The following is a 72,089-nucleotide window of genomic DNA, read 5'->3' on the forward strand; positions in this document are numbered from 1 at the left end:
ACTAGCCTAGACCCGCATCTCCAATGAATATTAGGAGTTTCTTGGGGTTGGTTGACTATTATAGAAGGTTCGTCGAAGGGTTCTTGTCTATTTCGTCTCCTTTGACCAAGTTGACTCAGAAGACAGTGGAGTTTCAATGGTTTGAAGCTTGTGAGAAAAGCTTTCAGGAATTGAAAAAGAGGTTAACTATTGCCCCTGTTTTGACCTTATTGGAAGGTACTCAGGGTTTTGTGGTGTATTGTGATGCATCTAGAGTTGGCTTGGGTTGTGTATTAACGCATAATGACAAAGTTATAGCTTATGCCTCCAGACAGTTGAAAGTTCATGAGAAGAACTATCCAACACATGACTTAGAGTTGGTTGTCGTAGTATTTGCTTTGAAAATATGGCGTCATTATCTTTATGGTGTGCATGTGGTTGTGTTCACCGATCATAAGAGCCTTTAGTATGTGTTTAGTTAGAAACAACTTAATCTTAGACAAAGGAGGTGGCTAGAATTACTCAAGGGTTATGACATGAGTATTCTTTACCACCCATGTAAGGCTAATGTTGTTGCTGATGCCTTAAGCAGGTTTTCTATGGGTAGTACCGCCCATGTTGAGGAAGATAAGAAAGAGTTAGCTAAATATGTGCATAAATTTGTACGATTATGAGTTCTACTAATGGATTCCACAGAAGGAGGAGTGGTGGTAATGAATGAGACTGAATCATCATTAGTGTCAGAAGTAAAATGAAAGCACGACCAAGATCCTTTATTTCTTGAATTAAAGGCAAGTGTTCATAAGCAAAAAATGATGGTTTTTGAACAAAGGGGAGATAGTGTTTTGAGGTATCAAGGTGGATTGTGTGATTGGGTGTACTTGAAAGTTTCACCCATGAAGGTTGTTATGAGGTTTAGGTAAGAAGGGGAAACTTAGCCCCCAGTATGTTGGTCCTTACAGAATTTCCAAAAGGATTGGCAAGGTAGCTTATGAATTGGAGTTACCACAAGAGTTAACATCGGTTCATCCGGTATTCCATGTCTCTATGTTGGAGGAGTGCATGGGAAATCCTTCACTTATCATACCAACCGAAGATATTGGTATCAATGATAGCTTGTCTTATGAGGAGATTCATGTTCAGATTCTAGATTGCCAAGTTCGCAAGTTGAGAACAAAAGAGGTAACATCAATCAAAGTTCTTTGGAAGAACCAATTTGTTAAAGAAACTACTTGGGAAGCTGAGGAAGATATGAAAAAAAGATATCCACATTTCTTTGAGTTCGGAGAAAATGCAGACCAAGGGGGAGATATTGTAACATCTCGCAATTTGAAATAGCTAGGAAGAAGCTAAGAATGGGAAATAGTCATTATTGGAAAGAATTGAAAATCTGGAAATTTGTTTAGGTTAGGAAAAATGAGTTTTTGGTCAACTTCAAACGGACATAAATCGTAGCTCAGGATAAGTTAGGTGTACTTCCAGATATGGTTGAAAAGCTATTGGAATGATCTTTCCAACGCCGCCAAGTTTGCGCGATTCCGAGTTCGTATAAATAAATTATTCCCTTTAAAAGTTGGGCTGTCTGATTAAGGAAAGTCCAAATCCGAATTTTTGAAGGGTAGTTTGGTCTTTTCCTTACCCATTTATTTAATTCATTTTTGGTAATTACTTAGGGGTCCAAACTGAACTTTTTCAGTTTACACTTTTGGAAAAAAAAGTTAGGGTTTTGAGAGAAGAGAAAAGAAGGAGAGAAAAGAGGAGAAAAAAGAAGAACGTTCAAGATTCGTCAAGATCGTCGAGTGTGGCTTGTGGATTTCGTCGGTGGTGATCCCTACAAGGTATGTGAGATCACATAGCGTTGGGTTAATCAACCCATGCGGCAATCATGATTTATTTCAGCGAATTTAAGTTCTTGAAAGCTTAGAAATTGAGTTCTTGAATAGGTTTGTTGAAGTTTCATTAGATTCTTTTTTCGTTGAATTCATTGAGGAGTTGTTTGATCCTAATCTATGATTTTAGGTTCGATTTTGAGTAGAATCTGATGTACTTTGAACATTTAATCGATTCTAAGTGTTGGGTAAAAGAACCCACGAAGTTTAGAGCCGAAAAATGAATAAGAGATGTCGTCGGACAAAATCCGACATTAGTGGCGCGTCGCGGGGTTGGTTCTTAGTTTTGGGAATTTTTGTTTCGTGTTGCGGAGGCGTCACAGAGTCTTCTGCCGCAGAAGTAATTTTCGAAACTAAAAATTAATTATGTCTCCACGTCGTGGATACCCTCATATATTTATTTTTGGTCTTTTTCTCATGTTTAGCTATCTAAATTTATTCTAAACATCATGAGATCTTTCCTATCACAAATCATGATCCTTGAATCCATAATTCAATTTAAGGATCAGTTAGGAGTCAAGTCAAGAAGTCAAGAGTTAAGTTAAGAGAAGTTCATAAAGTTTCTTTTTTTAAAAGTCTTTTACAAACGTTTTAACTTTGTTTTAAGACTTAAGTTTTGAGTTGAGTAACGAGTAAAGAGTAAAGCTTGAAGTTCATTTCTTCAAAAGTATATGGGAACTATGTATTCCCAAAGGGTTTAAAATGTTTTCACATTTAAACAAGAAAGGAAAACATTGATTTCCAAAGAGCCTTTGAGCTAGTTTTTCAGAAAAGAGTAAATGCTTTCATAATTAAGCAAGAGGGGAAACTTTGATTTTCAAGATAGCCTTTGAGCTAAGTTTTGAGCAATTATCTCAAATCACAGAAGGAAGTATGTTTTAAACATAAAGAGCTATTATCATATTTTGGGAGTAGTATTGAGCACCGATATGGGGACGAGCTTGAGTTCAGATAACTCACGTCTCCATAAACAATGTAGCCATCATGGGTAGAAAAGGGTCATACTTTTTAGATGAATCATTTTCGCATAGACTAGTGGATCCACTTAGTAATTTAGGTCATATATCCCTGGTAGGGTATAGGATGCGCTGGCAGCGTGAGGGAGATCGCTGTATCATCACAATAGCTCTTATGTGATGGTTGTCGGTTAGAGAAACTCCCACAGCAGTACTTTGTATTTTTATATACATCAGTTAATTTGTATTTTTACATACATCTAAGAGTTATTTGTATCTTTGCATACACATAGAGTTGACAACATGTTTTAAACAACTTTTCTTTATATTGCACTTGTTTTAAACTACTTTATATTGAAATGAGTTCAGTTATGTTGAGTTGAGTTGAGCCAGGTAAGTTCTTCAGTTCCTTTCAGATTCTTTTCAAGCCTATGTTGTGTTTAGCATAGCAACTCGCATACTCGTACATTCAATGTACTGATGCCAGTTGTCCTACATCGTATTATGATGCAGACGCAGGTATTTAGGATCGGCATCTAGCGCATCGTTGATCTTGTGAGTAGTTCAGAGTCTGTTGGTGAGCCTCTTTGCATTTCGGAGGATCCCTTTTGTTTACTTTCAGTATTAGATAGTTCATTAGGATGTCGTGGGCCTGTTCCGACATCCATCTCAGTTGTTTTAGAGGCTTCATAGATAATTAGTCAGATGTTAGTTTATTCGTCATCATTTCGTTATTGACTTATGATCATATTTGAGTTGTCATTTTGGCTAAGTTAAATGTTTATTTTCAAAACGTTATGAGTTTAGTTTGAGGCAGTTAAGTTGTTTAGTATTTGAATTCCTTTGTTATTGCATATAGTCTTCCGCTGAGTAGGTAAGCGAGGCCAAGGGTTCGCTTGGGGCCAACAATGGTTCTCGATTGCTAGCCACGTCCGAGGTGTAATCTCGGGGTGTGACAAAATCAGTCCAACCTAATAGTTCACAATTTACATAGCACTTAGTTCAACCAGCTCACTTCAACAATTACAGATTAACAACACACAAGATTAAGTCACTAGTCACACATTTCATAGAAAAGTACCCGTAAGTTCACAAATGATGAAGATGCACAATGCAATGAAATGCAATATCAAGTATAGTGATGCATGTCCGACCTAACCATACACACCCGCTGTCTCTCACTCCGGGACCCATGGGTGTCATATCTGTCCATGCATCTCTCGCGGCATGCGACACGACCTTCGATAATAAAATTCACCGCAACGTGCTACACGTCCCTCGATAATAAAATCTGTCACAGCGTGTGACACGTCCGTCGAATCATAATATTTATCGCGACGGACGTCACGTCCCTCAAAATGGTACATCCTCTTTAATTTCTGAATTTTCCTCAATTCACATAATACTTGTCACAACCATGTTTCAGAACCAATGCAAATGACATGTTCACACAAATAATGTGGAGATGACAATTTTCATAACAATGCATAATTCACAACAACACAATCGTGGTACAACATCAACAATGAATCAATAAGCCTTTCAAATCATTATCAACACATCACACACCAATAATTAATCACATTGCCTTTTATTACCGTTTTTTCATCATTAAAATGATTCAATATGGAAAAGTCAACACATCACCAAGTCCCATTACTCCATAACACATATACCACAAGGAAATACACGATTCTATACACTTAACAAGGATTGAGAATCCACTTGCCTCAAACAATCGAGCAGCTACTTCGGGACTCGAGTCTTCCCCTTTCATTGTACTTTCAAATCAATACAATTTATTCAAATAAATAATCACAATAAGATTTCAAAACTAACAACACCCATTACTATGTGTCCAGTCTAGACTCAAAAACTCACTCAAATCTATAATCAAGTTCTTAATCTTGATGTCAATTAATATGTCAACTCTCATATTCTCCAAATTTCAATCCTAGGGTTAGGTCTTAATTCCTTCAAATATCATAAATATAATTGTATTCATATAATATAATACATCTAATATTTAATTATTTATCTCAATATATCAAAACTTAAATTTAGTGTGATAGTTATAAGGAGGATCCGGAAAAGAATTAAATATTACCAAAGAATACGATTTGTAAAATCATCAGTTCATTCACTAGGAACTACAAATTGCAGAATCACCACTTCCTCACTCTATAACTCTCTAAACACCTCAAACCATAATTACTACATCACCATGACCTTGTATACATTAACCCACCAAAAGTACATACCCACTATTGGGAAGACTTGATCTTAAACAATTTAAAAACTAATTTGTTACCACTAACAGATAGTAATAATAAAATAATAATAATGTAGCATCTATGCATACACCCAATTTTTCAACTATCTTAGGCTAATACTCTAACATGATAATTCTACCATTGTTGTCATACCATTACTGCCAATGGATGGCGTATTTTATTGCCTCCAATATGATAAATTATCACCATTTCTAGTTAACCAAATATAATTTAAAAAGGAATCATCAAATTTTAAACAATTACCTGAAAGCTTCGACAAGTGATGACTTTCGTTTCGGCTCTCAATTGCCTGCTTTTGTTAAGCGATGTGATTTTATTTTTTTGTTTCTCCTCAATTATAATTTAAAAACTGTTAAACCTTTTTAACTTATCTCAACATATGGGCCAAGTGGTATAGGGTATTAAATAAATTATGGGCTTGGCCCATTAACCACTTATTAAAATTAATTATTAAAAATTTACCCACTAATTAATTAACTGTAGCTAAACGAGTAGCTCAAAATTTTCAAAAACCCTTCACCGGCTAAATATAAATGACTCAAAGCAACTTTCCAAAAGGGGGTAAAATGGTAATTTTATGAACATTTTCAAAAATAACCTTCTATGTCATTACATTATCCAGTACTAAAAATTATGTCCGTCCTCAAACATAATGTAACAACTTGTCCCCGTCGTTATGGAAAGGCCAATGTGGAAGGAATATAGGATTTTCGGAGTAGTAACTTGGAAATTTCTAGCCTAGGCTAGACTTGGACGAAATCTACGTCAGGTGAGGTCTAGGGCAATCCTTTAATGGATGTGGGAAAAATTATGAGTTTGATAACATGAGTGGATAGCCAAGACGTTAAGGAGCCTGCACGAGTTACAGAATCAAATTCGGGCGAATAGATCTCCCAAAACTTATCTGGGCGTGAAATGGTAGTTTTAGAAAGTCTAGGTTTGAAGGTGTGTTGTGAAATGTGAGCTTGGAACTCAAATTCTGAGTTTCAGTCTTCGTGCAAGACCCTGGGGCAGAATTTATCCCGCCAGGGGGGCCCGCCCTGGAAGGTCAGTCGCGACTTAAATCGGGAAAAAACCTCAAAAATGTTATTTTCTGCAAAACTTCATTCTTAAGAGCTTAGGGACAACCCAGGGAAGTTTCTTATTTGATTCCCACAAATTCTCACGCTAAAGGTAAGTTAATTACTCCCCTAATTTGTATTTCGATTTTTAGAACTTAGAATCCTTGTAAATTATTGTTGGGGGAGGGTTTCGGCCTGAAGTTAATGGTGGGAAAAGTCCTAGTTGAACATTAGGATCATGGGTTTGGCCTTGGGTTGATATTTTAATATAATCTAGGTAAATTAGGCCTTATTTATTGATCCTTGCATTAATTACTTGTTTTAGACCAAGAATAAGCTGAAAGACTCTAGAAGGGGAAGACTCAAGTGTCTTAGGAGTATTCAGGCTTGGTTTCGAGGTAGGTGATGGTTTGATTTCCTGTTGTGTGATATACGTCGATTAATTGCTTCATTGTATGCGTTCATGTATGTGAATAGGGAATGTGAATCAAATCTAATGAAATGATTATGTGTGAAAAATTACATGCCATGAGCCTATTACTTGATTGTATGACTATGAGTACTGTTCATTATGGGTGTGATTGTGGCTGCGGTTTTGCTGACTGGATCGGGTGTCACGTTCTGACACATATATTGGATCAGGTGTCACATTCCGATACATATATTGGACCGGATGTCACATTCCGACACATGTATATTGGATCGAGTGTCAAGTTTCGACACATTAACAATTTGGGTGTGGATTCCATGAGAGGACCACTCGTGATTATTACGTTCATATCTACCTGTCATTGATATCGGGAAATTATATATTGCTCCTAAATAATAATTGAATTATGCATTCCGTATATGTGTGTTTACTGTGTTGTAATTTCTTGCGTATATTTTACTCACTAGAGTAACCACGTGATCTTACCAGTACACCGTGATTTCGTGTACTGATACTGCAATTGCTCTTTCTTTGTTGAGCACAAAGCTTCTTCAGGCAGCCATTGACAGACTTCAGTTAGGAGATCATTGACCGAGATCACGTTCAAGGGTGAACCAGTTCTTTCAGGCTGCCATAGATCCATAATTAATTTAGTTCATTCTTTTCGGACTCAGACTATATGTTTAGACTTTTTTATGTTTAGTTTTTGGGGTTGCACCCCCTTTTCTTAGACTTGCTGATTAGTAGAGTTTTGGTACAGTGACTTTCAGTTCTAGGGGTTTAATTTCCGTGATAGTTGTTTGTTACACTTCTGGAGTTTATGGGAACTCCTTATTGAATTCGTCATTTAAACCTGCTTCCGTATCTTTAAATGGTTTAGTTCTTAGTCGGGTTGTAGTAGTGGTTCTCCCACGGTGGGTTAGTGTGGGTGCCACTCACGGCGGTCTGGGTCGTGACAAAATTGGTATCAGAGCCCTAGGTTCGTTGCTTTCAGTGTACCAAAACGAGTCTAGTAGAGTCTTGCGGAACAGTATGGAGACGTCTGTACTTTTCTTTGAAAGGCTATTGGACTTTAGGAAAACTTATTTCTTTGTTTCTTTCGTGCTATTACTTGAATCCAATTGGTATCTAGGTGATACAAATTGATATCTTTCCTCCTTCACTCTATGGTCAAAACTAGAGTTACAGAAGTGGTAACACCAACACTAGTAAGAGAGGATGCATCCTTCCAAATAAACATGTTTCTCTGATTCAATGTGGGCATGTAAATACTAGTGACCAACATGATCTTTTTGTTAAGTTCTTAAAGTTGAAATCCCCATTATTCGTGGGTACTGAATTTGAAGATGCTTATGATTTCCTTGTTGATTGTCATGATTTGCTTCATAAGATGGATACGGTAGATCGATTTGGTGTTGAATTTATAATATACCAGTTCAAGGGAGATACCAAAATGTGGTGGTTTTCTCATGTTGAGTTCCGACTAGTAAATGCACTACTCATGACTTGGGAAACATTTTATAACTTTCTTTATGGAGAAGTATATACCCTGAACTTTGAGGGATATGAGGAGAGATGATTTCCTATATATAGAGCAACATAATATATTTGTTGCATCCTATAAGACCAAAATTTGTGTTTTATCCAAATATGGTACTCCACTTTGCTTCAGTCTAAAAGAGCAAATTCATCGTTTTGTGAAAGGATTAAGGTCAAATTTGCATATTCAAGCTTATAGGTGGCTGCTTCAGCAAAATCTGCAAAATCTTTTCAGGAAGTGGTTAATTTTGTGACGGAGGTAGAAGAGGGTGAAGTCAGAAGACTTTGTCAAGGTGACAACATTCAAGAAGTTTTGTAAGAGACGGCTAGATAATGAACACCATTACTTTGGAAAATGCATTTAGTATTGTTGTCATAACATGTTTCGACAATTTAGTTTAGAATTTCTACTACGATTTTCTAGATTGAGTGTATATCAAAGAGAGTCATGATATGACTACTATAATAGTAGTGATGCTTACTTGGTTAAGTTATTAAGTGTGTTACAATTGTGGAGAACCTGGACATATGAAGAGAGATTGTCCCCATCCGCGCATGTATAACCCCGTACAGCAGCAGACCAGAGTAGTGGTACCAGCGGGTAGCGGTAGTAATAGCAGAGGATGCCCACAAATGGGCGAGGAAGAAATTAGCGAGGTCGTGGAGGTCGAAAAAATGGTAATGCATCTAGTTGAGCAATGTCGCCAGGCAAGGAGTTGCCTGTCAAGATGATAGCGATCAATGTTATACTTTTCCGGGTAAGACCAAGGCTGAGGCGTCTGATGCAGTGATCACATATATTATTTTTGTCTTTGACCGGAGGGCTACTATTTTGTTTGATCCAGATTCTACTAATTCATATGTGTCAGTTTAGTTTGCCTTGAGATTTGATGCAGTTTGTGATGTGCTTAATGCCCCCATTCATGTTTTTACCCTAGTTGGAGAGTCTGTCATAGTCACCTATGTCTATCGTGCTTGTTCTGTCCTGTTTATGGGTTTTCAGACTTGGGCTAATTTGGTTATTCTGGATATGACTGACTTTGATATAATCTTAGCCATGACTTGGTTGTCCCCTTATTATGTTGTGCTTAATTGTAATGCTAAGTCTGTGACTCTAGACATCCCAGGTAGGGAAAAGTTTGAGTGAGAAGTAGTGTACAAGCCTAAGCTAGCTAAGTTCATATCTTTCGTTCGGGCTAAGAAACTGGTGGGGCAGGGGTGTTTGGAATATTTAGATCATATTCGAGATGTTGATGCTGAGTCTCCCTCTATTGAGTCTTTTCCCGTAGTGTCTGAATTGAAGGAAGTGTTTCCTACCAATTCGCTTGGTATGCCTCCGAATAAGGATATAAATTTCTGCATTGAGTTGAAATCGGGCACTCGCCCCATCTTCATTCCTCCTTATCGCATAACTCCAACAGAATTAAGAGAGATTAAAACTCAAATCTAGGAGCTTCTTGATAAAGTTTTTATCCGTCCTAGTGCTTCCCCGTATTGTACTCCTGTCTTATTTGTTAAGAAGAAGGATGGTAGTGTGAGGATGTGCATAAACTATCGACAGTTGAATAGGGTCACCATTCGAAATAAGTATCTGTTGCCTCAGATAGATGACCTCTTTGACCAGCTTCATGGTGCATCAATGTTCTCTAAAATTGACCTAAGATTTGGTTACCATCAGTTAAAGATTAGGCCTGAGGATGTACCCAAAACGACATTCAAGACCCGTTATGGGAACTATGAGTTTTTAGTGATCTCGTTTGGGTTGACTAATGCACCTGCAACATTCATGAGTTTGATGAATGGTGTGTTCAAACCATTCTTAGATTCGTTTGTTATCATCTTTATTGATGACATTTTGGTTTATTCGAAGAGTAAGGAAGAACATGCTGACCATATTCATGTTGGTTTGGGTATCCTTGGAAAACAGAAGTTGTATGCAAAATTTTCCAAGTGTGAGTTCTGGTTGACTTCAGTTGCCTTTTTGGGGCATGTGGTTTCAAATGAAGGGGTAATGGTAGATCCCCAAAAGATCGTAGCAGTCAAGAACTGGGTCTGACCTAGCTCTGTGACTGAAGTTAGGAGTTTCGTGGGGATCACCAGCTACTATCAACGGTTTGTGAAAAAAATTGCTTCTATCGCCACACATTTGAAAAGGCTAACTAAAAAGGAGGTGCCTTTCGAATGGACTGACAGATGTGAAGACAACTTAAAAAAGGTCAAGACTCTTCTGACCACAACACATATTCGGACATTGCCAGTGGAAGGTAAAGATTTCATTGTTTATTGTAATGTTTCACATTCGGGATTGGATGTTGTGTTGATGCAGGAAAGAAATGCCATAGCTTATGCATCGCGATAAGCTGAAGGTGCATCAGAGAACTACCCGACGCATAAAGAGTTGGCAGCGGTAGTGTTTGTCCTCAAGATATGATGACATTACCTTTATGGTGTCAAGTGTGAGGTGGTTACTGATTATTGTAGTCTACAACATGTATTCACTCATAAGGACTTGAACTTGAGACAGCGGAGGTGGATGGAGTTACTCAAGGACTATCATCTACTATCATTTGGGTAAGACTAATATGGTGGCAGACGCACTAAGCCGGAAGACGGTGAGTATGGGTAGTCTAGCTAGCTTGGGTGTGTCCAAGCGACCTTTGACCAATGATATTCAAACCTTGGAGTCTAAGTTAATGCAATTGGGCATCTCAAAGAAAGGTGGGGTATTAGCCAGCATTGAAGTGAGACCCACATTCATTGAGGAGATCAAGGCCAAGCAGTTTAAGGATGAAAGTTTGAATGAGCTCAGAAAGAACATAGTGTCTGGCAAGGCACAAGATGCGGCTTTTGATGCGGGTGGTGTGCTCAGTTTTAAGGGGAGAATTTGTGTTCCCTGAGTGGATGACTTGATTTAGAAGATGTTGATAGAATCCCATGGTTTGCGGTATTCCATTCATCTAGGTATGACCAAGATGTACCGACATTTGAAATGACTTTATTGGTGGCCTAGCATGAAGAAAGACATTGCTGAGTTTGTGGCTAAGTGCCAAAACTGTCAGCATGTAAAGTATGAGCATCAAAGGCCTGCAGATTTTCTTCAACAAATGCCAATCCCTGAATGGAAGTGGGAAAGAATAGATTTGGATTTCGTGGTTTGTCTTCCCAATACCTTGGAGAAGTTTGACTCCATTTGGGGTGGTGGTTGACAAACTGACTAAGTCATCCCACTTCATTCCAGTCAGCGTAACTATAATGCTCAACAATTGGCTAAGGTCTATGTGAAAGAGATAGAGAGGCTGCATGCGGTTCCCCTTTCCATAATCTCGGACCATAGTACGGAGTTCACATGCAAGTTTTGGGAAAAATTGAATGAGGAGTTGGGCACTCAACTCACTTTTAGTACAACTTTCCAACCACAGACGGACGGACAGTCAGAGAGAATTATTCAAGTGTTAGAGGACATGTTGAGGGCATGCGTGATTGACTTTGGAGGGCATTGGGATAACTTCCTACCTTTGTGTGAGTTCTCCTATAATAACAATTATCACTCCAGCATTGACATGGCACCCTTCGCGACAATTTATGAGAGGGGATATAGATCACCCATAGGGTGGTTTGAGGCTGGAGATGTGAAACCTTTGGGGGTTGATTTGGTGAACGATGCTCAGGATAAGGTAAGAAACATCCAAGCTAATCTTACAGCAGCCCAAAGTCGATAGAAAAAGTATGCGGACCGTAAGGTAAGAGACATGACATTTCAGGTTGGTGAGCAAGTTCTTCTAAAAGTGTCACCCATAAAAGGGGTGATGAGATTCGGCGAAAAGGAAAAGCTTAGTCCTAGATACATTAGGCCATTTGAGATTCTAGACTGTATAGGGCCAGTGCCTTATAGGTTGGCTTTACCTCCTAGCCTATCTGGAAACCATCTAGTGTTCCATGTGTTCATGTTGAAGAAGTACCATGGGGACAGAGATTACATCATAAAGTGGGACTCAATTTAGTTAGATAAAGACCTTCAGTATGAGGAGGAGCCAGTTGCAATTCTTGATCGTGATGTTTGAAAGCTGAGGACCAAGGAGATAAAGTCCGTGAAAGTTTAATGGAAGCATTATCCGATTAAGGAAGCTACTTGGGAAACCGATAAGGACTTGTGAGACAAGTATCCCAACTATTCGACGATTAAGGTACTACTCTACTCTTGCCTTAGCCATTTCTCCTAGTTTATCACTCGGGGACGAGTGGTGGGTAAATTGATATTTATTGTAACGACCTGTCCTCTTCGTTATAGAAAGGCCAATGGGGAAAGAATTTGGGCCAGAAAACTTCTGAGTAGTAACTTGGAAATTTCTAGCCTAGGCCAGACTTGGATGAAATCTGAGTCAGGTGAGGTCTAGGGAAATCCGGTAATGGATGGGGGATCTAATTATGAGTTTGATCACGTGAGTGGATAGTCAAGACGTTAAAGAGCCAGTACGGCTTTACAGAATCGAATTCCGGTGATTAGAACTCCCGAAACTGATCTTGGCGTGAAAGGGTAGTTTTAGAACGTCCAGGTTTGAAGGTGTGTTGTGAAATAGGAGCTTGGAACTCAAATTTAGAGTTTATATCTCCATGCAAGCCGCTGGGGTGGGATTAATCCTTCCACGGTGGGGCCACTGTAGCGGGATAAGGCCCGCTGTGGCGGGCCAGTCGTGACTTAAATCGGGAAAACAACCCCAAAAATGTTATTTTCTACAAACTTCATTCTTAAGAGCTAAGGGATGACGTAGGGCAACTTCTTATCAAATTCCCATGAATTCTCGCGCTAAAGGTAAGTTAATTACTCCCCTAATTCGTATTTCGATTTTTAGAACTTAGAATCCTTGTAAATTATCGTTGGGGGGAGGGTTTTGGCCTGAAGTTAATGGTGGGAAAAGTCCTAGTTGAACATTAGGATCATGGGTTTGGCCTTTGGTTGATATTTTGACATAATTCGGGTAAATTAGGCCTTGTTTATTGATCCTTGCATTAATTACTTGATTTAAACCAAGAACAAGCTAAAAGAATCTAGAAGGGGAAGGCTCAAGTGTCTTAGGAGTATTCAAGCTTGGTTTCGAGGCAGGTGATGGTTCAATTTCCTGTTGTGTGATATATGCTGGTTAATTGCTTCATTGTATGCGTGCATGTATGTGAATAGAGAATGTGAATTAAATTTAATGAAATGATTATGTGTGTAAAATTACATGCCATGAACCTATTACTTGATTGTATGACTACGAGTACTGTTCAATATGGGTGTGATTGTGACTGTGGTTGTGCTGATTGGATCGAGTGTCACGTTTCGACAGATATATTGGATTAGGTGTCACGTTTCGACAGATATATTGGATCAGGTGTCACGTTTCGACACATATATTGGACTAGGTGTCACGTTCCGACACATGTATATTGGATCAGGTGTCACGTTCCGACACACTAACAGTTTGGGTGTGGATTCCATGAGAGGACTACTTGTGATTATACGTTCATATCTACCTGTCATTGATATTGGGAAATTGTATGTTGCTCCTAAATGATAACTAAATTATGCGTTCTGTATATGTGTGTTTACCGTGTTGTAATTTTTTGTGTATATTTCGCTCACTAGAGTAGCCGAGTGATCCTACCAGCACACCGTGGTTTCGTGTACTGATACTGCAATTGCTCTTTCTTTGTTGAGTACAGCGCTTCTTCAGGAGGCTATTGATAGACCTCAGTTAGGAGATCATTAACCGAGACCAGATTCAAGGGTGAATCAGTTCTTTCAGGCTGCCATGAATCCATCATTAGTTTAGTCCATTCTTTTTGGACTAAAACTATATGTCTAGACTTGTTTATGTTTAGTTTTCGGGGTCGTTCCCCCTTTTCTTAGACTTGTTGATTAGTAGAGTTTTGGTATAATGACTTTCAATTCTAGGGGTTGAATTTTTGCGATAGTTGTTTGTTAGACTTCCGAAGTTTATAGGAACTCCTTATTGAATTTGTCATTTAAACCCACTTTCGTATCTTTAAATAGTTTAGTTTCTTTAAGTTGCTTAGTCAGATTGTAGTAGTGGTTCTCCCACCGAAGGGTTAGTGTGGGTGCCAATCACTGCGGTCTGGGTCGTGGCACATAAGGAAGAAAAAGGAAGGATAGATATGATCTTCCAGAGTCGGTGTTCATCTCTCCAAGTGTGCTCCTCCTTAAGACCATTCTATCAAGATCAACTTCTAAGAACTGAACTTTCAAATCAAATTTTGGCAGATCTGCAAATCAGGAGTGATTACCAAGACACATACTAAATCATGAACCCAATCTAAACCAAAACCCTTTGCACCATGACACAATCATCAAGATGATTTTTTCCTCACATAATCACGATAACATTCGAAAGCAATTCCGTCTACAAGTAGAAGTGAACCTGAACCAATCGTCCCACGCTCATAATGCACAAATCATCACAAATCTTATCAAGATTCCTCTTTCACAACCAAATCATCCCATGAGCTTGAGCTATAACTATATGATCTTTACACATCGGGTACTCATCACAGCAGGATCAAACTTATCTAACTCAAATAAGGACATAATCGAGTAACCACCCATTAAACGATACACCCAAGAATACAAAACCTCTAACAACACTATCAAAATGCTAGATCAATAGTTGTGATAACCCTTAAGAATGACAAAACTAGATCCAATGACCCTCACATTCAATCACACATAGTCGTAACGTGACCTTGACAACGAGATGAATATTAAGACTATCAGACAATTATAAATACTCATGATAGTTCTTCAACTAGTTCTCATAAGCAAGGTTGTGCATGTAGAACCGTTGGTATACTTCAACTATCCAAAACAACACTAAATCTGCCATAACTGAAATGACCAAGTCTACCCAAGGATGTCACCCTACCAACAGGACAATCACATTTCAAAAATAGCCTTCTAGGTCATTACAAAAATACATACTTTCAAGGCTCCCTCCGTCCTTTTTATATGTCACATTTTTAGATTTCACTTGCATTAAGAAACTAAGTAAGTTTGCAATTCTACCCTTATCTAATGGTTTTTTGAAGTCAACTTTTCAATAAATGATAAATAAATCCATTTTTTATTTTTAATTTGTTTGTTGAGATTTCTTTTTCAAAATCAAACTTTATAGAGTAATGCAATAGTGAGAGTAATTAATCAATGTATGATGTAATTACCATGAACATTAATTACATACTTATTAGTTTTCCTAGGTTGGTAAACTATCTATTTTCAAGACTAATTAACTATCAATGGTATAATAGGAAGAATATTGTAATTTATGCATTGATTTTATGAAATAACAAATATTATGAATTAACTATTTATAGTAATGATGACATATAAAAAGGAACGGAGGGAGTAACTCTCAAGGGAAAACAAGAAGAATAATGTCATTTATGCATTGATTTTGTGAAATGACAAGTACTCCCTCCGTCCATCTTTATTTGTCATGTTGCGCTTTTCGAAAGTTAATTTGACTAATTTTCAAAGTTAAATTAAATTACATTAATTCGATATTCTAAACAAAAAATTTAGATATTCAAAAACTATACGAAAAGTAGTATAAATTGCAATTTTTCGCATATCAATATGATGAAAAATTACATTGTAAAATGTTAGACAAAAATTTTATAGTCTGACTCTAAAAAAGGAAAGTATAACAATTAAAAATGGACGAAGATAGTATTAAGGAACAACTATTTTTACTAAGGAGACATGTAAATAGAAACAAATGGAATATTTATGATTTCACTAAGGACAAGAGTGAAAAGTATGATCTAAATTATGTCCTTAAACAATTTGCTTAATAAGTGTGCATTGCTTCACAAATTCAATTAATATGAAATATAAGAAGTAACAAACACACATTTAACTGCCTCTTTGCTGAATTAACTTCACATTTCTATCCTTTATATGCGTCACCACAAGTTGCTGTAACTTTTTAATTATTTGATTGTCCAAATTATATTTATTGATGTACTTTCACCACTTCTCGTCAGGATCCAGTATTAAAATGAACACTTTTTGAACGTAATATATTGAAACAGATCATGTCTAAACATATGCATCAAAATAGACATCTCACCTAAAAATGAGCAAGTTGTTTACGACGCTTTCTCCAAATATAAAATAAATAAAAAAACAAAGGGATTAGCCCAAAAATAGGCAAATTACAATTTAGTTTTATTATTTTGGTTAGGTTTTTATATATTCATGTAAATTATTGCAGATTTCTTAGAAATATTCACGTGAATAGAATCTCTCCTTGCTGATTTTTTTTCCAGATTTTTGAAAGTGTTAATCTTCAATGTTTAGTCACATCAAATTTGATTAAAAGTGATATTTTTCTTAATAATAAATATATGTTGACATTTACTTTATATCCTTTCATTCATATTTTATATTCTTCTACTAAATGAAAATTGTTATTCACGTCTCAATTCGGAAGGTCTTTATATTCAATTGAACTATTCCCTTCCTTCCGAATTGTTGAAACATGATTATCAATTTTCAAAATATTATATTAGTAAATGAATATAAAAGATTGAAGGAGAGTATGTGAAATGAACAACAACAAATATTTATTGTTGAAAACATTAACACTCGCAAGAATCTGAAAAAGTCAACAAGAAGAGATTACATTCACGTGAATATTTTAAAGAAATCTACAAGAATTCACGTGAATATATAAAAAGCTAACCAAAATAACAACTATAGTTTGTCCCAGAGACGAACCTAGGATTTGAAGATGAAGGGTGCACCACTAATGACTAATACACGTTAGTTAAAACACGTCACCCAAAGACGATTCGTATGATAATTTTAACAAACATAAAAATATAAAATCAATGTACTAAAGTATAAATGTGATCATTATATTGAATTTGTTGGATAAAATTTGCTTTGAGGAGTGGTGGTTTTGAAGTTTTGTACCATGAGGTTTCAAGTTCAAAACTAGCAATCCTTTTTTTTTATTCAATATTTTAAAGCTTCACAGAGAAAGAAACGAAAAAAGCAAAAAAATATAAAAAATAGTTAATGGGATTCAAACCCAGCCTCCTTGCCTTAGAGGTTTACAATATTTAAACCAACACACTTAATCAGTTTTTGTGCCTTTGAGTGCCTAATAAAATATATATCATATCTCAACGTATATATACACACACACACATATATATATATATATATAATTCTTTTGAAGTTAATGGGTGCACGTGCACCCGTAAGGATACTTGTAGGTCCGCCTTTGGTTCGTCCATTTTTAGGCGAATTCATGAAATTTTTTATTTTTAATTTTGTTTTTGGAAAAGATAGACGTTAACGATATAAGAGACAGTTTATCCCATTTTGAATGAAATGTCAATTTTAGTGCATGTTTTAGACATGATCCATTTTGATAGGTTATATTTAAAAAGTGTCTGTTTTAGTGCCAAAATCTCATATAAGTGTAACACCTTGGGTTTCTAAAAGAACTAAAGAGAGGTTTGTAATGGTTGGGTTGGTTCGGATTTTTCAAATATCAAATCAAACCATTTGTGTCAGATTTTTAAATTTATAAACCAAACCAAACCAATAAAACTCGGGTTTTTCAACCTTGGGTTTTTTCGAATTTTTTTGGGTTTTTCAAATTTTCGAGTTTTTCCAGTAAAGTATTCATATAAACATATAATTTACTTGTACTTCAAATATTTCTTTAGTCCTACCAAAATACAACTATCTAAGGTGTTTCTTAAGAAAATAACACAAAATATGATATGATTAATGACACTAAAATATCTGACAAAAAATAATAATAATAAATTGCGTAAAACAAATATTACAAATTAACAAGTCATAATAAAAATGACCATAATTTAAAATTACTAAATCATGCTAAAATAAATTTAATAAGTATTAGTTACATGACTTAATATTAAAGAAAATTAAAATTAGATTATGTATTTTAATTGTTTAAACCAATGTAAAACTAAAGAATAAATATTCAATATTATTGTCATTTTTAGTGTTGAATTGATTTTCTTTTTGCATTAGTATTAACTAGTATACGTGCATGCACGCTACGTGGTTAGCTGATAAATACAATCGTAAATATTGATTCATTGATAATTTTAAAATTTAAATTATTATAAAATAAAATTGTAAAGTTTATTTGAGAGAAGGTTAACATTTACCGCTTGATAGTTATAGTAGAATATTTGTGAAATAAATCAATATATAAGTTTAGTGTATTGTCTAAATTTGACAATAATAATTATGAGTTCGGAATCTAAATAAGCCACAAAAAAATAAAAGTGATCAAAATAAGCCAATACTCTAGTAAGTAACTAAAATAGACTCAGTGAAAGAAAAAATTCCACTTTATCCAATATTCCTAACGTTTTCCATTAGTCTCATAACGTGTATATTTTAATATATAACAGAACTATTTCTTACACCTTGTAAAATGGAACTATTTCTTACACTTTGCAAAGTGTAAGTTTTTCTTACACTATGTAAAGTGAAACTTTTTCTTACACTTTATAAAGTGGAAGAAAAAATTATGTTTACAAAGAGGAATTTTTCACGTTTTGCTTAAATTGTATCTCTTTATGAAGCTTTTGCAGTGTTTGTCATACAATTATATTGATTTGACATATCATAAAAACATAAAAAATTATTATATTGTGTATTTTTATTTTTTTATTCTGAAAACTCCTTCAAGCTCTATTTAAGGACACTCAAACATAGCACCTTCAACATCTTTAGTCTTCTGTTGTTCTTCATTTCAATCACAAAAAAATGTCTTCAAATCCAAAAGTTAAGAGTTTTGATTTATTGGGATGGCGAAATTATACATGACGGAAATATCGTTTATTATAGGCAAAAGTACTTATTACCCCCTGACCTTGAAGCTTTTTATTCGGTGTACACCTAATCTAAATTCCGTTTTAATTACCCCAAACTTGTTTATTCCTCCGTCGCGTACACCTTTATTGTCCGATCAGTCCAATCGTGTCTACACACGCAGGACACCTAGATAAATAGTAGCCACCTGGATAAATATTAGCCACCTAGATAATTAAATGTCAAACCTTCTCACCTAGATTAAAACTTCCAGACTAAGCTTCTCACTAAGCTCTAAACCTCTCACTAAGCTCTAACAAGTGTAATCGACGACGACAAATTTCAAATTTTTTGGCTCTCTAAGAAGTGTAATCGACGGAGTAAAGGGTAAATTTCGTGAAATTCTTTTTGGATTTGGGTCAATTGCAGTTCTTAGACGAGAAGGCTTGCTCGATTTTGTGAAGCGTTTGGTCGATTGGTCGATTTTCTTTCGATCTTGTCTGAAATTGTTACCAAGTAAGTGATTATCCACTCTTATGATGTGTTATTGTTTGTTTCCTTTACTTTTTCATTTATATTTTGCCCTATTTTTTGTTTAAGGTTTCGCCGTAAATTGACTAGGGTTTCACCATAGTTTTCGATAGAGTTCCCGATTAGGGGTTTGATAGTTTTCAACTAGAATTTTCACTTAATGAATGTATTATTATGAAGCTGTTCAGCTTATGCATGCATGAGTATTAGGGTTTTTGGTAATCAGTTCAAAAAATTAGGGCTTTTTAGTAAAATTAAGATTCTAGGGTTTTTATTTCAATATTCTATTTTGGTATTGTTAAATGGTGGGGAATTTTGTAATTTCCTTATGTATATTTGTATGTTGTTGAGTAATATGGCTACTAAGTACCAAATATTTTTTGTATTGTTTATTATAATTTCCTTGTATAATTGTATGCTTATGAGTTAAATTTTGTTTTGTTGTTTCTGTTTTGGTGTTGTTGTCTATGTTTTAGTGTTGTTGCCTCTGTTTTGGTGTTATTGTATATGTTTTGGTGTTGTTGCCTCTGTTTTGTTGTTGTTGCATATGTTTTGTTGTAGTTGCCTTGTACAATATAGTGATTGTTATTGTGGTTATAGGTTGACATTATGACTACTAAGTACCTCAATTTAAGGTTCAAATATGGAGGTATCTTGGTGAGTGAGGTAGGTCCAATATATGTTGGGGGGTAGGATTGAATATGTAGAGAATCTAGATAAAGATCATTTGTCAATTCCTGAACTTGCAGATTATGCTAAGTCTTTTGAGATTAGTAAGTTAGGAAAAACCTATGCAGTTCCATCTCTATGGGGTGATCTAGTGGAATTGAAAAATGATATGAACATTTGTAACATTGCATTATATATGCATGATGGGGACACAATAGATATTTATGTGTGTGATGACACTATTCTAGAGGATGTGGGTCCCAGTGAAGGTCAAATTAGTCAATTTTTAAGTCAAGAGGTTGAGTCTTTTAATGCACATGAAAAATCTGATGATTCTTTAACTACACAGCCAAAAAAATCAGATCTAGGGTTAGGTTCCTCTTCTTCCTTTCCATCTAGTGAAAAAGTTGAGAATGATGGGGTTGCAAGGGTCCAACAAGAAACTGATGATGATTATTCTTTAATAGATTGGACTGATACTGAAGAAGAAGTTGAACCTACTATCCAACAAGGAACTGAACCTTCTATTCAAGAAGAAGTTGAACCAAGTGTCCAAGAAAATGCAAAGGAAGACAGTGATTCTATTTGTTCTGACCAGTCTATTGACTAAGGAAGTGATGTGCATGAGGAGTTGAGGATTGTTAAGGAAGATGTGAGAAAGTTTAAAGAAATTAGGAGGAGAAAGAAGAAGGAAAAACCAAAAGGTTTTTTAGGTGAAGTTGGACTTGATGAAGGGTATGAAGATATTGAAAAAGGAAAAAAAAATTCAAGGGTAAGCTAACAGAGGATAAGTCATACTATGACAGTTCTGATTGTGATAGTTTTCAAAGTGATGAAGAAGAACCTGTTTCTGATGATGAACTTGAAGGAGGGGGTTTAAGGGGGAGAAAAAAGAGTAATCGAGTGATATATAATTCTACTTGTGATGTTGTAATATGGCAGTGTGGTTTGATATTTGAAAGTGTAAAGGAATTTAGAGAGGCAGTTACAAAATATGCTATGAAAAAAGGAGTTGAGTTAGACAAGTATGTGAATGGGAGTACTAGAGTAAGAGTCAAGTGTAAAAGTGGTTGTCCATGGCTGTTGTATGCAAGCAAGGAAGGGAGGAGTGAGAACTTCACTATCAAGACATACAACCCAAGGCACAGATGTACCAAGACCACCAATAATATTTTGTGTAATTCAAAATTTTTATGTAAGTATCTGATAGATAGGATTATTTCTCAACCTAGTATAAAAGGGTGGGAAATACAAGATTTGGTGAGGAAAGAGTTGAATGTTCATGTAGGCAAGGTAGTCTGTTTAAAAACAAGAAAATTTGTTTTAAAGGAAATTATGAGAGATCATGTGGCAGAATTTAACAGAATCCTAGACTACAGGGATGTGTACTCCAAACAAATCCTTGTAGCACTTGTGTTGTGAAGCTTAAAGATTCAGAATCAGAAAATGGGATAAAACAGTTTCACTCTTTTTATATATGTTTAGATACTATGAAAAAGGTTTTCCAACAAGGAGGCAGAAGATGTATAGGGCTGGATGAGTGTTTTCTAAAAGGAATTTGTAAGGGTCAACTTTTGGTAGTTGTTGCTAAGGTTGCAAACAACCAAATGTATCCAATAACATGGGTAGTAATTGGTACTGAAAACAAGTTGACATGGAAATGGTTCATGACCATTCTGCAAGATGATCCAAATCTAGGAGATGGTTCCCAGCTCACTATCATTAGTGATATGCAAAAGGTAACTGATTTTTTTTTGTTTATCTTTAATTTAATTTGATCAAAGTTTAACTATCTTTATTATTTTACTTTACAACTAAAGGGACTAATAGCTGCAGTAGATGAACTATTTCCAGAATTTGAGCACAGAATGTGTGCTAGACACATATTAGCAAATTGGTCACAAAACTTTAGAGGCATAGAGATAAGGGAGAAATTTTGGGATTGTGCTAGATCAACATTTGAGGCACAATTTAAGTACAATATAAATGCCCTATCCAAGCTGGGAAAAGGTATAGTTGAAGCCCTTATCAAATACAATAAGGAGAAATGGTGCAAAGCTTTTTTCCAAACTTTTTCAAAATGTGATAATATATATAACAACATGGCAGAGAGTTTCAATGCTTGGATCTTGGGACCTGGGAACAAGACTATTGTAATTATGTTGGAAGAAATTATAGTTAAGGTGATGAGTAGGGTGAGTAAGTCAAAAGCATTTGCTGAAACATGGACATATGGAATATCTCCAATGGAAATGATGGTATTCAATACCAATGTAACAAGATCAATGCAGTGCAACATTGAATGGAATTGTGATGATGGATATGAAGTGTTTGAAGGGGTATATAAGCATACTGTGAACTTGGGTCAACAGAAATGTAGTTACAGATCTTGGGAATTGAAAGGTATCCCATGTGCACATGGTATAGCAACAATGAACCGCTTGAACATGGATACATCACAAGTAATTTAAGCTGGTATAGAAAAGAGACATATCTGAAGACATATTCTCATTTCATTCAACCAGTCCCAAATATGAAAATGTGGCCTGAAAGCATAAACCCAATAGTTGAACCACCTGAGGCAAGGCCAATGCCTGGTAGGCCACCAAAGAACAGAAGAAGAAAAATTGATGAAGTGAGAAAACCTGGGAAGTTGCCAAGAATTGGGACAGTAATGACATGTTCAATTTGCAAAGGAGCAAATCATAACAAGAGAAATCGTCCAAAAAATCCTAAACCTAAGTCTACACCAATACCCACTCAAGAGGTACATTCACATTAATTTGCTTTTATAAATTAGATTATGTTACTTATTAATTTAGTCTCTTGTTGTATTATTTTTCTACTCACATTAGTCCACCACTGAAAAAAAAAGGGGTAGAGGTCAATATGAAAGAGCAAGCAGCAGCTAGACTGGTACAAGAAGAGGTGCAGGAAGTGGTTACAAGAAGAGGCCAAAAGTGGTTGGACAAGGTGTATTTGTTGCTGATACTGGATATACATGTATTAATGTAAGTGTCTTATAAAACTGTCAAAATTATATTTTTAAATGTGAGACCCAAAATAACTATGTTGTTAATATTGCACCAAGGATTGTCTAGCAGTAGGAGGGTTAATACTGGTGTGGTGAGTTCTGCACATGTGATAGGTGATATTGGTTATAAACCTACCAAGGGACTGAAGTGGAAAGGCAAACAGGTCATGACTCTAAGAGAACTTCAAGTCCAAAGTGTTATGCGTCGTATTCAAACAAGATCAAAAGCTGTTGGAATTCAAACAAGGGCACAAGCCAAGGGAAAATCACCCTCAAATAAAACTTCTTAGTTGTGTGGTTGTAACAACCAAACTTAAATTAGTGTCTGTTTTGTATTTTGGTGCTTGTGTGGTTGTTCCATCAAATTTAAAGTAGTGCCTGTTTTGCATTTTGGTGCTTGTGTGGTTGCTCAACCAAACTTAAAGTAGTGACTGTTTTTTTGTTTTGGTGGTTAACTTAAGTTATTGTGGTTGTTGTTTGAAACAATGAAACACTATGATGTTTGTGTTCGATGATCAAGAAAGCACTAGTTATGTTATGCCTTTAAGTTAGGTTGCCTTTATGTTATTATTTCATGTTTTGTTATCATATTACCAATTACATGTAACTGTAGTTTTATGAAAAAAGGATAAGTCAATTGAACATACACAAATATATATATATATATATATATATATATAGCTTTAATCAGCAGAAACATACATCACTAAAACACCAAACCAAACTAATCCACAAAATGAGAACCCTAGAACCAAAAGACCTTGCATTAATAACAATTGCATTCACAAAAAAAAAATTCAACGACACACTAAATAAAAGAACAATATCATATTACATATCAAATTAATGCCCAAAATCATTTTCAACATCCATCTACACTTCAACTGTTTTTCTTGTTTGTTGGTCTTCTTCAACAGACCCAAAATCACAGTATTCGCCTAGCTAGGAAATTCTAGATCATACCAATCAAAAAACTTACAAGGATTTCGAAATGAGGACTGCATTTCATAAAATCAAAGTTAAAAAAATTACATAATACGAACTTGGCAAATAAAAAGTAAAAAAAATATGAAACAATACATACCCCATAGTGTCTACAATTGAGAAATCTACGTCCGGAATTGTCATTTGTCCATGAAATTTTCAGAATTGGAGGAGTCCCACATAAGCAAACAAGTCTCCTATTATAATTCATGAATTTAGCAATAGCAATTAAAACAAAAAAGAGAGAAAAATTCTGAAATTTGAAAAGGGAGAAGGGATTAGGGAGAATAAATAGTTAGAGAATAGAGAGAGAAAGATCTTTAAAATATGCCAAATATTAAAGAAGGATGAAAATTTTACGTTTTTTACCGTTGTAGCTTTATGATGTGGCAAAAAATCACTTCCTCACGCGCCTCGTAGAGTGTGTTGTCAATTGCTATGCTAGGTGGACAATAAAGGTGTATGCGACAGAGGAAAACCAAGTTCCGGGGAGGGGGGGTTAATTAAAACGAAATTTAATTTAGGTGTACACCGAATAAAAATCTTCAAGTTCAGGGGGAGGGTAATGAGTACTTTTGCCTTTATTATAATTGTCCCAAACACAATGCTAAATATTCAATTAATGTCTGACATCATGGATTTATTTCATCAATTTATAAAACATGGGTGTAAATAGTACTGATTATAATTTGATTATAGTAAAAAAATACCCTATTTCATTTTTATCACAAGGACTAGTAAATTTTGGAGAGTGGATTATCTATAATGATGAATCGTTGACAGACTTTTTGAGGGTTCCAAATGACTACATAGATCAAATCAAGTTAACAATACTTGAAATCTATGTTAAAAAGGAGCCTAAGACTAGTCAACAACGTTCTCCTTTATCGGTCGATTCCATCTCCGATTAGAAAATCATAATAGCGTTGATGGATTTTCGATAACTCAATCTACTGATTTTCCTAACATAACTCATTATCAAAATATTCTTACCGATCGATATGATTTTGATTGAACGAAACTATCAATGAAAATGACTGGTAATGCTCAATAATTATATTTCAATTATTATTTGTTGATTTTGTCAATTATTTATTAATTTATATGATTTATTATTCTTATTATTATTATTAATATTATTATTATTATTATTATTATTATTATTATTATTATTATTATTATTATTATTATATATTTTGTAGCAGTTTACCTCAGCAAGATAGGAATATTCCTCCAAGCTATGGACTAGATAATTATTTTGGTTAGTCCTCACACTTTGAAATGATGGAAACTGTTGGGACATCCTCAAATTTTCATGTCTCGCCTACTTTTGATGAAGATGATTATCGATATGTCCAACAATTGATTTTTAATTTAAGTAAGTTAATTGCATGAGACAAATATTTATACTTTTTTACATATATAGGGAAACTATCACACAAGATGAGCCCATTGACACTGTGAATATCGATGATCATGACCTTTCAAATTACGACACACCTTCAGCTAGTGATAGTGATGATTTGTCTAATGCTGAGGAATCAGGAGATAATGTTCCATTTGAGGCATCATCTAGTGATGATGATTTTTTTATGCCCAATTGGTCGCCAAGATCAATGTCCATGAGTCCGTTTCGTAATCATGAAATTTCTTATCTTGATTATCTCCTAGATGGTCCAAATATGTTTGGCGATACACATGATGAATATATATCACAACGTACGTGGCGTGAACCAAAAGATTTCATGAATGGTGCTATTTATATTGAAAAAGACATGTTATTCAATTCAAAGAAGCAGTTGAAAAGAGCAATTAAGCTTCTACATTTAAAGATAGCGAGGAAGTACTTTGCTATTAAATCGACAAAGAAATCACGACGACTTGTTTGCAGGCGTGTATAATAAGGATGTCGATTTAGGCTGACTTCTTTTAATGATAAACATACTAACATGTGGAAAGTTGGAAGATACATTAAAGAACATACATGTAATATGGGTACGTGCCGCGATGGACATTTCAACTTGGATATTGAGATGATTGCTAGCATCCTCCGTGTTGATATAGAAAAAATGCCAAGGTACTATTTTATCCTTAGGTGATTTTTCTTTAATAAGAAAAAAATTATTTTTTTATTTGATAATTAATATTATTTTTACTTTTTCAGGTTTCCCATCAAAGACTGTCAAACAGGCGTTCTTAAAGCATACGCCATTTCGATAAGTAGAAGAAAAGTCTATCTTGGTTGCAAGCGTGCTTTTGAAAAAGTCTATGGTACTTGGGAGGGTTCTTTTGCCGAGTTACCGAGGTTCATGGAAGCTTTGAAACACTTCAATCTTGTAACAATAGTTGAATGGAAAACAGAGTGTCGTGTCAATGTCATTGAAAATGTATTCAACTATGTGTTCTGGACTTTTAAACCATGCATTGATGGGTTTGTGTTTTGTCGTCCTGTTATATCGATCGACAGAACACATGCCTATGAAAAATATGATATCGAGTTGTTGATTGCGATTGGAAAATATGATATCAAGTAATTTAAATATTTTAAAAAATTGAATATAGAAAAAATATTCTTGTACGGTGTAATGTTAAAGATTCTTTGTATTTGAATGTATTTTAAATATTTAGTAAGGTTACTTGAAGGAGAGGAATAAATCCGCAAATGTCAATCACATTACCGATAGATGCCCGACAAAGTGCACAGTACAAGTAGGCCAACACTGCACTGCCCCAATTGTACTTACCTACATCGTGGATGGGATCTAGAAACGCCAAGTATTGTAAGCTAATAAGGTTCCCCGACGTGTTCGGAAATAAGATGTCCCCCCAATATAACAAGCATGTAAAGTCTAGCAATCTTCTCAACCCGTTCTACTGGAGTAGCATCTCGTATCAGATCTACTTGTAACTGATCTTGCAAGTAGTCGGTAATGCTATGTATCCTCACTTGACTTGCCAATATCCATATCAGTTGGTGCTATGGCGCATCCTGTGAGTGTCTCTAATAAAGTACGCCATGGATGAATCCTCCGTGCAGCATCTTGCATGTACACAACATCACCATCGATGAGCAAACCAAACAAGACCTGCATATCCTACAATGTAATCGTGACCTCACGAAAAGGTAAGTGGAAGCAATGAGTGTCTGGCCTCCAACGCTCAACCATAGCTGTAACAAGGGCACGGTCATACTGCATCCTGCCCACACAAACTATATCATACAGTCCGGACCTACATAAGATCTTCTCAACACGTCTATGAGGTCGGTGCAAACGAAATAAATTCCAACCATCATTCATGTGAACCGTCCTCATAAGCCTACTAAATGATATCTCACCTTTTCATCACAATTTTGATTTATGCTCATGATGAGAGAGAAGAAGTGTACGATCAATCGGTCCAGGATTAACAACACGCTCCATTATATATTGTAAGAAAAATTCTATTAATTCATTTAGTATAATTATATCTTGACAAATTAAATTGTGAACTATCTTCAAACAAATAATTGTACGAGAGTTAAAGAATCTCTAACTTCAGCAAGTTAATTCAATGTGTTATTTGTCGAGTCAATCACAAGAAAATAAAATAGAATAAAAAGAACCAAAAGAAACATATACCTGAAGAGAAAGAGATGGAACCATCTATTGGAACAATTGAGGGATGACTATGTTTTTTCCCCATGGAGAGGAATTGAATCCCTAGAATTTGATAAATTTCAATTTTGGTACTTATTGATTAAGACTATCTTTCAACTACTTGAAATGTGTAATTGTGAAATTTTAATCTCTTTGATTATAATATTCAAAAAGATTCAGAATTATTAACCACTTCACCATTCAGTTATCAATGTGTTATGTTAAACTTATATTTATTATCCCATATTTTAGGAATACAACAACATATTTCTAAAAAAATTCTGAGCATAACATATTTTCAACATAAAAGGATCAAAGGTTAAATATGTTGAGTCATATATCGCAAGGATCAAAATTAAAATTTATGAAATATTGAGGGACCAAAAGTACTAGTCTCCCTACTCTCTCTCTCTGTCTGTCTGTCTGTCTCTCTCTCTCTCTCTCTCTCTCTCTCTCTCTCTATATATATATATATATATATATATATATATTGAGGGACCAAAAGTACTAGTCTCCCTGCTATATATATACTATATGATATAACATTTTATTTCAATACAATTTTATTTATTTTTTCATTTAAACACAATGGATCATATTGCTAGGGGATGAAATGCAAGAGAAGCTACTAATCAAGCTCAAAGACAAGCACCAAATAGAATTGACAATAATGCAAGAAGGGAATCTATGTTAGAAGCAATGGAAAAACTTGTTGACAAATACAAAAAACGACTTCAACATCTTGAAAACACTATTTTTCAACTTGGACACTATTTTTTTGTGTTTCAAGGTGTTATCTTAGCTTCAATATCTCATTCTTCATCCCTCAATTGTTCCAATAGATGGTTCCTTTTTAGCCTCTCCCTATTTGCTGCCATTATCAATCTTTATGCAATATTTTTCATGGGGAAAAAACATATATTCACTTTAAGACATTATGATATAGCTTGGAAAGAATATAATGACCTTATTTAGGTTCCGTACTCCACATGATGTAACCGTAAGGACTCACAATTATTAAATATAAAAAACATGAGATGAAAATGTGTAATTCTGCAGTAGCGAAATACTATTTTTGCAATACCAATTCAACAATGTAATTCCTTTTGTTTCTTTCGAATTAAAGACTCTTTTTTTCTAACTCAATATTTAGTAATTGAATGCACATTGTATAAGACTTGCTGAAATTTTGAACAAATTACAACATCATTTCAAAGTAATGAAAATATAAGATGGAAAAAAAATACCTAATTTTAATTTTTTAGTGTGGGGCCGCTTCAGTTGTCGGATTGGGACCATCAAATGTTAATCTTCAAAGTGAAAAAACGTTTGGAAGTCATGAAAGTGAAAGAGGAGAAGAAGAAAGTGAAAAGGTAAAGTAACTTTTTATAAAGTGTAAGATTTTCTTCCACTTTATAAAGTGTAAGAAAAGTTCCATTTTACAAGGTGTAAGAAATAGTTTCGTTATATATTAAAATATACACGTTATGAGACTAACGGAAAACGTTTAGAATATTGTATAAAGTGAAATATTTTCTTCCACTAAGCCTATTTTAGTTACTTACTAAAGTAATGGCTTATTTTGGTCACTTTTATTTTTGTGTGGCTTATTTAGGTTCCGGACTCAATAATTATTAACATATTTAATTTATTTGTTTGTTTGTTCTGAAACAAAACAAAACTCACCTCTAAAAAGTATCTGAACGTGCAATGAATTAAATTTTTGACAAGCACAACATAACAACTAAAAATAAATGGAGGAAGTAGTAGCTTTTTATTGAAACTTTTCTTCAAGAGGATAAAAAAAAAGCATCAGAAAATTTTAGTATTTATCTATAATATATAATGTCTTAGACTAAACAACTTATATATAGAAGATTAATAAGCAATTATTTGAAAGAATATTTTTAAGCGTTAAGGAATTGTAAGACATACTAACTAATAAACGTTATGGGTATTTGAAATGATAGAACTCTAAAATCATAATATAATCCAATAGAGAACTTTACAAACAATAAATGTAAGAAAAACTTTTAAAAAACTATTTGCTAGTACCTTCTTATCTTGAATAATCAATTCAATAAAGAATATGATGTGTGAATATTTGCGATATGGTACGTTCTATCTTTTATAACTCCAACTTTCAATCCTCATTGCTTATTATTGATGAGTTCAATCTGAATAGGCATATTTTATCGAGTGTAGGTAGAAAAATTACAATTAAAACACGATAAAATTAATAACTATAATGGAGTAATCAAATAGCAAGTACATATGTCAAAAATTCATATCCATCATAGAAATACAAAACTAAGCAAACAATTAATTGCTTCAAAACATCAGGGTAAGAAATGCACAAGTTATCGATAAATCTCTCTATATATATATACACATATTGTAAGCATATTAAGAACTCTAGAAAAAAAAATGTTGAAACTTTATTTGAAGATTTTTTCAAACAAAGCATTTATCAGTGCATGTATACATAGTACTTTTCTAATATTTAGAATTAATTAAGAACAAACTTTATCCAATTTAATGCCACTGATAATAATTTATTATTTATAAAAATTTACAGTAAAATCTCACTAAATTAATACTCGGTTAATTAGTAATCTCTCTAAGCTAATAAATTCCTTTGGTCCCTACTTGGGCCAATGGAAAAAATCACCCATTTCGATAAGATAATAAGATAATATATTTTCAGGAGACCCCATATAAATATATGGTCCCATTAATATTATAAAATAGTAATTCCTTAAAAGTACAAATATATCTAAGAAAATTAGTGAAATATGATTCTATTATGTTCTGTTTTTTTGTTAAAATTTAAATCTAGTTGAAGCTTATCTCTAATTTTTCTTATTGCATCCAAAAGTTTTGGTGTTGTCTTTTCTAATTGTACCATAAAATTGTGAACAAATCTAGATGCAAGTGTTTCCTTACACATAACTGGTTCCAAAGGTATTGTATCATCTTCAACTTTATTATCAATATTATTTTTCCAATGATATCCACATTTTGTTCTATGTTTTGGACCTCTAAACATGTATCATTTGCACCTATTCAATAGGTTATTAACATCCATTTTATTGCGGTAATTGAGATCATTAATCCTGACTTCAAGTCCATGAATGACGTTTTCATAAGTGGTTTCTTTCAAATTCTTTGAAATTTCATCCCCGAAGAAATGCTTTTGGTGTCGAAACACTCTTTAAATTAATAAATATTAATTTATTGATTAAATAATACCTCTACAAAATAATAATATTAAATGGCCCGTCTATATAGATTTAGAGAGGTTTTACTGTATATGGAAGATATAAACAACACATTTTCACAGCCTTACTTTTCAACATACTATTTAAAGAATGACTTTTCAGTTAAATATTCATTTCATCATATATATAAAATAATTAAAAAATTGTCATTATGAAAAAACTTGAATATTGAAATTAATGTTCTTAAATATTACATTTAATACATGGATTGAGAAACCTTCTAATAATTGCATGAATTTGATCTCTCTATTGATAAATAATACAACAATACAATTTAGAAAAATAGGCAAATAAAGACAAATGGATACTATAAGTCACAAGTCAATACTACAATTTGAAAAGTATACCAAAAAAACTATGCATCAACTCCCTTTTTCATTGGAACATCTTTCTCCTTATCTTTTTTTTTATTCAATAAATATTTTTTATCCGTAAATCAAATTTAAAAATGTACTATATTTTAATATCCATAAAAATCTCATTCAACTTCCATATAAACAAAAGCAAAACCTGAAAAATCCACCAAAAAAGACACAAAATAAATTAAATAAGAAGTCAAAGCGAAATTTATATATAGAAATTGCATGTTCTATTGAATTTGAAGATGGTTACAAACTAAAAAAGAACTGAAAAATTAAGTAAAATTTCAATACATACTTATATTTGTGCATACACTTCAAGTACGAAATTTCTTCCCTAAAATTTATCAAATGGATCAAAGATTTGGTCTTTGGTGAATTTCATACTTACAAATCCTCCCAATGTTATTTGTTGGGTAAAAAAACCTAGAAAGTGTACGCTTATTTTCTTTATTGAAAATCTTAAAGATGCCAAAATAACACACAATCCTAAAAAATATTATTAATATTAATCACAGTAAGAATCAACAAATATTGCAAATGGCAAAAAGATGAATATAAGAAGAATAGTACTCCTAATAGTTTAACAAAAAAAATATATGTTGGAAGAAGAATATATCCATTAATTTTTAATTGAATTTATTTGTGTATAAATAGAGAATAGAGATAATGGGTAGAGCAATTTTTAAAAAATAGTATTAAGTGGCTTTGTTACATAATTTGAAAAAAATCACATTTAAAATCATAGATATATTTTTTAAAATAAAATAAAATAATAATAAAAAAAAAAAAAAAAAAAAAAAAAAAAAACAAATATATATATATATATATATATATATATTCATGCAGCCGTTTTTTAAATTAGTGGGAAGTTTTAATGGGTACCTTTTTTATTTCAATTTTTCTTTCTACTTTTAAAGTAATTTTAATTTTATATTACCACTAAGCACTAGGGACGTGTTCTTTTCTTCTTCTTTTTTTAAAATGAAAAAAAAAATTATTCTAAATTAATGTGACTATTTCTATAATTATAAAAGTAAAATTTATTTAATATAATAAAAATAAAAATAAATAATTTAAATCTAGAGAAATTATTTAACATGTAAGATTTTAAATTTTATAAAATATTAAATATTTGTTCACTTTAAAAAGATGAATAAGGCAGTTATTTATCATTTTAATTAAAATACTAATAGATAAGTATATAAACGTATTTTTTCTAGATAACTATTAATTTTAACCTTATCTAATAAATGAAAAGTTAGCGTGCTATTTTATCAATTTCTTTAGAAATATATATATATTTTTGTAGCTATTTATAAGGAAATTTGTCGACTTCTTTTAATAATAAAATATAGAATATATTTAAAATGAATTTAAAATTTAAATTAAATAGATAATCATATATTAGTAAAAAAACTGTTACAATATTTTGAAAAACAGTAAAAAGTTAAGGTGACTGCAAATTTTTGAATTTTAAAAGAAAGCTGTGAAAACTGTTCGTTGAATTTTTCATTATTTTTGTAGTGTTTGCAATTTTTATTTTTTTACTTTTAGATTTTAAATTAATTTTAGTAATTATTAGATTCTCTTTTTTTTGGCGCTAATACGTAGGCATTTTTTCTTCTCCTATTATATATAGATAGATTTGATTTTGATTTAAGCTTTATTATAATTACCAACATTTATGAACTATTCTTTATTGAACCATTCAGAATTCTAAGTTTTAAACTTGAAATAATATATTAAAAGATAAAAACTATGAAAAAGTATAAGAAATATTTAAAAATTATATCAAAGTAAATATTTGTATGTATAAAATAATATTTTAAAATTATATATATACTGTCGGATCGCTTTGGTCTCCGGTTGTTTTTATTTAGTTAAAACCAAAACAACCCAAATACAGTCGGATTTTTTTTTCAATACCAAATCAAGTCAAACCAAACCACTAGTCAGGCTTTTTTTTTCGGTCGGTTTTCGGTTTGGTTTTGTACACCCCTAGTTTGTACATGTTACCCATCAGTCTGAGTTTGGGTCAGCTTCAAACGGCCATATCTTTTAGCACATAAAAATTTAGGTGGCCCATGACCTATCAAATTGAAGGTCTTTGAGTCCTCTTTCCAATGCCACCAAGTTTACTTGATTTTGAGCTCGGAGTAAGAAGTTACCCGTTTAAGTGAAGCCTCTCTTTTAAAGATATCCCAATCGTTTTTAGAGTGATTGTTTGGTCTTTTCCTTTTTCTACTAAGCCTAGCCACACTTTCTTCACCCAATTAAGGGTCTAATAGGATGCTAAACCACAATTTTCACGTTCTTTAGCACTTAGACAAATTAGAGAAAGGTTCCAAGAGGAGAAAAAACTAGGTTTCAAGCATTCGTCAAGATTCCATCGATTTTCGCCAAGAACATTGTTCTTTTCAAGTATGTAAGGCTTCTCACAGTATTGACTTGTTCGTCCTCACACCATATATCTAATTTATCCACGAAATTGTTGTATCTAAAAGATTCTTGAGTAGTTCTTGATTTTGGTTCAATTTTTTAACAATGGAGGTTGTGAATTCTTTTGTGTTGTGGATCTTTGGTAAAAGTTATATTCCCAAAGGGATTGTATGGAATTCTTCATGTATTCGTGTTGGGTTTGAGAATCAAGAAGAGTATAGGAGAAATTTCATAGCTCTAAACTAGTTGGGGCCCTAATTTGAGCTTGAAAATTCATCAGTTTTTTGGGCAGGGGAATGGGGCGGCGCGCCACCAAGGCGCCAAAAACTTATTCCTAGAATTTTGGGGCCTAGCGCCCCGCGCCAGCAGCGCGCCCAAAATTCTGTCAGAAGTTTGGTGCCTGGCGCCCTGTAACACCCCCGATTTTTTGAAATGTCTAAATTAACTCGTACCTTCGTGAAAAGATAAAGAGAGTGAGTAATAAATTAAGAATGATGTGGTATGTCATATTTTAAGTGTTCAAGAGTTGTATCTCAAGTTTTGAAATTAGGTAAGTGGCAACATAAAGGTTGGAGAAAGTTATCTTAAGTTCTTTTTTAAAGATTTCTCTGAAATTTGGGTCAAATGTCTCGGAGGTTTTCTCCAAATATATAGAGTTGTGGGGACCAAGATCTATCAAATAGAAGGTCTATGAGTCTAGTTTCCAACACATCAAACTGTTCGTTCATACGACTTCAGAATATAGTGATATTCACGTTTTCGCGAGACTGCGCAAGCAAGCACGTTAGGTGGGGCCCTAGGTCGGTGGAACTTTTTATATGTCTTCTTCTTCGTTTTTTTCTTCATTCTTTTAGTTAAGAACCTGAAAACTTAGAAAACCCATTTCTAGGATCAACAAAATTATAGATTTTCTTGACTTAAGTCCTTGACAAAAGTTGTTCTACGCGTTGAGCTTGTCATCATGGTATAATTTATTTTATCAATTTCTTAGCATATCCTATTTTGGTGTTGGGACAACAAGGGTTTGGACATATTTTAAGGTTTTGAGGTGTATTACGAACTTAAGATCAAGGTAAGACCCTTATTTCATCGACTTTAGTTTTGATAAGCCGCAAATAGCAATTTGCGACGGAAATACATATCTTTTATTGGATTATCGTGGTATCTTCTATTCTTATGTGTTGATTATGGTCCTGCCTTATTGTAGTATCGAGGGGGGTTGTGAGTAAAAGTTGTTAGGCCACGTGAATTTAGCGAAAAAGGTATGTTAAGGCTATTCCCTTCTTACACCATGTTTCCTTAAAACTTAGGAGTAATGTAATTTGGTTGTTATCGTTGTTATACTTGTAGCAATTATTGTTGATTGTTGGCTGCTCAAGTGGATATAATCCTCCCTTGTCGGGATTCCTATTCAGTTAGTAGCGTCTCTCTATCCGTATAGGTTGCTTATAGCTAAATTGCTTGCTTTTCGCCTATTGGATGGTTATTGTTGCCCTTGGGGCTATTGTGGTTAGTTGCAGAAATATGATCTATGCCTAGAAGGGATATGTTCTGCCTATGGGGCAATATTGATGCCTAGAAGGGATATGATTTGCCTATGGGGCAATATTGATGCCTAGAAGGGCTATGAGTTGCCTACGGGGCTATATTGATGCCTAAGAAGGCTATGTGCTGCCTACAATGCCTTGTTATTGCCTAAGAGGGCTATGAGTTGTGTCACGACCCAAGGGTACACCCAAGATGTAACATGGTGTACTTGACCCCAAAGGGGTCTCATACAAGCCCTTAGCATATCATAACATAAGATAATAGAAAAGTACAGAAATTTTAAAAACTTTTATCCATATAATCGAGGTCTTTTATAAAACCAAGCGGAAGTATTTTCTAAACTTTGTCTCAAACCATCTAATACAATTTTGAATAAAACTCTTGGGACACAGCCCATACAATAGTCTCAAACGTGAAATAAAAGACAAAGGAAAATAGTGGGTTTGTCCTCGAAGCTATGAGGACTCACCAAATCTTCACTCCTTTGCTCCTTAGAAACTTAGCTTCCAAGGATAAAACTCAAGTCTCCAACCCTACATTTGATTAGAAGGTAGGCAAAGTATGCGTTAGTACAAAATGTACAAAATATGTTAGCTAACACAACATCATAAGAGCATAAGACAAGGGTTAGTCAACATAAGACATAATCCATAATCATATGAAATACTTCATGAAACATCAATTATAAGCATAAGAGACAATATCATAATCATAAGTAAAGTATCCAATAAAATCATCAAATAAGCATTATTAAACTCTTAGTCATTCATATCATAATAAGACCATTCTCAAGTAACCTCAAAACATACTTGTGTAATACATGAATAGCATCCCATAATACCATCCAAGCTAAGTATCCCTTTTTGTTCATCTTTAACATAGTCAATCTCACTAGTCAAGCCTTGGACTCTCATAAGTAGCTTCAAGTCATACTTGTGCAATGTATGAGTAAGACCCCATAATCCTATTCACACTAAGTACCACCTTAGGCCATCACATTAATCACCTTAGTATCTCATCCTTTAGCTTAACTCTCATAACCAAGGGAATCTCTCACCTTTAGTCAATACTAACAAGGAAGGAAACTCTAGCACAATCCTATCTAAACATACATCATATAAAATAACACTTTCTTTAATAACCTTAAGTCATACTTGTGCAATGCATGAATAACATCCCATAATACTATTCATGCTAAGTACCACTTTTAGGTCATCATACTCATACTTCTTAGTTGGAAACTAGTCCCTCTCTTTAAAGCTTAGAACACTATGAGGTACTTCCTTAAGCACATCTTAGTTCATTATTAGGTTAAACCCTATGAGATACTTCTTTAAGAATGTCTAAGTCCATTTATGCTTTTGAACACTATGAGGTACTTCTTTAAGTAAGTCTTAGTTCATTAGATACGAAGATTGCTACTAGAAACCTTAACTCCACTATGTGAAGGCTTCCATCTCATAAGACCTAACTTTCGGAAAACCCACACTCTACTACATAAGAGTTCCCCTTTTAACTTGGATAGTCCTCACATCAACTAGGTGTGGTTCTCCTTTCAACTTAGAGCTCAGACCCTATCTTGTGTGACACACCATCTCATTGTCAATATCCACTTGAGGCCAAGCATACACCCCAAGATTCAATATTAAGCCTTGATTAACATTCATGTCTCATGGAAGGAGGTCCTTGACAATCAAATCATGTTCAAGTGATTCTATCACTTTATACAATCAAGCATTTATAAGGTAGGTTAAGTGAGTATAGGCCTTTCACTACAATTCTACCAATTAGACTTCTATTCATCACATTAAATTTACTCTCAAAGCCCTAGTGATTCAACATTCATGACTACAAGCCTTACTCTCAAAGCTTTACTTCTCACAACCATCATTCATATCTAGATTTCAAGTCATTCTAGTCACATTCTTCATTACTAAGTGATTCTAGTCACAATTCATCATAAAGGTTCAATTTCAACTCTACTAGTCATGATCCATCATATATACTAAAATCTAATTCAATCCATGCCTATATGTTCCTATTCTTGAACAATTACTATAGACATCATCAATTTTAGAAGATCAATTCTAAGACTTTAATTTCACCTTTCATGGCATAAACCCACATAATATCAATTTCATCAATTAGACTAGGGTTAACCATGAAAATCACATAAATTAATCATAATATCATAAATTCAATGCTAAATCATTCATAATTAAGTATTATCCACTTAATTGGAATGATACTTCAACACTACCAACAATGTAGGAAGAAACCCTAGCTAGAATTGGGTTTTGTCTTCATAATTGGGGGAAATTTAGGGGGGCTCTATGGCTGGAAGAACCCATAGATGAATAAGCTAACATACCTTGATTCAAAGCCCTAACCAAGCTTGCATGAATGGATGAAATCTGCCCTAGCTTCCTTCTTCTTCTTCTTCTTCTTCTTCTTCTTCTTCTTCTGCTCCTCCTCCTCCTTCTCCTTCTCCTTCTCCTTCTCCTTCTAGAGAGAGAATTATTTGGGAGGGAATAAGTTTATTTTGAGGTCTTGGAAGAATGATTTTACTGACTTAGTTTAGGGGCCTATTAGACTTATTTAGGTGGTTTAACAACTATCTAACCGAACTCAATTAACCCCTAACTAATTATCAATTAACCCCCAAACCCATAACTTAAAAACTAAAAACAAAAATCTGCCTCCACACACGAGATCCCCACCCACGGACCGTGGGTGGCACTACGGACCATGCTGCGCCTTCGTAGGTGGGGTACTGGAGCTCAACATGCAGGGGAACTAGGGTCCCTGACCCACGACCCCTTCCCACGGGGCGTGGGTCCATATTCTGTCCGTAGATGCCCTTCGTGGGAGGGCTGTTTTTTGACAGCTTTTGGGGTTGTTTTGGGGTCCTCCTCAAGGACCCCTTGGGGGGTCATACCTTGACGCTCTAACCCTAAAACCCTCATTCTAAGTACGGGAATCATTTTTTTATGATTTTAACCTCATATCAAACTCTAAAACCCTAACACAAGGCTCTAGAATTCTCTAGTTTAACTTACTAGTTTCCGGGGGATTACAATATCCCCCCCTTGGGATCATTTGTCCTCGAATGACGATTCTAAACACTTCTTAAGGTCACAACTCTAGACTAGCATCCCATCATGCATGTAACACATCTAAATGCACACAACTAAGGAGGAAAACTTCAATTCCAAGCTAAACATATTCCATGCAAAAGAAGGGAGTAAGAACTACTTCTATCAACCCAAAATGCAAGAAATTCTTTATTTACTCATTTTCAAGAAGGAACTACCATCTCTTGACTAAAACATGCTCAACATACACTCATGGAGCTTAAATGCAATTTACTCTCAAAAAGAATTTATTGAAGGAAAAATCTTTCAACTCCAAACTAAGGCGTGCTCATTAATTCATCTCATGAAGTCTATATGCAACTCTACTCAAATGCACTACAACATGAGGCAAAACAATGCATATAAGTCATTTCTAGCAAGACCTAAACTTTTTCATGAACATGCATATAAGGAAATCATGGCAACACATAAACACACAATAACCTTACTAGATAGGTACACCATCTCCATCTTGGGAGTAAGCCTATACAAACTCTTCTAAACATCATTCATACTAAGACAACTTCAAATTCTACTCATATCAAGTCACAAATGACAAGTAATCCAGAATCTAATAAAGCATAAAACACATACCGGTAGCAACACAAGGAGATCACACTTGATACTCTCAAAATTGGAGAGCATAAAACCTATTCTTCTTTTGAGGCTCCGGATCTATACCACTAGTGGCAACTTGCTTATCTTCTATCCCCTTAGCCTTAAGAACCGGGCAATCTCTCATTTTGTGCCCACTCTTCCCACACCCATAACAACCATTCATACCGGCTAGGCACTTACCATAATGACTCTTTCCACACTTGGTGCAAGTAGACTTAAGTAATGGAAACCCACTACCCTTCTCTTGGTCAAACCTAGGTATGTTGGAAGAATCTTGACCGAAATACTTTTGTTTAGACTTAGGTCTACTTTGTCCATCAGACTTAGCATTAGGAAGGTTCCCATCATCGATTAGCTCTTTTCACCTCCCTATTCATTTTCTTGAGTTTTTGCTTCTCAATTTGTTCGGCATGGACCATAAGACTTGAGATATTCATACTTGGGATAAGCATTGTCGAACGACATTCATTGACTACCAAGTCAGACACTCCTATCACAAATTTATTCATCCTAGCCCTTTAGTCCACCACTATAGTTGGAGAATACTTGGATAGTTGGGTGAACTTAAGAGCATACTCCTTCATACTCATACCTTCTTAACGAAGGTTAATGAATTCTTGCATCTTTCGTTCCCTCAACTCTAGGGGAAATAACCTATCAAGATATGCTTCTTTGAACCCTTCCCACTATATTGGGCCCGCTTCAACCGGCCTATTGTCTTTCCATTGTTCATACCATATTTGTGCTATATCCCTCAATTAATAAGCGGCTAGCTCCGCTTTTTCTACCGAAGTCAATCCCATAATAGCAAGCACCTTATACACCTCATTTATAAAACCTTGAGGATCTTCATCCACTTTGGAGCCATAAAACTCCGGAGGGTTCATCCTCAAAAACTCTCTCACCCTCAAAGTTATGGAATTCACATTAGGGTTCACCGGAGCTACCATCCCTCTATTGACTTGAGCCATCAAGGCTTGATCCAATAATTGCATAGTAGACCTAAATTTTGCATGAGTCACATTCTCCCCTATAGGGTCAATTGGAGCTTGAGGATGAGCTTTGTGTGGAACTTAGAGAGGAACCTCTTGATCCACATTTCCTTCCTCATCCCTCATAACATTTGACCTTGTATTGGCCATTCCCTGAAATACCATAGGACACGGATTAGAAGAAGGACCTACTAGAGCCAAACTCTAAGGCACGACTTAGAGAATGAAGAAGTGAAGTTTCCTAAGCATCCAATAGCCTCCTATTCATAAATGTGGTGCGCTTCACATTTATGAACAAGACTCTACTAGACGTGGTTTGAGACAGTCCTAGAACCATTCTAAACCTTTTGCTATGATTACCAAGTTTTTCACGATCAAGTGGTACACCCTAGATGTAACATGACATACTTGACCCCGAAGGGATCTCATACAAGCCCTTAGCATATCATAACATAAGATAATAGAAAAGTACGGAAATTTTAAAAACTTTTATCCATACAATCGAAGTCTTTTATAAAAGCAAGCGAGAGTATTTTCTAAACTTTGTCTCAAACCATCGAATACAACTTCGAATAAAACTCTTTGGACACAGCCCATACAATAGTCTCAAACATGAAATAAAAGACATAAAGGAAAATAGTGGGTTTGTCCTCAAAGCTATGAGGACTCACCAAATCTTCACTCCTTAGAAACCTAGCTTCCAAGAATAGAACTCAAGTCTCCAAACCCTACATTTGATTAGAATGTAGGCAAAGTATGCGTTAGTACAAAATGTACTAAATATGTTAGCTAACACAACATCATAAGAGCATAAGACAAGGGTTAGTCAACATAAGACATAATCCATAATCATAAGAAATACTTCATGAAACATCAATTATAAGCATAAGAGACAATATCATAATCATAAGTAAAGTCTCCAATATAAGAATTATTAAATTCATAGTCATTCATATCATAATAAGACCATTCTCAAGTAACCTCAAAACATACTTGTGCAATACATGAATAGCATCCCATAATACCATCTAAGCTAAGTATCCCTTTTTGGTCATCTTTAACATAGTCAATCTCACTAGTCAAGCCTTAGACTCTCATAAGTAGCTTCAAGTCATACTTGTGCAATGTATGAGTAAGACCCCATAATCCTACTCACACTAAGTACCACCTTAGACCATCACATTAATCACCTAAGGATCTCATCCTTTAGCTTAACTCTCATAACCAAAGGAATCTCTCACCTTTAGTCAATACTAACAAGGAAGGCAACTCTAGCACAATCCTATCTAAATATACATCATATAAAAGAACTTTTTCTCGAATAACCTTAAGGCATACTTGTGCAACACATGAATGATATCCCATAATATTATTCATGCTAAGTACAACTTTTAGGTCGTCATACTCATACTTCTTAGTTCGAAACTAGTCCCTCTCTTTAAAGCTTAGAACACTATGAGGTACTTCCTTAAGCACATCTTAGTTCATTATTAGGTTAAACCATATGAGATACTGACTAGATGTATCCGGGCGTTTTATCCAATACTAAGCGTTCACGGTTGTTTAATAGTAATATAACCCAACTAGTGAGTTGGGGTCGAGTCCCAAGGGAGCGGTTTGTAATCGAGAATTAAGAGAAAAGCAAAAATGTGTTCAAGACAATTATAGCTATAAACATTTATGAAGAAAAAAATATCAAATTAATGGGTGACACAAGTGTTAATTATCGAAGGGGATTTTGTAATCAATTATCGATTAAAATGAAAACTAAAAATGAAAATGCAAATATGGAGACGGGATTCTTGGGATGTGATAGGAATATGGGCTAAAATAAACAACTGGGTAAATGTTATTGATAGTAAATCATTGTAAATTGGTAACTAGGCTAGACTTTAGTGGGGATAAATTTTCTCTCGAACAATTTATGTTGAATCAAATCGGTTTCTCTCGAACACCAATAAGCAGCAATGAAGCACATCCTTCGCCTTAGTCCATTCACTCTCTCGAGCTGAATCCACGACAACTCAATAATCACAGACTATCGATTTAGTAGTTTTGATTTTAAAACCTCTCTCTCGAGCAAGTCAAAACCACGAATATAAAATTGTATTTGTAACTACAACCCCAGTAAATTCAAACAGATCTACTAAATGAAATCACATTTAAACAGCAAATTAACTATCTATTAGCAATACTCAGCAGTAAATTCAAGCCATATTCACACCCCAAGAATTGGGGTTTTAACTAGACATAGTAAAGAGATAGAAATCGATACCAAAAAGTGTTTCCATCAAATGGGTACGATAGATATGATATTTACACACATCTAAGATGAAGAATCTTCAATACCCACTTCCAATTGCTTAGAAATTGAAACCTTCAAATCTTCAAAGCTAAGGAACAAAGCCTCCAAAACTCTAAGTTCTAAAAACTAAAAATAATGTTTGATACTAATTGCATACAAAATTTTATACTAAGTGTTTACATCCCTACTATATTCAAATAGGGCGAAACGTCATGGTGACTTAAAAAATAATTAATTATTTCAATTTTAAAAGAATTTTAAGAATAAACAAATTTTAAAGAAGTCGCTACTTAATTTTAGGAAAAATTAGGAAACCATTTAACTGATCAACGAAAGCATTAGATTCTAGGTAAGGATTCAGGTTATTCTGAAGGAAGGTGTTAGGCATCCTTCAAAATCCACAATTGTGGGTCCTGACTGAATTTATTTTATTCAAATTGAGGAGGAGATAAAAATAAATATACAAGTATAATAAACATACAATATACACAAGTAATAAACTAAAACAATAATATAAGAAACAACCTAGATTTGCCTATCGTCAATAATATACGATAAGGAATCAAAAATATTGTTCGAATAACTTCAATTGGAAGTAGCTCCGGGTACTTGTAAAGACACTTAGTAAAAGTGTTAGTAATAAATAACTATGAATAAAAATAAATGAATTAAACAATAACTTAAAAAATAAAAATCCGTCTAATTAACATTGGAGTCCTTGAAAATCGACGGGAATTTCTTCAGTCATTTTTAACATATAAAATATATAAACTTAAACTAAATTTCTGTCTTTAATAATGGGAAGGCCTCAAAAACAGACGTAGAGATTTTTTCATTGACAATTTTTAACAAATAAAATATATAAACTTAAACTAAATTTCCGTCTTTAATAATGGGAAGGCCTTGAAAACCGATGGAGAGATTTTTTCATTGGTCAGTTTTAACATACAAAATATATAAACTTAAACTAAATTTCCGTCTTTTAATATTCGGGAGGCCTCCAAAACCGACGGAGAGATTTTCTCATTGGCCCCTTAAACCTACAATATATAATGTAATAAAAAGGCAAAATATTCCTAATAAATTGAGAAATATAACCATATAAGAATCACCTAATCAAATAAATTACTGATCTCAAAATAATAATAATAATAATAAACAATTCAAAATAAACATAAAACTAACAAATGAGCTGCAACTAGAATAAATGAATCAAGCATTGTAACCCAATAAAAAATAATATTATAAAAGAAAAGATAATCAAAATACTCCTTAAGTGACTGCAACAACAATATCATTAACAATATTTGCTGTCTCTTTCAAATCATTAATAAGAAATACTCAAAAAAATAAAATAATAGTAGTTAATATATATAATTCGTACAACTCTAATAATAAATAATAGACAACAAATCTAACAATAATATAAACAAATAGCTCATTAAATATTAATAAATAACTAAAAGAAAATTAAACAAAACAGGTCAGTGAAAAAATTTCAACAAAATATATGATAGAAAAGTTCAAGGCAATAATAGAAACAAAAATGTGTACCAACAGTAATAAAATAGCAGCCGCAAATCAAGCATCAACAATGGAGTTCTAACAAAACAAATCGATCAAAAACAACGAAGAAACAATGATTAAAGGAGGAGAGGGATACTAGACTGTTGGAGTTCTCTTTGATTCTCTGGAGTTTGCGTCATGGCGGCATGTGGTTCTCACTGGTGGTATTTGTTTATCTCTCTGATGTAGCTGATTCGTCCCGCCTTTGATAGGTGTTGTGGAGTTATTGTTGTTGGCAGCTGTTCGAGTGGTTGTTTGGTAGTTGTTTGGTTGTGACAAAAAAAAAAGAGGGTGAGCACTGGTGGTCTGGTGGTGGTTTGCGTGTAGGGAAACTGAGATCTGGTGATTTTGTTAATGGGGTTTTGCTGGAAAAAGTGGTGTTCCAGTCAGGTGGTGGTGATGAAGAGGGTCTGGTTATAGGTTTGCTGGTTGTTGTTGTTCGCTGTGAAAAAAAATGGGAAAGGGGAAGGGTCACAACAGTATGTCTTCATATCACTAGGACAGTGATGGGGTGGTGGTGACTGGTCGGATCTTCGCCGGAAAGGAGACCCTTTTTATCAATTAAAAATCTTAAAATTTCACTCCCCAATTGTAACATATTTCACTATCCCCCATTTTTTACCTAATCAATAACTTAAATAGGAAAATAATTATGTAATGAGCTCAAATTGTGGGCTTGGGATTGTTGCCCAAAATCATCATCAATCTGGGTATTCAAATTTTATCCGTATTTGAAAAAATTTCTAGATTGTGCAAAATATCAAAATGAATATTAACAAATGTAACAAATAAAATGAATATTAAAAAAATATAATGAATGTAACTAATGACATGTAAAAAATGCAATTTTAAAATTAATTGATAAAAAATCCTAAATTTTAATAAATAAGGATAGTTATCGATTAACTTATTTAAAATTATAAAAAAATATTTTGAACTATTAAATAAATAAAACTTAAAAGTTACGAATTCTGAAAATGTTAGGCCAAAATTGGGTGTCAACAGCTGTCCCTTTCGTTGGATATGATTGATGAAAGAAATCGTGGACAATGAAATTGACAAATCCGATTTTGGCCGAACACATGACCTTTATATTAAAGTGCGATTGGAATGTGGAGGAAGTCGATCCCGGACTTGCCTACAAAAGGTTCCATGATGTGTTGTGTCCTTGTTGAAATAGTCCGCACCTGTGGCTCAACTGAGAATGCATCCTCTTGGATGTTCTCAAAAAAACAAAGATGAAACTCATTAGTAAAGACAAAATTGCAGGAAAAAAGGTAGCATATCTTACGATACGACAAATGAAGATGATCCATTGGTAGGACAAAAATGTATGTCCATCGGTAGGATTTTGAATGTATGTCCATCGATAGGACGAATGAAAATAGATGATCCATCAGTAGGATTTTGAATGCATATCCATCGGTAGGATGAATGAAAAAAAATGATCCATCAGTAGAATTTTGAATGTACATCCGTCGGTAGGACGAATAAAAATTCTATCAACGCAAATCTCCTCCGACTTGAACGTGGAATAGATAGGGTACACATCTTTCACCTCCGAATAGATGCGACTTAAATGTAAATAACTTTTAACGCAAGTTTCCTTCGACTTGAATGTTGAATAGATATGGTGCGCATCATTTACCTCCGAATAGATGTGATTTAAATGCAAATATCTTTCAACGCAAGTTTCCACCGATTTGAACGTTGAATAGATAGGGTGCACATCCTTCACCTCCGAATATATGCGACTTAAATGCAAATATATTTCAACGCAAGTTTCCTTCAACTTGAACGTTGAATAGATATGGTGCACATCCTTCACCTCCGAATAGATGCGACTTAAATGTAAATATCTTTCAACGCAAGTTTCTTTCGACTTGAACGTTGAAAAGATTAGATGCACATCCTTCACCTCCGAATAGATGTGACTTAAATGCAATGGCATTCTCGACAAATGAAAATGCAATGGCCCTCTTGAAAAAATGAAAAATACAATGGCCTTCTCGGCAAATGAAAAATGCAATGGCCTTCTCGGCAAAAATGAAAAATGCAAATTATGGATGACCCAATGATTTTCCACTGTAACAAGGTGGATAACTCGAGGATTGTCCAACTATAACGAGGTGGATGGCTCGACGATTGTCCACTGTAACAAGGTGGATGTCTCGATGATTGTCCAACTGTAACGAGGTGGATGACTCGATGATTGTCCAACTGTAACGAGGTGGATAGCTCGATGATTGTCCACTGCAACGAGGTGGATGACTCGATGATAATATTGAATATTTGCAAGTTGACTTTGAACTTCAAACGATAATGGATCATTTGAAGTTGACTATCAAGTTTCTGACAGTACTCGTTGAAATTTTTTAGAAAGACTTCAAAAATTCTGTCCCTATTAGGACTTCTGGCAAATCTCAATATGATCTCCAATATTGACTTGCTGGAGATAACACATTTATTGTGAATTTTTGAGATACTCTCAAAAAATATGTCTCAGTGTTTATTTCAAGATGAGAAAATCACACTGGGTACATGACCGAGCCTTTGTGGCGCCTACATATTCTGCCGAGCCAGGAATCAGGTCAAATGTAGTTCAAAACCTGTAGATAATGAGTACTGCAAATAATCTGAGAAAAAATCATTAGTAGAAAATACACAATATGAACATGATGAAATATGAAAATAATATTATTTGCAATATTCAAAGCCTAAAGACAAGATATATCACATTTTTGGACGGACAACCCAATGAAGTAAAATAGGTATCTCACACTGACATGATTAACCTATTGACACTTTTTTATAATGAACAACCCAAAAAGGAAAGGCAAAATCTTTTTCTTTTTTTTAATGGAAAGAATTTTTAAAAAAAATATTTTGGAAAATATTAAAGAGTGGGTGTTTGCCCTTTTTTTTTTTGAAATATAAATAATATAAAGAGACAGTCAAATCTTGACTATAATTGGTACCAGGAGATAGAATCGCATGTAAATATTTTTTTTTCATTTTCAAACTAAGATTGAATTCAAGTTAATTCTCACAGCTTCAAGTGCTACCTCAAACATACTAAAGTATCAACAAGATTTATTCATCTTTCTTTAAACAAAGATTTGAATTGTATCAATCCCTATGTTTCAAGTGCCCTCACAAAAAGAAAATTCATATTTCACACATATTTGAAGAGTTTTATTTTAGGACATTTTTCAAAGTGCACTCACACTCACAAGAATGTTCAATGCATGCAACTGTGATACCATATGCTTGGCCCTTATGTGAATCTCCACTAATGTGAGAACATTTGGAATGAGATCATGTAGGGCTTGTTATTGACTTGTAATGTAGGCTTAGGGATGGGTAGGTATTTATTTGGAATAAGAGTGACTTAATTCCTCTTTGAGCGTCACGGTGATTTTGTGCGTCTAACGATTGATACGCCTTTGGTGTCTGATCCTTGTTGTTGTCCCCTTTTTTTTTTCGACTTCTTATGAATCTTTATTCCTTGGAGCTTCTCCTTTTTTTCACCACTTTCTTTGTTTCTACTTCTTTTGAGTCCTTATTTATTGAGACTTTCGTTTTTCCAGCCCTTTCTTTTGAAGTTTTCTCCATTTTTTTTATTGGAATATTTTCCTTCTCTTCTTCCATTGACTCTGTTAGGGTGTTTTTGTCTGTCTTTATTTCTTTTAACCTTTTTTTCTTTCCTTCTTTCTTTCTTTCTTTTTCTTTCTTTAGAAGTCGTTTTCATTTCCTTGACTTTGAGATACTCAATATCCTTTGCCTTTGGCAACTTCTAACTCTGATTTTCTCTTATAATTTGCACATCTTTGGTGCGCTCAAAAAGGTTGGCCCAAGAGAGGGATAGTGCATGTAAGCATTCAGAAGGGTAATGGCTAAGATGTGGTTGTCCAAAGAAAAAGTTTCAGGCTTAAAGTGGGTAAAACAAGGGATTAATGTCATTTGGTAGATTTTTGAAAGGCACAATTGGGTCAAAAAAGGCCTACAATCCTTTTCCAAACCAAACATTACTCATGATTTCCTCTCAAAAAACATTCAGGCCAAGTTCTAGATCAACGGTGCAATGCAATTGAATTTTGATCTAAAAGCTCACCACTCAATGTACATGAAACCATGATGTCAGTTTTATTCTTATCTTGAATGCCTATAAGAGAATTTGCAAGCATCACAAAAGTATAAATGAGAGGTACCAAAAGAATATATGGTTTACCACATAGTCAGTCCTCTTCATCATATCAAATATTTTTACATGCTCTTTATTGCATTGGTCTCAACTGAGCTGAAGACATGACTCTTATAATATGTACACAAAGTTTTGTTTTTTTTTTTTTTTTTTTAAAGTATGAAAACCAAACCCAAGAAGGGCTGCTTACGTATCTCATCGAGATGAGAATCAGGTGTGCGTAGTTCATGCAAATATGTATTTGAAACTATGCACAAACTATTTGACTCTTTTTTAAAAAATTTTTTAAGAGAATGAATACCGAACCCAAGAAGGATTGCCTATGTATCTCACCGAGATGAGAATCAGGTACGCGTAGTTCGTGCAGATATGTCCTTGAAATATGCACAGCCTATTTGACTCTTTTTGTTTTAAATTTAAAAGAATGAATACCGAACCCAAGAAGGGCTGCCTAGGTATCTCACCGAGATGAGAATCAGGTGCGCGTAGTTCGTTCAGATAAGGTATAAAATTATTCAAAAACTTAGACAAACTTAGAGTGATGACTCGTAAGTATAGTGTCGCTGACATCTTTAGTCATAGAGTGTATTCTGACTATTTGCACCAATATATGTTGCATTCTCTTAACTGTCCATTTTTGTACTATCTATTGAGTGTGGTCTCTGAATTCCGACAGTAACCACTTGTTGTATTTATTTTCTGGATGTCTGTTCAAACTGTGTATACTTCCAATTATTTATGAACACTATACATTATTATAACCATCCTCGACCGTTGTCGGGGACAGTTTCCCTATAAAAATATGAGAAATGTGTGAAAGTAGGGCCAACATGCAAAATACATAACAAAAAATAGATGAGTGTGACCTCATGATCAAAGACTCTCTTGATTTATCTTTTCGACGGGTTATTATTATCTTGTGAAATCCAAAGACTCATTTTTTTGCGAGTTCTCTTGTCTTTGTTGCTCCGGACAAGCAATAACCTTCAAGCTTTCAAAAAACAACCCGAAAGGTAAAAGCGACTTGATAGTAATTTGATATTTATGTCTATGAAGCTTTTAAAAAAGCTTTGAAATAATGGATTATCATGCAACATATTCACGTAAAACAGGTATATCACATAACATACAAACAATAAACGCATGTCTTGTACAAATATGACTTGAGTGTTGACTCATCTCAAGCAAATGTGCTAATTTCAAGGTTTTGGCTTCGCTCTGCACTAGCTGATTAAGAGTGGTTTAGACAAGACCTGGTTGTCCGAGTCGAACAAACTACGGGTGAAGTATAATAAACGACGTTGGATGAATTCGTTTATCACTTCAAAAGAATTCGAATGAGCTTTTCTGAAGGACAGTCATGGAAAGTCACATAATCGTGTTTGTTCTAATGCATTCTATTTGCCATTTGACGAAAATTATGTCATGAAATGCAATATTAATATACATACAATTAAATAAATAAACAACAAGTACAATATACAAATAATTAACAAAATATACAAAATATAAGGTATAACACGATAAAAGAAAATGTTCCTCAATTTGAAAAAATGAACTCATAATGATTAGAACATCTATATCCCCAGCAAAGTCGTCATTCTGTTTATATCCCTACTCTTTTTACATAGGGCGAAACGTCGTGGTGACTTAAAAAATAATTAATTATTTTAATTTTAAAAGAATTTTAACAATAAACAAATTTTAAAAGAATCACTACGTAATTTTAGAAAAAATTAGGAAACCATTTAAGTAATCTACGAAACCATTAGATTCTAGGTAAAGGTTCAGGTTATTCCGAAGGAAAGGTGTTAGACATCCTTCGAAATTCACAATTGTGAGTCTCGACTGAATTCACTTTTTTCAAATTGAGCAGGAGTTAAAAACAAATATACAAGTATAATAAACATACAATTTACTCAAGTAATAAAATAAAATAATAATATAAGAAACAACCTAGATTTTCCTATCGTCAATCATATACGATAATGAATAAAAAGTATTGTTCGAATAGGTTCAATTGGAAGCAACTTCGAGTACATGTAAAGACACTTAGTAAAAGTGTTATTAATAAATAAAAATAAAAATAAAAATAAATGAATTAAACAATAACTGAAAAAAATAAAAATCCATCTAATTAACATTGGAGACCTTGAAAATCGACGGGAATTTCTTCATCGGACATTTTTAACAAATAAAATATATAAACTTAAACTAAAGTTCCGTCTTTAATAATGGGAAGCCCTCGAAAATCGACATAGAGATTTTTTCATTGACAATTTTTAACAAACAAAATATATAAATTTAAACTAAATTTTCATCTTTAATAATTGGAAGGCCTCGAAAATCGACGGAGAGATTTTTTTTTCATTTGTCAGTTTTAACATACAAAATATATAAACTTAAGCTAAATTTTCGTCTTTTAATATTGGGGAGGCCTCCAAAACCAACAGAGAGATATTTTCATTAGCCACTTAAACCTACAATATATAATGTAATAAAAAGGCAAAATATTCCTATTAAATTGAGAAATATAACCAGCATATAAGAATCACCTAATCAAATAAATTACTCATCTCAAAATAATAATAATAAACAATTCAAAATAAATATAAAACTAGCAAATGAGCCGTAACTATAATAAACGAATCAAGCATTGTAACCCAATAAAAAATAATATTATAAAACAAAAGATAATCAGAATACTCCTTAAGTGACTGCAACAACAATATCATTAACAATATTTGATGTCCCTTTTAAATCAATAAAAAGAAATACTCAAAAAAATAAAATAATAATAGTTGACATGTAATTCGTACAACTATAACAATAAATAATAGACAACAAATATAACAAATATAAACAAATAGCTCATTAATTATTAACAAATAACTAAAAGAAAATTTAACAAAAAGGGTCAGTGAAAAAACTTCAACAAAATATATAATAGAAAAGTTCAAGGCAATAATAGAAACAAAAATATGTACCAACGGTAATAAAATAACAGCTGCAAATCAAGCATCAACAATGGAGTTCTAACAAAACAAGTCGATCAAAAACAACAAAGAAACAATGATTAAAGGGGGAGAAGGATACCAGACCGTCGGAGTTCTCTTTGATCTTTCGGAGTTTGCGTCGCGGCGGCGTGTGGTTCTCACCTGTGGTGTTTGTTTATCTCTTCGATGGAGCTGATCCGTCCCGCCTTTGATAGGTGTTGTGGATTTATTGTTGTTGGCGACTGTTCTGGTGGTTGTTTGGTTGTGAAAGAGAGAAAGAGGGTGAGCATTGGTGGTCTAGTGGTGGGTTGGTGGTGGTTTGGGTGTAGGGGAACGGAGATCTGGTGATTTTGTTAATGGGGTTTCGCCGGAAAAAGTGGTGTTCCAATCAGGTGGTGATGAAGAGGGTCTGGTTGTGGTTTCGTTGGTTGTTGTTGTTCGCTATGAAAAAAAAAAGGGAAAGGGGAAGGGTCACAATAGTAGGTCTTCACATCACCGGGACATTAATGGGGTGGTGGTGACTGGCCAGTTCTTCGCCGGAAAGGAGACCCTTTTTATCAATTAAAAATCTGAATATTTCACTCCCCAATTGAAAAATATTTCACCACCCCCCATTTTTTACCTAATCAATAACTTTAATAGGAAAATAATTATGTAATGGGCTCAAATTGTGGGCTTGGGATTGTTGCCCAAAATCATCATCAATTTGGGTATTTAAATTTTATCCGTATTTGACTGAATTTCTAGACTGTGCAAAATATCAAAATGAATATTAACAAATATAACAAATAAAATGAATATTTAAAAAAACATAATGAACGTGACTAATGACATGTAAAAAATATAATTTTAAAATTAACTTATAAAAAATCCTAAATTTTGATGAATAAGGATAGTTATCAATAAACTTATTTAAAATTATAAAAAAATTATTTTGAACTATTAAATAAACCAAACTTTAAAGTTACGAATTCTGAAAATGTTAGGCCAAAATTGGGTGTCAACACTAAGCTAAGAATTTAAACAAGTATTTATAGTTGTAAAAAAGTGTGCTACGAAGGACCACTTGGCGCAGTTGCTCGGGATCGCCGATCCACCCATTGGTCTGGTTCATCACCTTTCTGCATTGGCTTTCAGCAAATTCAAGTTCTGTAACATTGGGCAATGGAGTGCTGCATCACGGAATCGTTCTGCGACTCGCCGACTGCATAGCTTGGCACTTGGCACACTGGAACACTAGGCGAGACCATAGCCATTCAGTGACTCGCCTAATGGTTTAGGCGAATCTTAGGCCGTCTTTTCTTCGTTCTTTTCAGTTGCCTTGTTCGTTTCTGCCCAATAGTGTCCATGCTTAGTCTCTAACTCCAAATATCTTAAACTCAAAGATTTTCATCAGTTATTGAGACAAAATATGCATTTGAGGACACTAAATCTATTAAAATAATGCCCTAAAAGAGTTCAAATTGTGGACTCATCAACACCCCCAACTTAAACTTTTGCTTGTCCTCAAGTAAAACTCAAGTTCAGCAGTTCAAAAAAGATGTCTCAAATAGTACTACATAAAACTCAATCATGAATACACACAAAAAGACTCAACTAACTCGCGCAAGGATCAATTGTGCACTCAATGATTCAAGTTGTGACTCACCATTACCAAAGAATCTAAAGTTCACTATACTTGCTTCAAATGCAAGTTGAAGCTCAACAGAGGTATTCAAATGCCCTCACACATAGAATGATTCCATATTCACTCAATGGTTCAATCATTTAAAGTTCTAGAATCAAGATCAACACTCACACTCACAAAGATAAACACAATGCATGATTTCACCCATATGTTTACTCTTATTTTCCAATCAACTTTTGCTTCAGTTCATTCAAGATCAAAAAGGTCTTTTCAAGGCTTGCATTGGGGCTAAGTGTAATGGTATGGTCATTTAGTCTTATAGGCTGAAATCCTCATGAAATGTGATTTGAACAACACCTTCTTTCCTTTTCTTCATTATTTTTATTAAAGTTCAAAAGTCACCTCTTATTCATCCTCCATGGCCCATTGGAAATCCCATTTTCTTTGTATTTTCACAATTTTTTCCTTCTTTTTCTTTTTCTTTTTCAATCTTTTCTTCTTTTACTCTTTTTTTTTATATGGAGGGGTTCCATTTTTCTCAAAATATGGACAAAAGGGACTTCTTTGCATTTTCTTGATTTACCTTTTCTTTTCACCACACCCCCAACTTAGGCCTTTGGCCTAAGTTGGCTATTCACACAAACTACAAATCATGAGGATTATGGGTAATGGATCGATAAAAGGTCACAATGTTATCAAGTTTCTTCCAAGAAAAGGTTAAGGCTCAAAGGGTGCTCACAAGAGATTCACACACTCACAAGGTAAGCCACAAAAGAGGTATAATTTCAAATTGGTTCACACTCTTTAAAATTGCCTAAGATCATCTTAAGAAATTGCATCACTTAGTCAACCAAACCAACAAAGCCAATTCTAGGTGTCATCACACATGGTTCACGATAAGGTCATCACATAAGGAATTGACACCAATGTCAAACAAGATTTCACACTTTTGCTAGTGTACAATGTTCATCACAAGAGACTCAGTTCAATACTTGGCTAGTCACAACGAGATACAAAGAGTTCACATATTGTCTATGCAACTTCAATTGGCCTCGTCGTAGCCGTGCATTCATTTTTGTTCGATTGTTAGCACTATTTGAGTCATCGGTATTGATCAAACCTGGTACGCAAATTTGCAAGAGAACAACCACATTCAACACATACAAGGGGTGGCAAAAATTTTCGAAAGGGTCAAAAATCGATTACAATTAAAAACAAGGAGCCACAACCTCAAGCATCCACAAAAGCAATGTAAAAACACATTTTTTAGCTCAAAGTCCAAATATAAACAAAACAAGAATTACGAATGTCACAGAAAAGGTGAGCCTCACCCCACCACAAATAAAAGCATTTGTCCTCAAATGCAAACAAAAATATGATATTCCACAAGTCAAAATAAAAGTAAGACATAGAGAGAGGTAAAGAGGGGACCCTGTCTACGCAGTCGCTCCATTTGTCTGGGCAGCAGTGCCCGATGCATCAGTCTGGACTTGGGCATCAGTGCCCGGGGTCACTTCAGAAGGAACAACAGTAGCACTACGGGCAGCCAAGGGAGTATCTACTAAGGAAGCCTGCACAGCTGCATCTACCATGGCCTCTTCAGTCTCAGTAAGGCCCTCATATGAAGCTTCCCCAGCCACCTTGAGCATCTCCTCATCAGTCTCCGCCCCAGACTCAAGATCAGCTGCTTTCTCAACTCTACCCTCATCTTTGGTGGTAGCCGAAGGTATCTCTGGTACATCTGGGATCTCCACCGTCCTGAAGATCATGGACATATCAGTGGACTTCAGCTGATCCACATCGATCTGCAACACATATATAGCAGCCTTTAAGGCCGTCACCTCCTCGGTGGCCTATTGGCCACACTCACACACCACTATCCTTGCCGCAAGGGCATCAATGGCAGCGCTCAATGGTGTCACAACATCAGCCAGGGTAGTCTGAATCATGCTCAAAATGGAGACCTCCAGTCTGGCAGCTCGACGATCAGCAGAATGGGCAAGTTGTCCCATCCAGAGTAATGAAGCACGGGTGATCTGAGTCCGGGAGACATCAGCAGTAGGTCTAGGGGGTAGTGCAGCAGTAGAAAAACTAGGAACATTAGAAGGAGTAGCAGTAGAGGTGCCTGAAGGCCTATGGGTCGGAGTAGGCAAAGATACCTCTTCAGGTATGGAGTCTGTGTCCACAAACGGAGAAGGGTCCACTTGGGCTACTTTTTACCCCTTATCAGCCTGATACTTAAGATATTCAGCTTTGATCCTCCGGATATGATCAGTGGAGGATGTGGGAATCACTTCAACATCCTTCTTTGCATCTCTAGGTACCCGAGACCGTCTCGGTGATCAATATCGGGAAGAGAAGAGAGATCTGGCGCTGCTTTGCACACATAAGAATCTCTAAAGCAATGATCATCCCCAGATTTAGCTGAGTTTTATCAATAATGCAACCTAGACAGGCTGCTTTGGCATGTCGGAGAATAGACTCATTTTGGGATTGCATGATCGTACTGCTGGTGAAACCAAACCAATACCGAGCTGCCATGTTGACGTCCTTCTTTTCAATAACAACACCAACCTCAAGCCACTTGAGAGTGTCGGCTGAGATCAACGGAGCTAACCACTTCTTTATGTTGTCTAGCGTTTTAGTCCTAATCATGCGCTGACAGTCATCATCAATGTCATCAGGACGATCTGGGATAGCATCAACAACGGCATGGTCACACTTGACCTACTTTCCCCGGATGACTACATAGTCAACCGGTTTGAATGATGATGTTTGTTTCATCCTCTATGGTATCAATGTCCCATAAGAAGCATAGAACTCCCGGACCCAATTTGGAATGTATGGGCTACGGGGCTTGGTGAAGATCTAGAAATCATGATACTTGAGGCAACTCATAATCTCTGGATACCTATCAATCAGTCCATCCGTGGATAGACATTTTTCCTCAATAATTATTCTCATCCCCTCAGTCTTTAATCCATTCATCAACTTTGGAGAAGGGCCTTGTACAAGAGGTGCTAGGACTATAGCCTGTTCTGGAACTGGATGAGAAGAAGTGGTGGGCTGAAGAGTTCTGATCCTAGAGTGTAATTTCTTATGCTTTCCCTCGGGATGGCATGTTTCTTCCAGCAACTTTAGATCTAGCCATGTCTGCAAAACTTCAGGAAAAAAAAATAGAAACATTTCAATTAAAATCAGAGTAACATAGTTGCAGACACACTTGTCGAACCAGTTAGCGAGTCTCCAAATCACTTTGGCGAGCTAGGTTGGGCTCGCCGAAAGGATTGGCTCAAAATTCTAGGCAAGTTGGCGAAGGGAAAGTTCTTTCGGCGAATCACCAACAGCTTTAGGTGAGCAAGAATTAACTCGCCGAAAGTTACAGTGCAAAAAGGGTTTAGGGGTGCAGACAAAGGATGATCAAGAAGACTTTTGGCGAGTCGCCCAGTACCCTCGGCGACCTTAGGCTTCTCGCCGAAAATTAAAGAACCAACATCAAATAAAGCATGAAATTAATGGCGAGATGGGGACATTGGGTGAATTGTCAAGTGGTTCGGCGAGCTTGACCCAGCTCGCCAAACGACCTAATGTGCCTATTTACAACCCAACTTCTCAAATACAACCCCGCAACCCCCGAAAACAAAATCAAACCAAGCATAACTCAAATTCAAACAAGACCCATAATACCCATTTCCCCGGGATACTCATACTTCTCTCTATTTTGCCAAATTTGGCCAATTGATGACATTTGCCCTTAAAAATGAAGTAACCCGCTCTATCATTAGGAAAATTACATCGTTTGGCACAAATACGGGATACTCAGACTTCACTCAAGCCAAGCCAAATAACATGCAAGCACTACCCCACAAAATTTACTTCATTTTAGAGCACAAAAAGACGAGAATTTAACATTGAAAACATTACGAGCAGGATTATCAAATTACAAACAGGCATTCAAACATTCTAGTCCTATCACAGAGTCCCAACACACATCATCAACATAATATTTCTTTCATAAGAGTACAAATTACTAAAAATAAATGCGGAATTTGGAAAACCAACCTTAAATGCCGATAGAAATAAGATTGAAAAGCTAGGCGGCAATGTAATCCAAATCCAAGCACCAATCAATCAACTAAAATACTTATAAAGTGCGGAAATATCAAAAATACTAGATAGGTGCGAGTTTGGGAAGATGAAAAATAAGGGAAATTGAAAGAGTTTGAAATTTAAATATTTGGCCCTTTAATAAACCGTTCAGTTCTCGCCTATTTGGCGAAGTTAGTCGTGATCTCTGACTCACTCGGCGACACGTCAAGTAGTCCCTTACCTCTCCAAGTTGTACAGGACCCTAATTTGATGTGGGGGTCCACACGGGACAAGATCGAGATTGCCAACTTGATCGGCGAATCGCTAATAATTTCCTAGGCTTGCCGAGTTTTACAAACTCTACCTTAAAGTTATATTACGTCTAACGACGATCTAGGTCGGGGTCACCGACCTCTTCGGCGTTTCGCCAACTGGACTTTAGCTCGTCAATCTGCACTTTCAAACATTTCCCTTACTTTGACCTGCACAATCAACACACCATTATTTCTAAAACAAAAATTAAGCAATAAGAACCTTGGGTTACCTCCGAAGAAGCGCCTTATTTAACGTCGTGGCACGACTTCCTCACTTAATTTTGATTTGTAGGGTGGAGACGAGACAGTGCATGACCCATTTGGGTCTCCTGTCGCTGAACATATATGAATTAGGAAGCAGTTATTTCATTCAGCAGTAAGACATTCTTCTTTATCTCATTCAACCCATTGTCATGACTTTCGACTTTGTGGATAATGAGTGAGAGTATCTCCTCTATTTGTCCACCCTCGTTCGCATTTGGCTTTATACGCTCATGTGGGGGAATGTACCAGTCTTTCCTTTTATCTGGTGCTTCCAATTCCATGATCTTCTTGGCCACTAGATCCAGCTGAGTCAACAGTGTGGCAAAAATATGGTCTTTCTCAATCTCCTTGTTAGTCGTGGACATGTGGTCAAGGAGCTGGGCTGCTATTGCGTAGGGTAGTCGTGAGAGACCCCCTATAAATATTTGGTCAGCCATTATTTTGTTTTTCGGGCCAAGACTTTTGTAGAAGTAGTCCAATAGCACGCTTTCTAAGATTTCATGAGCTGGGCATTGCAGGAAGAGTGTCTTAAATCTCAGCCACAACTCATGGGTGGATTCTCCCACCAATTGTCTAAAACTAAGGATGTTATCCCTATGGGACATCATCATCAAAAGAGAGAGGTTCATTTGGTCACCATTGCTATCGGACATGTTCCAATTTCCTACTCAAAACAGCGCACAAAAACTAAAACTTAGAATTAAGTAAGTAGAAGTACAACTAACAAGAGCAAAATTCAACTTAACTAAAAATTCTCAATTAGCACCACTCCCCGGCAGCGGTGCCATTTTGACTTGACGTATCTGGGCACTTCATCCAATACTAAGCGTCCACGGTCGTTCAATAGTAGTATAACCCAACTAGTGAGTTGAGGTCGAGTCCCAAGGGAGCGGTTTGTAATCGAGAATTAAGAGAAAAGCAAGAATGTGTTCAAGTCAATTATAACTATTAACATATACGAAGAAAAACATATCAAAATAAAGGGTGACACAGGTGTCAATTATCGAAGGGGTTTTTGTAATCAATTATCAATTAAAATGACAACTAAAAATGAAAATGCAAATATAGAGATAGGATTATTGGGATGTGATAGGAATATGGGCTAAAATGAACAACTGGGTGAATGTTATTGATGGTAAATCGCTGTAAATTGGTAACTAGGCTAGACTTTGGTGAGGGTAAATTTTCTCTCGAACAATTAACCTAGAATCAAATCAGTTTCTCTTGAACATCAATAAGCGGCAATGAAGCACAACCTTCACCTTAGTCCATTCAATCTCTCGAGTCCATTCAGTAGTTTTGGATTTAAAATCTCTCTCTCGAGCAAGTCAAAAACAGGAAGATAAAATTGTATTTGCAACTATAATCCCATTAAATTCAAACACAACTACTGAACGAAATCACCTTTAAACAACAAATTAACTATCTATTAGCAATGCCAACAGTAAATTTAATCCATATTCACATATTCACACCTCAAGAATTGGTGTTTTAGCTAGACATAGTAAAGAAATAGAAATCAATACCAAAAAAATGTTTCCATCAAATGGGTACGATAGATATGGTCTTTACACACGTCTAAGATGAAGAATCTTTAATACCCACTTTCAATTGCTTAGAAATGAAAACCTTCAAATCTTCAAAGTTAAGGAACAAAGTCTCCAAAACTCTAAGTTCTAAAAACTGAAAATAATGTTTGATACTGATTGCATACAAAATCTCATACTAAGGTGAGAATTTAAACAAGTATTTATAGTTGTCAAAAAGTGTGCTATGAAGGACCACACGGCGCAGTTAGTCGAGATCGCAGATCCACTCGGCGATCCGCCCTTTGGTGTGTTTCATCGCCTTTTTTCATTGGCCTTTAGCAAATTCAAGTTCTGTAACGTTGGGCGATGGAGTACTGCATCACGAAATCATTCGGTGACTCACTCCATAATTTGGACTCATTTAGGGATATATTTTCATAGAATTAGTGTACTCAAATGTATAGTTTGTCTCAATAACTGATGTAAACCCTTAAGTTTCAAGTATTTGGATTGAGAGACAAAGATTGGACGCTATCAAGCAAAACGGAACAAAGTGGCTGAAAGAACGGAGAAAAGACTTCCTGAGTATCGCCTAAACTATTAGACGAGTCGCCGAAAGGTCCTAAATCCCGCCGAATGTTCTAGTGTACTGAGCCTAAAAGGAGAAGGTCAAGTCTACGATGAAAAGAAGCAGTCGGCGCGTCGCCGAGTAATTCTGCGAAGCAACACTCTATAGCACAATGAACCAGACCAAAGGGAGGACCGCCGAGTGTGTCGGCATTCCCGGCTAACTGCACCGAATGGTCCTTCGCAGCATAAATTTTCAAACATTTTAAATACTTGTTTAAATTGTTATCTTAGTATCAGACTTTAGAGAGAAATTTTATTTCGGAGACTTAGAATATTTTCAGTTTTAGTTCTTAGAGTTTTTGGAGACATTGAGCTTGAAGGCTTGAAGACTTCTAATTCCAAGAAATTGGACGTGGGTGTTGGAAATTCATCATCCTAAAGTCATTTAAAGGGAATATAAATCATACCCAGTTGATGTTACATCAATTTGGTATCATTTTCTTCCTTTTTTTTATGTCTAGCTAAAACTCCAATTCTTGGGGTGTGATTTTGTGAATATGGGTTAAATTTACTGTTGGGTGTTACTTATTGTTGGTATATTCGTTGTTTAAATGTTATTTCATTTAGTAGTTGTGTTTGAACTTAATGAGATTATAGTTGCAAATACCATTTCATCTTAGTGTTTTTGGCTTGCTCGAAAGAGAGGTTTTAAAACTAAGACTACTAAATCGATAGCCGGTGGTTATTAGGTCGTCATGGGTTCAGCTCGAGAGAGTGAATCCTAGGCCTTCTCCCACAGTTTCAGCTCGAGAGAGTGAATGGGCAAAGGCAGAGGTTGTGCTTAAATGCGGCAACTCGGTGTTCGAGAGAAATTGAGTTGATTTGGGGTAAGTTGCTCGAGAGAGAATTTACCCCACTAAAGTCTAGCCTAGTTACAAATATTCAGCGATGTACAATCAATAGCATCTACCCGATAGTGTCGTTTATCCCATATTCCTATTACCTCCCCAGAATCCCGTCTCCCTATCTAGTTTCCTTATATTTTTATCATTTTTCTTAATTAGCTAATACAAAACCCCATTGATAATTGACGCTTGCGTCACCTCTTAGATTTAGTATGCTTTTATTCGTTAATATTTACAGTTCTGATTGATTAGAACTTGATTCAACTTTTCTATTAATTATCAAAACAACTCTATGTTGGAACGATCTCAACCCTTGGTTGGGTTATATCACTACACGTGATCGTTGGCACTTGAACCAAAGTAGTGTCCTGATACGTGAAGTCAAAAATGGCGCCGCTGCTGGGGAGTGGTGTTACTTGAGAATTTTTAGTAGACTAGAATTTTGCTTTTGTTAATCGTTGTTTACTAACTTAATTTTTAGTTTTGTCTTGTTTGTTTTTGTGTTGAAATAGGAAAAATAAGTATAAAAGGTGAAATTGCTACCCAAATGGATCACCCTCTATTGAGGTTGTTGAATCTTAGGTACAACCTTCTAACGTTCCAGCAATTGGAAGGCGAGGTTATCCATGATATGTGGCCAAGGTTTAAGGCATCACTCCAGCAATGCCCAAATTATGTTCTGTCATACATTGCTGCTGGAATGCTTTTATAGTGGTCTTAGTCCCAAGGATAGAAGTGAGGTCAATCAACTATTTAGAAGGTGTTTGACACAACGACCCTATGGAGTAGTAGTCAAGCGTCTTGATGGTTTGGTTAAAGCCAACAAGGAAATAAACAAAGGCCAAGAAGGGTCTGACTTGTTAATTCAGCTTGGACGATTTGCCAAAAGAGTAAAGCAGTTGGAAGCAAGTTCCAACAAGAAGAGTAAGTACCTTCCCCCTCGCAAGTGTAAAAAGATGAATCAACATAAGGGTGGACAAAATGGAAAGGTTCTCTCACTCATTATAAAAAATCGACGAAAAAGATAGAGTGTAGAATGAGATAAAAGAGAATGTTGAAATGCCGAATCAGATGACGACCTCTCATTCCATGATCATTCAGTTATAAGACTCCTAAATAGGCCAAATGTTGTCTTGTCTCTACTCCCAGCACCAAGAGGGGTTGCCTAGTGATACTAGGGCTAACCCCGTTAAAGAGGTTTGAATGGTGACTTTCGTCGTGCCACAATGTTGACTAAGGCGTTGTTTGGGAGGCAACCCAAAACCCTAAAATACTTTAATTTTGTTTTAGAAATAATGGTGTTTCGATTGTGCAGGCTGAAGTATGAATAGTGTTTGAAAAATGCAGGTTGGCGAACATAAGTCCAGTCGGTGAATCGCTGAGGAGGTTGGTATCCGTTAGAGTCAAGAAACTCTCACATCAGAGACTGTAACAATCGGTGAGATCAGGAAATTATTGGCGAATCGCCGACTATATCGGTGATCCCGATGTAAACCGTCGTTTAGACCCTTACTTTGACTGAATGTCCTATAAAACTCAGCGAGGTAAGTGACCACTCGGTGCGTCGCCAAGTAAATAGGCAAACAATACTAATGTCGCCGAATGGATGCGAACTGGATGGTTATTTATGGCCAAATGTTTTAGAATTTCAGACTTTTCATTTTCCCTCGCTTTTAAACTTCACAAAATCACACCAAGTTAGTGTTTTAAATATTTTTGCATTCCATAAGTAATTTGTTTGTTGATTTGTACTCGTAGTTGGATTTCATTGCTGCCTAGCCTTTCAAAGTACTTTCATCGGCACAAAGGTTGGTTTTCCAAACTCTGAGTTTACTTTCGAAAATTTGATACTCGTTTGCAATGATCATATCGTATTGTCGTATGCTAGGCCTCTCTGATAGGATTAGAATGCTTAAATGTCAATTTTATTTGATAATCTTGCCCGTATTGTTTTGATCGTCGAATTCCCAATTTTTTTTGTCTTAAATTAAGTTAAATTTTATGGGTGTATGCTTGCTTGTTGGTTAGATTTGTTGGGTGAAGTCTGAGTATCCCGTATTTATGCTAAATGGCATAAATTGCACAATGATGGAGTGGGTTACAATATTTTTAAGGGCAAAAGTCATCAAATGGACAAATTTGGCAAAATCGGGAAAAGTTGAGTATTTCGGTGAAATGGGTGTTATGGGTCTGAGCTTAATTGTACTAGTGCATGCTTTGATTTTGTTTTCGGGGGTTGCGAGATTAAATTTGAGAAGTTGGGTTGAAAATAGACACGTTGAGCCATTTGGCGAGCTGGGTTGAGCTCGCCGAACCAATCGGCGATTCGCCTAATGTCCCATCTCACCCTTAATTTCATGCTTAATTTGATGAATGATTCTGTAACTTTTGGCGAGTAGTCTAATGTCGCCAAAAGCTCTCGGCGACTCGCCGAAAGGCTTCTTGTTCGCCTCTTGTCTGCACCCATGAACCCTTGTTCCACTGTAACTTTCGACGGACAAACCCTTGCTCGCCAATAGCTTTCAGCGATTCGCCAAAAAGACCTTCCCGTCACCAACTTCCTAAAATTTTTAAGTCAATCCCTTCGGCGAGCTCGATCTAGCCCGCCAAAGAGATTCAGCGATTCACTGACTTGATCAACGAGTATGTCTGAAGTAAATTTTCTGTGCTTTGATATGAATACTTACTAACTTTTCTCCGATGTTTTGCAAACATGGTGAGAACAAATCTAGACAGGCCACCACAGAAAAAGGCACGGGGCATTACCATAATTGAATGGGGAGCAAATCCTCCAAAGAGGAGAAGGCAAGAACTCCCATTGGGAGAAAAAGGCAAAAGAAAGAAGCACTCAGCTGAAAGAGTGGTTGTTGACACCCAGGCTAATTTGTCTGAGCCTGAAGTCGAGCAACCTTTAATTTCCCGAAGAGATGAGATATGGGTTAGATCTCAACCCATGTCCACCAGAGCTCCATCAGCTACCACTCTTCCTACAACAAAGTCAGTACTAGCTCAGGCTCCTCCTGTGACCCCTATGCTCCCTGTCATTCCTCCTCCCAGACTTCTGAACTTATCGAAATGAGATGAATTACTAACTATCCTCGAGGATAAATTACTTTCGACAAAAGGCTTGGAAGGGAAGTATCCAGATGTAAGGGAGACCCTCCACTTCCACAGGTTCGAGCAATTTACTAGACCCTGAGGCCCCTATATTCCCTTTTGGGTCCGTGAGTTTTACACGGCTTATGGTGATCTGGTTCCCAAGAGTAAGAAGAAGGCCAGTGAGTTCAGACCAGTAAAGGCGGTCATGGTCTGAGGTAAGGAGGTCGGGTACAACAGTGAGTATATTAACGTTATACTAGGTGGAGATCTGCACTCTACACATCCATATGTTAGATTGTTCGTTGCTCAATCCTTGGATGATCTGAAAGGGTGGCTGGCACCTTTGATTTCTGATACAACCCCGAGGTGGATCGAGGCGGGCGCTCCTATTGAGAAAAAGGATTTGAGTATTGCTACCCGGTTCTGGTTTGACTTTATCAGGAACACCATTATGCCATCCTAGAGCGAAATTGTCCTCCGCCATTCTAAGGAAGCATGCCTAGGGTCCATCATATCTAGGAGGCACATCGACATAGGACTACTGATTTCATAGGAGATGACCATGAGAGCCAAGCAGACACAGACTTCTTTGCCATTCCCGGTCTTGGTCACTGAGTTGTGTAGACGTGTTGAAGTACCTCGGAATGCTACAAGAGATATTGAGGTGACCCCTTCTACCTCCACCGACATCCAACGTATTGAGGTCAAATACACACGAGAGGAGGCTAACGGGAGGAGAGCAGCTCCAGCAGATATTTCTCCAGAAGTTGATATTGATTTGTTACCTGCAAAGGAATCTTCCCCTACCCCGGCCTCTGGGCCGTCAGGTACTTCTGTCACTTCTACTTCTTCACAGATTTTGGGCACCTCCACCTCGTCCCAGCCAGTCAAGATTACTCAGGTGATGATCCTGAAGATGGGGAATGTGGCCTATTCAGCTGATATGAGGGAAACTCGATTGGAGAGATCTATTCTTGGGATGATTAAGAGTGTTATTTTTGCTGCACTGACCTCTCTCCGGGATTCTATTGATAATCTGGCCACTAGAGTCACAACTTATGAGAGTAGATAGGGGGAGACCTCCAAGGTTTCAGCTTTGAAGGCCGAGGTAAAAGATTTGAGGAAGGACGTAGACTATTTGAAGTCTACCGACTTCAATTCATAGATTCAGGATGCAGATGACGTGGATGCTCCTGACAACTCGGGGATTCCTCCGGATACTACCGATAATGCACAACGGAATGAGCCTACAGTTGAGGAGTCAGATGCTGAAACCTACGAGAAGCAAACTGGGGTACAGGAGGAAAACATATTCAGAGATTTGCAAGATCTTGCAAGGACCTCCATAGCTATCTCTAGTGGAGTTGTTGCTTATGAGGTGATTTCGGGCACTGATGCCCAAGTACAGACTGTTGCACCGGGCACTGAGGCCCAGACAGATGGAGAGATGGCATAGACAAAATCCCCTTTTTACCTCCCTCTTTGTTTTGCTTTACTTCACTGGTGGATAATTCCTATTTGCATTTGAAGACAAATGGTTTTTGTTTGTGGTGGGGTGAGGCCCACCTTTGTGTGCTGATTACGACTCTTGTTTTGTTTATATATTGGGTTTTTAGCTTAAATTGTTTTGACACTGATTTTTGTGATTGTTTGAGCTTGTGGCCCCTTGATTTTAAATTGAAAATGATTTGACACTTTCGAAATTTTTTTACAAATTGTTGCCACCCCTTCTGTGTTGAATGTTGCTATTTTATTGCAAATTTGAGTATCAGTTTTGAACAATACTGATAACTTGAATAGTGCTCATAATCGAACGAACATGAATGTGCAGTCACGATAAGACCAAGTGAAGTTACATAGTCAATATGTGAACACTTTGCATCTCGTTGTGATTAGCCAAGTATCAAATTGATTCTCTTGTGATGAACATTGCACATTAGCAAAAGTGTGGAGTCTTGTTTGACTTTGGTGTCTATGCCTTGTGTGATGAGCTTACTGTGAACCATGCATGATAACACCTAGAATTTACCCCATTGGTCCGGTTGACTAAGTAAGGCTATCTCTTGATATGATCGTAGGCAACTTCAAAGAGTGTGAGCCAATTTGACATATACCTCTTTTGTGGCTTATCTTGTGAGTGTGTGAACCTCTTTTGAACACTCCTAGAGCGTTTACCTTTCTTTGGAAGAAACTCGATGAAAACATGACCTTTCTTAAATCAACTACCACCTCATAATTTGTGGTTGATTGAATAGCCAACTTAGGCCAAAAGACTAAGTTGGGGGTGTGGCAAAAAGAGAAGGCAAGTCAAGAAATGAAAGAAAAGTCTCCTTTAACCCTTGTTTTGAGTAAAATGGAACCACTCCATATAAAAAAAAAAGGGAAAGAAAAGAAAGAAAAAGAATGAAAAAGTTGTGGAATAAAGTACAAAAGAAATGAGGTTTCCAAACAAACCATGGAGAGTGAATAATGGAATGAATTATGAGCACTAAAGAAAATGATGAAAGAAAAAGAAATAAAGTGTTGTGAGCACCACATTTCATGAAGATGAAAGTCACTGAGCCTAAATGACCATACATTTGCACTCAGCCCCATTACAAGCCTTGAAAAGACCTTTTTTATCTTGAGTGAGCTGAAACAATTATTGATTGGAAAATACGGGCAAACATATGGGTGAAAGCATGCATTGTGTTCTTCTTTGTGAGAGTGAGTGTTGCATTTGATTTCGGAACTTTAAATGATTAAATCATTGTGTATGAATATGGAATCATTCCTTGTGTGAGGGCATTTGAATACCTTTGTTAAGCTCGAACTTGCATTTGAAGCAAGTATAGTGAGTTTTAGAATCTTTGATAATGGTGTGTTGCAACTTGAGTCTTTGAGTATACAATTGATCATTGCATGAGTAAGTTGAGTCTTGTGGTGTACATTCATGATTGAGTCTTGCGTAGCACTGTTTGAGACATCATTTTTGAACTGCTAAACTTGAGTTTTACTTGAGGACAAGTAAAAGTTTAACTTGGGGGTGTTGATGAGTCTATAATTTAGACTCATTTAGGGCTATATTTTAATAGAATTAGTGTCCTCAAATGCATATTGTCTCAATAACTGACGTAAACCCTTAAGTTTCAGGTATTTGGATTGAGAGACAAAGTTTAGACGCTATCAAGCAAAAAGGAACAAAGTGGTTGAAAGAACGAAGAAAAAACTTCCTGAGGATCGCCTAAACTATTAGGTGAGTCGTCGAAAGGTCCTAAATCTCGCAGAATGTTCGAGTGTACTGAGCCCCGAAGGAGAAGGTCAAGTCTGCGATGAAAAGGGAAGTCGGCGCGTCGCCGAGAAGTTCCACGAAGCAGCACTCTATCGCACAATGCCACAAAATGCGACAATACTGAAGGCAAAAGCAGAAAGGCGATAAACCAGACCAAAGGGAGGATCGCCGAGTGTGTCGGCGATCCCGGCTAACTGCACCGAATGGTCCTTCGCATCACAAATTTTCGAACACTATAAATACTTGTTTAAATTGTTAGCTTAGTATCAAACTTTAGAGAGAAATTTTATTTTGGAGACTTAGAATATTTTCAGTTTTAGTTCATAGAGTTTTTGGAGACATTGAGCTTGAAGTCTTCCAATTTCGAGAAATTGGAAGTGGGTGTTGAAAATTCTTCATCCTAGACTCGTTTAAAGTGAATATAAATCATACCAGTTGATGTACTTCATTTGGTATCATTTTCTTTTTTATTTCTATGTCTAGCTAAAACCCCAATTTTTGGGGTGTGATTTTGTGAATATGGGTTAAATTTACTGTTGGGTGTTGCTTATTGTTGGTATATTCAATGTTTAAATGTGATTTCGTTTAGTAGTTGTGTTTGAACTTAATGAGTTTGTAGTTGCAAATACGCTTTCATCTTAGTGTTTTTGGCTTGCTTGAGAGAGAGGTTTTAAAACTAAGACTACTAAATCGATAGCCGGTGGTTATTAGGTTGTAATGGGTTCAGCTCAAGAGAGTGAATCCTAGGCCTTCTCCCACACTTTCAGCTCGAGAGAGTGAATGGGCTAAGGCGGAGGCTGTGCTTAAATACGGTAACTCGGTGTTCGAGAGAAACCGAGTTGATTTGGGGTAAGTTGCTCGAGAGAGAATTTACCTCCACTAAAGTCTAGCCTAGTTAAAAATATTCAGCGGTGTACTATCAATAGCATCTACCCGATAGTGTCTTTTATCCCATATTCCTATCACATCCCAAGAATCCTGTCTCCCTATTTCGTTTACTTATATTTTTGTCAATTTTGTTAATTAGCTAATACAAACCCCATTTATAATTGACGTTTGCGTCACCCCTTAGATTTAGTATGTTTTTATTCGTTAATATTTACATCTATGATTGATTAGAACTTGATTCTACATTTCTATTAATTATCAAAACTACTCCATGTGGGAACAATCCCAAACCTTGGATGGGTTATATCACTACATGCGATTGTTGGCACTTGAACTAAAGTAGTGTCCTGATACGTAAAGTCACTCGTCGACTGCTCCTTTATCTCGCTAACTTGATTTTCTCCCTCAAAGCTTGGCACACTGGAACATTAGGCGAGACCATAGCCATTCGGCGACTCGCCTAATGGTTTAGGCGATCCTCAGGCCGTCTTTTCTTCATTCTTTTCAGTTGCCTTGTTCCTTTCTACCCAATAATGTCCATGGTTAGTCTCTAACACCAAATATCTGAAACTCAAGGATTTTCATCAGTTATTGAGACAAAATATGCATTTGAGGACACTAAATCTATCAAAATAAATCCCTAAAAATGTCCAAATCGTGGATTCATCAGATATTTCTTTAAGCATGCCTAGGCTCATTATTAAGATGGACCCATTGAGATACTTCTTTAAGCATGTCTAAGTCCATTTATGCTTTTGAACACTATGAGGTACTTCTTTAAGTAAGTCTTAGTTCATTGGATACGGAGATTGCTACTAGAAACCTTAACTTCACGATGTGAAGGCTTTCATCTCATGAGACCTAACTTTGGGAAAACCCACACTCTACTACGTAGGAGTTCCCCTTTTAACTTGGATAGTCCTGACATCAACTAGGTGTGGTTCTCCTTTCAAGTTGGAGCCCAGACCCTATCTTATGTGACACTCCATCTCATTGTCAATATCCACTTGAGGCCAAGCATACACCCCAAGATTCACTATTAAGCCTTGCTTAACATTCATGTCTCATGGAAGGATGTCCTTGACAATCAAACCATGTTCAAGTGATTCTATCACTTTATACAATCAAGCATTTATAAGGTAGGTTAAGTGAGTATAGGCCTTTCACTACAATTCTACCTATTAGACTTCTATTCATCACATTAATTTTACTCTCAAAGCCCTAGTAATTCAACATTCATGACTACAAGCCTTACTCTCAAAGCTTTACTTCTCACAACCATCATTCATGCCTAGATTTCAAGGCATTCTAGTCACATTCTTCATTACCAAGTGATTCTAATCACAATTCAGCATAAAGATTCAATTTCAACTTTACTAGTCATGATCCATCATATATACTAAAATATAATTTAATTCATGCCTATATGTTCCTATTCTTGAACAATTACTAGAGACATCATCAATTTTAGAAGATCAATTCTAAGTCTTTAATTTCACCTTTCATGGCATAAACCCACATAATATCAATTTCATCAATTATACTAGGGTTAACCATGAAAATTACACAAATTCATCATAATATCATAATTCAATCCTAAATCAATCATAATTAAGTATTATCCACTCAATTGGAATCATACTTCAATACTACCCACAATGTAGAAAGAAACCCTAGCTTGAATTGGGTTTTGTCTTCACAATTAGGGTAAATCTAGGGGGGATCTATGGGTGGAAAAACCCATAGATGAATAAGATAACATACCTTGATTCAAAGCCCTAACCAAGCTTACATCAATGGAAGAAATCTACCCTAGCTTCCTTCTCTTCTTCTTCTCCTTCTTACTTCTAAGGAGAGAATTATTTGGGAGGGAAAGAGTTTATTTTGAGGTCTTGGAAGAGTGGTTTTATTGACTTAGTTTAGGGGCATATTAGGATTATATAGGTGGTTTAATAACTAACTAACCGATCTCACTTAACCCCTATCTAATTATTAATTAAACCCCAAACCCATAACTTAAAAACTAAAATCTAAAATATGCCTCCACCCACGAGACCCCCACCCACGGACCGTGGGTGGGTCTACGGACAGTGCTGCACTTTCTTTAGTGGGGTACTGGATCTGAACATGCAGGGGAACTAAGGGTCCTGACCCATGACCCCTTCCCATGGGGCGTGGGTCCATCTAATGTCTGTAGATGCCCTTCGTGGGAGGGCTATTTTTTGACAGCTTTTCGGGATGTTTTAGGGTCCTCTTCAAGGACCCCTTAGGTGGTCCTTGGGGGGGTTGTACCTTGACTCCGAACCCTAAAATCCTCATTCTAAGTATGGGAATCATTTTTTTTTCCAATTTAAACCCTCATATCAAACTATAAAACCCTAACACAAGGCTCTAGAACTCTCTAGTTTAACTTACTAGTTTTCGGGGTATTACATGTTGTCTATAAGCTATATTGATGCTTAAGAGTGCTATGTTCTGCCTACGTGGCTATTTTATTGCCTAAGAGGGCTATGTGACTGCCTATAGGGCTAGGGGACTACCAATAGGGGTATATAGATTGATTGGCACCTTATGGGCTTATGGGGGACTGTGTAGGTAGTCTTGTGTGTTGTTTGTACCTGTCGAGCTTATGGGGGATTGGTTAGGTTGTTTTGTTTATTATTTTTGATATGCTTAGATTTAGGAGCAGGTCAGTACACTTATCTCATCCTTGATTTATTCATCGGATTAATCCCAGTATATTAGGAAACGTGCTCATAATCCATTGCCTTTCATACTCGGTACATTATTTCATACTGATGCCCCATTGCCTGGGGGTACTGCATTCATTCCTACAGGTCCCAACAGACGACCCAGTAGACCTCCTCAACAGCAGAATTGACTTATATCCGATTGGCTTGCCCCTTTCCTCCGGAGCTGCCAGAGTTGGGAGGTTTGTTAGATTTTGTTATATATATTTTTATGGGTAGGCTGGGGCCTGTCACGCCAATCTTTATTACTCTTAGAGGCTTACAGACTAGTGTGTGGGGTGTATAGCTATGTTATGGACATGATGACCTAGTTTGTTTGTTTGCTGAAGCTTGTTAGTTATTTGATGTATTGTCTTGATATATACTGCTTTTAGGTTCGGTATAGAGATCATGGTTGCCTCGATGGCCCTATCAGGAATTTTGTGCTAGTTGGCTATTTCTTTATATGAACTCTTGGGAGTAGCTGTTTCTTTTATAGATCTGTTGACAGGGGCTTTGCCGGTCGAGGGATTAATTTTAAGCCGAGATATACCTGTTTGCTTTCTTGATTGCGTGTGGCTGCCATGCGCTAGTAGCAAATGGTTCAGAAGGGTCGGCTCGGGCCTGAGTTTTGGCATTAGGAGCCAGTTTCTTCCCTTGATTTTGGGGTGTGACAAACTTGGTATTAGAGCAACGTCGTATCCTAGGGAGTCTGCAAGTCGTGTCTAGTAGAGCCTTGGTTATAAATGTGTTTTACACCACATTCGAAAAGTAAGAATATATCGGGCATGTTAGAATGACTATCCTTCTTTTGCTCACCTCGTGATATAGAATGGTGTCTTAAGAGTTGAGGCTTCTTGCTTATAATTGATTTTGTATGCACATAGAGATGGCTGACACCAGACAGACCACAGGCTAGATACAGATGCTGGCGAAGGTACCAGTAGGGTACCACAGGTGGAGGTTGCCCATTGTGCGACCCAGAGGGAGACATCTTCTCAGCCCCCTAAAGCTTCTCCACCGCTTTAGAAGCCTCTGAGGGCTACAGGACCCCTGGCTCCACCAGTAGTACCACATTTAGTTCTTTCTTTTCCATCTTATCAAGATTTTAAGAGTGCAGTATGTATGTTAGTACAATTAGTAGTTGCACATCGCAAGCCAGTTAAGCCAGATGCTACCGGACCTTTTGAAGGGACCCGATAGTTTGAGAGTTCGTGAATTTATTTCCTTAAATCCTCCACAGTTTACAGGGACAGATCACAAAGAGGACCCTCAGCACTTTGTTGATCAGCTTCATAGGATCTTCATAGTCATGCATGCCTCAGCGACTGAGTCAACTGAGTTAGCAACATTTTGATTGCGTGATGTTGCAGTATTGTGGTACGAAAGTTGGGGGAGATCTAGGGGAAAAGATGCATCTCTACCCACTTGGGATAGCTTTACAAAAGCTTTCATAGATCACTTGCCTCGAGAGATTAGGGATGCCCGGGT

At 35.7% G+C, this 72,089-nt stretch overlaps 1 protein-coding gene across 1 annotated transcript; it reads left to right on the forward strand.

Moving 5' to 3' along the window:
• The first annotated feature begins 26,221 nt into the window (after nt 1-26,221).
• LOC125832132 (uncharacterized) lies at nt 26,222-26,764 on the forward strand. Its single transcript, XM_049511277.1, has 2 exons — nt 26,222-26,307; nt 26,395-26,764. The coding sequence occupies exons 1-2, from the start codon at nt 26,222-26,224 to the stop codon at nt 26,762-26,764; spliced, it is 456 nt and encodes a 151-aa protein (XP_049367234.1).
• Nucleotides 26,765-72,089: the final 45,325 nt, after the last annotated feature.

This window comes from Solanum verrucosum, unplaced genomic scaffold (genome assembly GCF_900185275.1).
Source record: "Solanum verrucosum unplaced genomic scaffold, falcon-dt-bn FXZP01000102.1, whole genome shotgun sequence".
Lineage (NCBI taxonomy): Eukaryota > Viridiplantae > Streptophyta > Magnoliopsida > Solanales > Solanaceae > Solanum > Solanum verrucosum.

Coding starts and splice junctions, on each gene's coding strand:
- LOC125832132 (XM_049511277.1), top strand. CDS start 26,222: ATGGGTACGTGCCGCGATGGACATTTCAACTTGGATATTGAGATGATT. Junction 26,308..26,394: donor GATATAGAAAAAATGCCAAG/GTACTATTTTAT, acceptor TTACTTTTTCAG/GTTTCCCATCAAAGACTGTC.